At 39.6% G+C, this 72,089-nt stretch overlaps 1 protein-coding gene across 1 annotated transcript; it reads right to left on the reverse strand.

Moving 5' to 3' along the window:
- Positions 1–17,144: 17,144 nt before the first annotated feature.
- ITGB8 (integrin subunit beta 8) lies at positions 17,145–60,382 on the reverse strand (the record flags this gene model as incomplete). The annotated part of the gene is made up of 14 exons (XM_082014710.1): positions 17,145–17,922; positions 18,015–18,178; positions 19,310–19,413; positions 21,026–21,251; positions 23,500–23,905; positions 26,884–27,018; positions 29,644–29,733; positions 29,828–29,923; positions 34,908–35,066; positions 37,757–37,922; positions 39,742–39,988; positions 42,929–43,103; positions 45,782–45,867; positions 60,253–60,382. The coding sequence occupies 14 exons, from the start codon at positions 60,380–60,382 to the stop codon at positions 17,800–17,802; spliced, it is 2,307 nt and encodes a 768-aa protein (XP_081870836.1). The 3' UTR covers positions 17,145–17,799.
- Between the last annotated feature and the right edge of the window lie 11,707 nt (positions 60,383–72,089).

Here is a 72,089-nt window from a genome sequence, read left to right on the forward strand (position 1 = left end):
CTTGCAGCAGCTCAGCCAGGCCAGACTTCCCGCGTAGCCCCCTCCTCAGGCGCAGCGGGGTGTTCGGCGGCTGCGGCGTTTCACGGCGAGCGTGGCTGAGCTCCGCCCACGGAGGCAGTCACGTCTCAGGATAAGCCTGGCGCAAGCTTTACTGTTGTTATACCACTGAAGACGCACTACAGCTTAACAGCGAGTTGCTGAGAGTAAATTTTAACTTGGAGTTTGTAAATACACTTCAGGATTTTCTGGGCTGAAAATGCTGCGGTTGTAAGCGAGCTGCCGCCGTAGCGTAAAAGCAGTCCGTGCCGCGTTCCCTGTTGGGCACGAGGGAAGCAGTGAGATGCAAAAGATGGCACACAGCATCCTTCCCCACTCCCCAGCACTTCCCAGTGCACCTCGTGGGAGGCCACCCGAGTAAAGCGTGGGCATGTGCACGTGCGATCTCATCCCCTCCTCTCCCCGCCTGCCGCCCCTGCCTCCAAAGGCAAATCAGACCTGATTTCACACCCGTCACAAACATCGTGACAGACGAACAAGGCCAGGAGTATTTCAGTATGGCTGTAAGGTTTGATTTAGTGTGGCCAGCAGGAGTAGGGAAGTGATCGTGCCCCTGTACTCGGCACTGGTGAGGCCGCAGCTTGAATACTGTGTTCAGTTTTGGGCCCCTCACTACAAGAAGGATGCTGAGGTGCTGGAGCGTGTCCAGAGAAGGGCAATGAAGCTGGTGAGGGGTCTGGAGCACAAGTCTTATGAGGAGCGGCTGAGGGAACTGGGGTTGTTTAGTCTGGAGAAGAGGAGGCTGACGGGAGACCTTATCGCTCTCTACAACTACCTGAAAGGGGGTTGTGGCGACGAGGGTGTTGGTCTCTTCTCCCAAGTAACTAGTGATAGGACAAGAGGAAATGGCCTCAAGTTGCGCCAGGGGAGGTTTAGATTGGGTATTAGGAAAAATTTCTTCACTGAGAGGGTGGTCAGGCATTGGAACAGGCTGCCCAGGGAGGTGGTGGAGTCGCCATCTCTGGAAGTGTTCAAAAAACGTGTGGATGTGGCGCTTCAGGACATGGTTTAGGGGACATGGTGGCGCTGGATTAATGGTTGGACTTGATGATCTTGAAGGTCCTTTCCAACCTAGTGATTCTGTGATTCTGTGATTTTCAAGTTTTTATAGTGGTATGTGAATAATTCTGCATAAGCATTTATTCATGTCTAGGAAAAGGGCATAGATACCAGCTGCATTTATTTTATAAAATTTTATCTTGCTAGGTCTATGGATGCAGCCCGTACCTGGCCTTGGACGCTGGAGTAGGAACAGATCCCAGATACATGAGGCTTTCCTTGGGGAAGATACAGGTGCTGTTCCTGCCCATGGAGCCAGCCCTGGCTCGATAAGGTCTAAGTTCATTTTGTCATGTGTCGTTATTTGCTTATGCCTTGTGGAAGTCATCACTTCTAGCCAGTATTGACACTGCACAGAAAATTTTCCACTCTGGTACTCTATGCTTTGCTGACATATGGGGCACGTCATTCTGTTGTGAAGTTTCCCATACACGTGCAATAAATCCCCTTTAAATTCCCTAGAAGTTAACAATAACCTTCACAGTATTTCTAAATTACAAATGCATCGAGTTATGCTTTGCAACTTTGTGGACATGCGTATGTTACCCTGGTGTAATGGGCAAACTTCAGCCTAATGTGAGAAGGGGAAGCTTGTGAGAAGGGACGTTTTCCATAGGAAATGTGAGAATGGACTATATGAGGAACATTTGGCACTTCTCTGATACGTGATATATATTCCACAAGCTTTTCAAACCCAACTCATGAGTGGGAAGAGAGGATGAATTACAGAACAACTGCGTAATATTTGGTCTAATATTGCTGTGTGACACTTTTGGCCTGAAGTGATCTTACGAATTTGTATCTTTCTCAAGAAATCTAATTAGACTTCAAAGATGTTCCCACTAAATTAAGTTCTATAACTGCAGCAACAGGAATGACATCAGAACCTTTGGAAAGGAAAAAGATGAAAGAAAAAAAAACTGCAAGAAAAAAAATGTAGGAAAAAAGCTTTTGGGAGGCTATTGATCATGGGCCAAACCATGCCCTCAGCTATGTATATGCTATTCCCATTGAAGCGAAGGGGATTTGTATATGCTGCAGAGCAGAATATGGTCCCTTGCTTTAGATGGCAAAACTCTTCCATGGCCAGATGAGAAATACACATTCAAAAATCAACATATGCTATAAATTTCATTGTATTGAATTTCCTTATATAGCTGTTTCTTCAGTGAAGATCTGTCTGCTTTGTAAAGGAGTTTGAAAATTGCAGCTTTTCCTTCCCAGCAGATTCTTAGTAAATTGTTGCTAGCAGTACCATTTACCACTTGCATACAGCAAGCCTCTTGAAGTAAATGCAGGTAATATGGAAAGGAGCAACAACGTCTTCTTGGGGGTTAATCAGGCTCTATATCTATCACAGACTCACAGACCTATTCAGGTTGGAAGGGACCTTGCGAGGTCTCTAGTTCAACCTCCTGCTTAAAGGAGAGTCAACACTGCATCAGACTGGGTTGATCAGGACTTTGTCCAGCTGGGTTTTGAAAACACTAAAGAACAGAGACCCCACAGCCTTCCTGACCAACTTCTTCCAATGCTTAATTACACTCAGAATGAACATTTTTCCTCATATTCAGTCTCAACCTCCTGTTTCGACTTATGCCCATTATCTCACCATGGACCTCAGTGAACAGGCTGGCTCCATCCTCTTGAAAACCTCCCCATAGGCCCTGGCAGGCTGCTCTTTGGTCCCCTGAAGCTGCCTATTCTCTGAGCTGAACAAGCCCTGCTCCGTCGGCCTCTCTCCACCTGGCAAGTTCTCCAGCCCCAACCACCTCGGTGGCCCTCCGCTGAACTTGCTTCACGTTCTCAATGTCTTTCTTGTACTGAAGGCTTGAAAGTGGATGCAATATCTAGATGTGGTCTAATGTAAAGGGTGACAATTGCTGCCATCATTTTACTCGCTATGCTCCTGTTAATACAGCCCAGGATGCTGTGGCTTGCTTCGGTGCCAGGTCTCCCTGCTGGCTCACATTCAGCTTGTGTCCATCAGGACTCCCAGATCCTGTCCAGCAGAGCTGCTCCTCCTGAACCAGGCAGACCTGGTTTGGATCAATGCAAGGGGTTAGTCTGCCCCAGGTGCAGGACTTGGCATTTGCGCTTGCTGAATTTCATGCGGTTCCTGTCGGCCCGTTCATTCCTCCAGCCTGTCAAGATGTCTACTTTAATCCAAATACTCACTCCATGTGGAAAAGCCTTAGAGATTCATGTTGTGGAAAGTATCTTAATAGATTTTTGCCATGCTGACTCTTACTTTCAGAGCTATCCCAGTGATCTTTTATTGTTTTTTAATTTCGCACTTCTTGGGATTCAACAAATGTAGGAGTGCATTTGGGCCTATGCTGTGCCAAAATTTGGACCAATCTTTGCCAAAATTTTTAAGGATTTCAGAACTTTAGCCTTTGAATGAACCCTAGGAGTGAAATCATGATTTCCCATCCCTAAAAGCCATTTTTAAAGTGATAGTCACTATAGTAGAGGACATCGTAATTCTTGTTTTAACTGTTTTCAGATGCACTCTTGTTTCTGTCTCATTTTCATTTTTTGTCTTAGAAACAATCCTTCCTATTGCCATAACTGTGTCTAATTAAAAATTCAGTTTGTAATTCAAGGATCCTCACTTACCAAATGACCTGGTTATCAGATGATATCATTTAGAGCAGCACAGTTTAGGGCCCATACATAAAAACCTCATCTTTTATGTGACTCAGGCATAATCTGGCCCCCAAACGCTGAAACCTCCTCAGATTTCAAGTCCCTTTCTGTAAGATCTACTGAGTTTGAATCTAAGTCACCCAACCAGAGATTAAGGTTGGTTTTTTTGTGACACCCCCCTCCTCCCCCCGAATGCTTTTACAAAAGTTCTGAAGATAGGAAGGGAAAAGTTCTGAAGATAGGAAGGGTTAGGTCCCAAAGGACACAGAATGAATGCACAGAAAACCAGGCTTAGACACTGAAGGAACTGTGATATGAAGCATGGGGAATAGACAGAGAAATTTAGCCAGGAGATTTGCTGAGAAATTGTTGTGATGGTATAGGTAGCTTCCCCATTGTGGGAAGTTGTGGACTGGCTAGTAAGTAGAAAAGCTAAAAAGAAGTAATAGGTTGAGCTAAGGACTAAAGAACTTAGTTCTGTGACAGGAAAATTAAAAGTATTGCAAACCTTTCAGTTGTAAATCTTACCATCTCCTTAAATAAAATTTGGTTCCTCATCCCTCTTAAAAATCTGCAGGTTGTAGGACTAATTCAATATCACATTTAAGAAATTTTTGCTTTTCAAGAACCTTCTATATAGAGCCAAGGTGTTAATTAGCCAATCAAGTAGGCAGCCAAGGGCATTCAAGGCAAACATTCAAGGCAAGCAACCCAGTCTGGGAAGAGTTTGGAGGGGGGTGAGTGGGAGGAGGCCAGCTAGCCACAGGTATAAAGCCAGAGGCAAGGCAAGGATGCCTACCTCTGTTAAGGTCAGCTCTAGCATGGAGTGGGTAGGAGTCCAGAAGTAAGTGTCTGGACAAGATTTTTTGCTCTTGAAGAGGGCCTGTTGTGATAGGAAAAAGGGTAATGGTTCTAAAGCAGATTTAGACGAGATAGAAGAAAGAAATTTTTTACGATGAGGGTGGTGAAACACTGGCACAAGTTGCCCAGAGAGGTGGTAGATACCCCATCCCTGGCAACATTCAAGGTCAGGCTGGATGAGGCTCTGAGCAACCTGGTCTAGTGAAGATGTCCCTGCTCACTTGCAGGGGGGGTGGACTAGATGACCTCAAAGGTCCCTTCCAATCCAAACTATTCTGTGATTCTATGATTCTATGAATAGGAGTGAAAGAGGTTGGTGGCTCTCTCGTTTTTATGCTGTGTGAGGTTAACAGAAAAAGGAAGAGCTGGCAAAAGAGACTGCTTTAAGAATTGCTCTTACACCTATTCAGAAAGGTGACAGAAATAAAGAACGCTAGCTGCACTGTTCCTGCTGGGAGAGAGGGAGACTTATATGAGTGCTTCCCCTGTGGGAAAGCCAGCATATGTGTATATGGATATCAGGGTAGGATAGCTGACCCAGAGGAAAGTGGGCTAATGGAGGTGTTCACTGAAGACACGCAGAGGTTGCTGAACAGTTTAGTCTTCAAAAAAAGCAATTTACTTCTCCTGAGAACCAGGCTGACAGAGGAGTTACCCAGGAATGTCATACTGGCAAGTGAAACACGACTAGAGTAACAGGTTTCTTTTAGCTGGATTATATGTATGTGCCCTCTCTTACTGAGGGTGCCCTTCTGGAATTAGGGTGTCCAGCAAGAAGGGAAGAGGGGGAAGATGGTCTCATCCAGCAAATAGATATTCAAGGGTTCAGACACAGAGAGAAACATACAATTTGCCTACTTGGTGCAGAGCTGGCAAACCTCAGAGGCAGTAGGTTGCAGCCTGTAGTATTCAGGTAAGCATCAACCACATAAAGCAGAGGAAAGGTAGAAAATTCTGGAGGCAAAAACTATTTTGTTCTGAAAAAAAGCTGAAGACCAGGTAGGAACTTTCTTGGAAACATTCCCTGTATCCTGTGCAGGACTGGAGAGAGAAGTAGAAAGGCAGAGCTGTAATGCTAGGACAGTTGTATCTGGAGGAGATTTCTGTTTCACTAGCAATGGGGCTACTTGCAGACTAAGCAGAAGCTCTGAAGAAGAGAGAGAGATTCTGCTTGAACCAAAGGGGAACCAAACTGCTAGCATTTGTATTCAAGATTGCTGTGAGTGAGCAGCTTTCCTTCATTCAGTGGTTTCAGAGCTAAACATGGTAGGATGATAATTCAGTGTAAGACCTCTGTCAAGGAGAAAGACATGAAAATTCTGTATCAAATGAAGTCATACAAATGTTAGGAAGTATAAAAGGAACAGGAAAAGACTCACATTAGTATGTCCCTATGTAAACAGGTGGTTCATCTACATTTTGAATCTTGAAAATAGCTCTAGTCCCTCATCCTTAAGGAAGGAAAGAAGGATCATAGAATCACAGAATAGTTTGGGTTGAAAGAGACCTTTTAAGGTCATTTACTCCATCCCCCCTGCAAGTGAGCAGAGACATCTTCAACTAGACCAGGTTGCTCAGAGCCTCATCCAACCTGACCATGAATGTTTGCAGGGATATGGGATCTATCACCTCTCTGGGCAACCTGTTCTTTTTTCTTTTTTTTTTCTTGTTTTTTTTAGGGGCAGGGGAGGTCATGGGATGTGTGGGGGCTGTGATAGGAGTGATAGGATGACAGTAATATGAGAGGATCAGAAAAGGGCAGCAAAGATGATCAAAGATAAGCACAGTCTTCTGTATAAAGAATGACCAAATATGCTTGGACTCTGCAATCTGGGAAAGGTGACCTGGGGAGGTGTGACAAGTTCTACAGAAGACAGTGGCTGGGGCTCAACGTCCACTCTGTTTGAATGCAGGAGCTATGGGCCACCATGCAAAGTGCTGGGTTCAAAACAAAAGGAATCGGTTCTTCATGCAACAGTTCCAACTTCAGTGGATTTTTTTTTAAATAAGTTCAATGGCACATACCTGAAAGCGAAGATTACTGATTAAACAGACTAATCAGATGTAGGAAATTCCCTAAGCTGAAAAATGATTGGAGGCTGGGGGAAACTCACAGAAGTGATATACACTTGGAGGGTGCTTATGCTTCCCATGGCAGCTCATCTCCACTGTTGGAGACAGCTACATTGGGCTAGATGGACTTTAGGTTGCAAATAATATGGCTATTCTCATGGGGGCTGGTATAAAAAGCAAATACTCTTGTCAGAACATGGTTCTGGTGCTGTAAGAGCACTCATCACTTCTGTACCTCTAAGGTAAGGAACAGGTAACTACGGTAACTCACTTGTGAATACTGTAAATGAAATCTTATTTTAACATCTTATAGGAAGGCACCCTGGGGAAGTGAAGTAGCTGAAGTGAAGTACCTGAAAATATATCATTCCAAGGGACATCTTAAAAAGATTCTAATAAAAAAAAAAAGATTCTTCAAGCAAGTCCCTCATACAAGCATGATTAGAATTAGCAAGATTTCAGGTATGCTATACTGGTGACTTCAGGAGTAGGACTATAAATTTTATATCCAATAAAACTGCAATAACCCAGGTGTTGTCATCATAGAAAAATTACAATACCGTCTTCTTTGCCAAAGCTTGTTCAAGAATAACAATTCCCTTATCGCGCTGGTTCAAAGGACATTGCAAACTTCACTTTGTTGGCAAGCACCTGCATTAGCCTAGAGAAGCAGTAGTAACTGGGCACTGACCAAGTAGGGAGTAAAATTTGGCAAGGTAAAAGCACTTGAATTCCACATGAACTAGGTCACCAAATGTATCAAACAGCTTAAATGATAGCAATTAAATGCAGTAACGCACTCTTCAAGACATTTCAAATGTTGTTGACAACCAGTTGTTATTTTTCATTTTTTTTTCCCCACAAAAGAACTGAGGACATTTTTCATTAACACACTTGACAAAAAAACAGCTAACTAGACAAGCAAAATTCCTGGATAATTTACAGTGAATTATACATTGCATTATTTTCAGGTAGTTTAAGTCCAAACTGTTTTTTTAGTGAGTGAAAAGTGGATAAATATAAAATGTAAGAATATTCTGCAATAGTTGCTTCCATAAATTCTTTGTGATCCAAGAGGGAGCATCCGCTAAGACAATAAATAAAGCTTCTAATGTTTTGGCTTGCCAAACAGGTCCTGTAAGATATTTGGTTTTCTGAAAAAGGAATATAACACATGTTACACTGACATTCCTAATCTGCTATATGTCTGATCTCAAAGGAGAGTTTATGGACTTGATATTCAAAGATGCTCAGCATGTTCAGTCCTAACATGGTCTTCAGCTGAACTGCAAGACCTCAGCAATTTCACAGAATTGAAACTTGGACAAAATTGTTGAAATCAAATGTTTCTTTGTTGGGTTTTGTGTATGTGTGTCTGGAAATTAATCTACTTGGTTTTCATTGTAGGAAGCATGAAACACTCTCAGTCTGTCGTATGACAATAAATAGTCTGAGAATACCACTTTTTTTTGTGTGATTGCAAAATGATCTGAAACATTATTTTTTATTTCTTTTGACCTAATGAGTCTTTCATTTTTTAAAAAACAAGACCTCTCTTTCAAAGGCATGAGGAATAATTTGGGTAAAGAAATGTTCATTTATTATTTTTAACATCATGATTAGAACCTATTCATGAACCAAGAACCCCTGTGTAAGGTGCTGTGTCTGTCTTCCATGACTTAGGTTTAACATGCAGGGATGCAGGCAGAAAAGATAAACAGGAAAGCACAAGGGCTCGAGGAGATGAACACTGGGGAAACACTTCAAGTCGCAGTTTCAACATAACAGCCTAGCCCGTAACAGAGACTGGGAAATGTATAGGAATTGTTACAGAAGATCCTGCTGTGCCTGAGAAATTAGGGGAGGGATCCCATTTTAAGTATACATAAAAAAGATATGTGAGACTATATCTGTATATGTAGTACATGTATTTATACAGTACATGTATTTATATAATTTGGTCTCACAGGCTATTTAGCAATCAGAGATGGACTTCTTGATGCTGAGGAAAAGTTAATTTGGATGGAATATGCAGACACACACATATAAAGGTATACATGAAGAAATATTTTCAAATGATAAAAATTGCCATCAGAATGGTGGTAATGGAAGGGAAATGTGTCTCTGGGTTTTGTATGTTGCATACACCTTGCAGAAGCTGTGAGGGTATCAGATTTAAAGGTTCCAAGCAGGAGAATCCTTGTGGGTGTCAGAGGACCAGCTAGTTCACTGAGTAATAGCCCTGACTTCTTAACGTTGGAAGGGAGCAGAGGAATGTGACTGCATCTGACCAGGTTCAGGGATGCTCTGTTTAGCTTTGCACAACAGACTTTAACTTGTTTTTTTCTGCACCCCCCCCTCAAAAGCTCTCCTCATCAGTTGTTTGCTGATGAAGCCCTCTGGTTCAATGTCTGCAATTTTCAAAGAAGGTACAGTGAGGAAAATTTTTCTATGGAGAGATACACAAGAATTTGAGGACAGGAAGTATTTATTTTAGCTGGCCTTTTTTTTTTTTTTTTTTTTTAGAGGAGCCTGGGCACAGCTGCAGAATTATTCAAGGACAGAAGACAAACCAAGCTGTACACCCTAAACACTGCTGAAGTCAAGGATAACCTAGGTAGAGAGCACCACATCTAAGCTGTAGAAGTCTTTGAAATTCCTACATTGTCTAAAGCAGAGTAAAGTGAACGAGTGTCTAAAAACTCTGCGGAAAACCCATCCGCTGACATGTCACCTGTCTCCTAAGAAATTCAACCATGTATCTTGCACCCTCGGTGATGCTTTCAGAATGGATGTATTAAGGGTATGGTCAAAGGCTAAAGAGCCAGAGGGAGGTTTATGGGAAGGGCTCCTCCTGTAAGCAGTTTTGGGAGCAGAGGAACCCCACTCAGGAACAGGTCCTGGGCTCTCTGGATTGCCGAGGCATAAACAAGAGGCTTAGGATGAGGCTTAGGGCCCCCAGAAGGGGGACTTGGCAAGCTGCAAAGCTGAAAGAAATACATCACCTGTACTGATTTCAATAAGCATATGTGACATAACTTGGCAATATTATGCTTTTGTGGTTAATCATTTAGTTTTATCAGCTTGCATCACATCATCTTTATTAAAACAGTAACTCCTTCATGAATCATGCAGTTCAAGGCCAAGAAAGCAATCAGAGGCCATATTATGCTCGAGGCTGAGTAGATGATAGAATGGTTTGCAAAATGGAAGACACTGCATTCTGCCACCCACCACAATTTCCCTGGGATAAGGAGCCGGGAGATGATAATGTTGGGGCCTCTTTAGTGCAAATAAATCAGACTGTCTGCCTGTGTCTAGGTAACATGAATTCTGTACAGGCCAACCTGACTTGGACCACCCCAAGTCTCCCAAACAGAAGATGAGCAGCCAGAAGCCCCCCCACCACACTGACAGGACCTGTGCTCTAAACACAGCTTCAGAACATTTGGGTTTCTGTAAAACTAGACTTTATTTAATTCATACAATACATTTAAACTGGTTGGTTTTAAACCCAGGGTAGAAAGAATGTATTTCCAAGGTTCTTGCCTCTGTTGTAGACCTGAAAGCAGAAGAAACCACCTACTTTTCAGATTAACTGCTTACTAGTTAAAATAAGTCTGTTAACAAAGTTTTTATTCTGAATTCTCATCACTGCCTTTTGGTTGTCGTCATGCCTATTCAGATCTTCACTCAAACTGACTATCCCTAGTGCCACCCTCCCTGTATATAGGATCAAATTCTGCATTTACCACAGAGCGAATCACGCAGGGAGAGGAACTCTAACACTGTGCACCTACATGACTGGTGTCAAAAAAGTGGCTGAAATCAGGACCCCTTTCCTCCTCCATCTTTAGAGGCTTTAACTTAGGTTTCTTTCCTCTTTGGAGAGATTGAGCAGCAAGTCTTTTTCTTGTCAATGGTATCTGCAAGAAAATAGTAGCTGCGTTACATTAGAGCCAAATTAGGGCACTGTTGTGCCCTTACTGACAGCTTCGTGGATGTGAATAAAAATTATCTAAATACAATGCTGTTAATGTCAAAAACCCTGTCATTATCTAGACATTTTAGGCAATAAGGTTTTAATTTCTGGATTTCAGGACATAGGAAGAAAAAAAGACTTCATACAGGTCACTTACCATCATTCCATAACATATAGGGTATGCAACACATCTTGGCGCCAGGATCGCTGTCTATACAAGATTGAAGTGTTAACACTAACCTTAGTTTCAAGATTATTATCAAATGGCAAAACGAAGCCTTATGTCTGTAGCTCAAGTTATATGCTTAAACTATATGTCCAAAATTCAGATCTAGGTTTATCTTTACTCTGAGTTGGTGACAACATTCATGTTCCCTCTATAAAGAGCTTTCAAGGAAAATGTGTATTTCTAGGTTTGTGGGACTGGTTGCATATGGTTGCCCTGTATGTCAGTGAATGCTGATGAATCTCTTACCTCTGTGACAGGAAATTTCTCAGTCTCAATCTCATCAGACATATATTGGGATTATGTTCCTTGCTTTGACAGAAAAAGTAACAAAGATGAACAGACCATCCTTGTGATACTTATTTTTCTTTCTAGTTTTGCTGTACACCTTTTCCCATTTTTTTCTACTGTATTGTTAAGTCCTGGACACTAAGTGACTTGATGACTGGACATGTATCGGCTGGCACTTGATTCTCAGACCCAGAGCAAACCGGATCACGTTAGGAGCATGAACAGCTAGTTTTACCAGCGATGTCTGTCAGGTATCCTAGTGCCACAGCTGTCTCTTACTAAGGCATCGTGGTCTTACAGCACGCGCTTTGAACGTCCTTACTCATGGCATGTCTGAAGTCCTTTTAATGAGAAGTTTTGTAGCATTGTGCAAAGTAAATGCTATTACTGATTCTGTATGAGAACAGAATGCGTGTCACCTTCCCAATCTACGGATGAATTTTGACCAGTACTCATAAAGCAACCCAAGCCTCCAGCGAGTGGCATAGATGAGGCATCTGCAGAGAAATTCACCCATTCCCAGAGCACCAGCTCCTCTACCACCCACCAGAGCAAAGCGGAAGAAAGGATACCATAACGACCTATTAATACATAGATCATATTTCTACAAGAAGTTTCTTGTAGCATTTCTACAAAGTGCTAACAACTTCTGGTGCATTCATGTTTCAGTTGGGTTGAGAAAGGTAAACCAGCTCCAAACTGCTAACTGCTATCGCGTTCCTTCCCACCTTCTCAAAGTTCATCCTGAGCATGCATTCATCTGTTTGCCTGTATCTGAGAAACACAGTATTCTTTGTATTTTCTCTCTCCTGACGCAGTATTATTCCATTTAGAAACCACTGTAATCATAAACTTCTTGCAGACGTATTTGTACACCTTTGAAAGGGCTTTGTACGTTCAAAAAGAGGTGAGGATCTCTTCCTTAACTTCTCACAGATAGACTAAACATTAAAAATATGAAAATTCCATATGGATTAAATATTGATTTTATTTTTTAGAGAGCAAGTACAATGATGTTGCATTAAAATAATGCTATGTCATAGTTGTTACAGCTCTGATAGAAAAATAAACATCTCAATATACTACAGTGTCAACTCATTAATAAATATCAAAATAGAAGTTAGTAGTCACTGAAATTAATAAACAGCTATAAAAGTATACTATTTTAAATAATAAAATATTCAGGATATTTCCAGACAAACAAAAGTAGTGATTTAAAAGTATCATTTAAAATGTAAAATGAACAGTAAGAAGTTATAAATTCATTTAAAACCTCTTCCTTTACTAACACTCTCTATGCATAAAATCTAGAGAAACATTATTTATCTGTATATACTTTTTTTTACAAAAGGTAGTATATGTTAAATAGAAAGTTAAAAACTGTAGTATTATTAATAGCTGTCACACCATTGCTAAATAAGACACTTTAAAGTAGCTTTATTTTTTGAAGCAGTAGTAGGTAAAAGTGAAGATGTTAGCACAGTGAATTCATCCAACACTAACACCTTCCCAAAAGAATCTTTCATCCTCAACATCTCCCACCAATATGAAACTGAAACAGCCCAAACACAACATAGGTATCAGGATGAAATGTTAGGGTTTGGGTAGAAGCCATTGTTTTAACAAATGCCAGATATTTTAATATTCTTTTTTAATAAGTAGGTACCTTTTTTTAAGAGTGTGTGCAGGAAAGGAAACAAAGAAAACATGCAATCCAGAGCAGTATTTCTAAAGCTTAAGAATCTACTTTTTTTTTTTTTTTTTCTTTTCTTTTTTTCCCCCCCCTCAGAAAGGCCAACCATTCTGAGCTGGCTTGCACTCAGGGAAACCCCACAGATTTGGCTCACTATAGAAATGCATTCACGCTGGCTAATTTTAACGTCTTTTTCCCTCTCCATGATTTTCAATTCTCTGTAATATCCATGAGATGCCTATGTATTGAGCAGTGTCAAGATCATCATTAAAAAGTAGTGTTCTTCTCAACTACTGCCCCGTTTCTGCTTAGCAAATCAATCTTTCCCTGCTCTTGCAGGACAGCCAGAACGCTGGCACTGCGCTTCGCTCGTCACAGCCGGGTAAGTGTCACCCAGCACTGACTCAGCGCGAAGGCGTCGCTGAGAAGTGCCCTTTCCCAGCTACAGCTTACATTCCTTAAGGCTGGCTGGCGGAGATCCTGGGGCTGGTGGGAAGTCCACGGGCAGATGCCCAAAGACTTTCCAGAAGCTTTAGTGGAGGTCTGCAGCAGCCGGGTTTGCAGTACGTGCTGGCACAGGCGGTTCCTTGCTGGGCCACAGAAGAGCATTTTTTGATGCGTAAGGGTGTGAAAAGCCTGCAGTGCTGAGGACAGCGTGTGGCTAAGCGCCTAGGACAGAAACGATCCCACCTGTGCCAAGCCAACCTACTTTAAAGAGGCTTCCTGCCCTGACAAATGGAGAAGTGTGGTCTCAGAGCACCACCTCTGCAGGGATGCTGTAGGATCGTTCCCAATTCTGGGAACTGTAGGATGCATTGTGCCTGTTGAGGATGCCATCCGTCTACAAGTCCCTGCACAGGCAGCAGTACCCTTGCGTCTCTCTGCCTTGGGCATGACTAGGCCTTATGGCTACTTTGGGACTAAGGGTTGCCTGAAGCTGCTTCACACGTTCACTCCCACAGTTTGCCACACCTGTACGTTTAAGTATGCACACTAAGCAGAAGACAAGTAATTATATATGATCAGACCGCAAAAATAATTTTTTCCACTGCAGTCTGAAGAATACTTTACATAGCAGGTTTTCATGACACCGTAGAGAGGAAAAAATAAATCCAGTTGAAAATAATGGATAAAATGTAAACTATGCCTATACAAACGTCCTTCCTTTTTAAGGTTCACTTTCAACATTCCTTGTGAACGTAAGGGAATTTCAGCTGGGCACAATGAAAATTCCTCACATACCATGTGCACGTTTTCTGGATGAAACAGCTAGTTTCCCACACGCTTCTGTAGCAATGTTATAAACGTACTCATGATGCTTGGAAATCATCAACTCATAGTATTTCTTCATTTTAGAGACTTTAAAAAAAATCTGAAGTAAAACGCATGCTTTTTAATTGCACAAACTTCTCATTTCTGAAATGTTACACAAATGAACAGTTAAAGACAAAAAAAGTGGGATTAGAATTTGAAAATTATACATATGGATTTTAACATTAACAAATCTGCTGTGAAAAAGACGTGCACATGCTCTCTGTTTGTGGAAGCAAATCTGAAAACAACTCCCCAAACCAATGATGAGATGCAGCAGTATCTGCTAGTATATTTTTGGGTATAGACATGCAGTCAAATTATTTGACTTTTTGTTCATTTTTTGAAGAAGCCCAGTATAAGAAGTTTTGTTTAAGAAATTTGGAACATTCTATTATGAGGCTAGATATATTTTCCCCTATTTTTATGAGCATCTTTGACACACAATACATTGAAAACTAATATGAACTAATTCGTCTTTAATATCTCCCACATTAAGCACTATAGGAAGCAGAGTCCTTCTGCAATCGCTGAGGAAATTCCTTGTGAATTACAGGCTGCTTTCTCATTTAAGGTCATGTGCTGAGGGAACACAGCTCCCTAAATAGTGAGGCTTTTGTTGGGCTATTCATCTCCTGCAGCAGCTCTTCTGAAAAACATGGTCAAAGGCAGAGGGAAACAAGTACCAAGCAAAGCCAGAGTTTCTCATGGATAGATTCCATCCCTAGAAACAAAGCCTCCTCCCAAGGATCCTGCTCTGTATAAGCTCCCCATGGGCCTTCTAAAAGCCTTGACCTGTCACATTAGCAGCAGCTTATTCTTTTTCACTAGCCTCCTCCACAATACAGCAAAGCCATGAGGGAGAAGCAAGAAAAGCTTTTTTTTTCTGAAGGTTTTTTTTTTTCTTAAAAAACTTTTTTTTTTTTAATATACTTTTTTTTAACCTCAGGACAGCAAGCAGCTTACAGTGCAATTTGTCCTGTGAGTCTGCTCCATTTGACCAGAGCATTTTAAACATTCAGGCAGGTGTCTGATAAGGAAATACTGGCCGTGCCCCTCCACAGGCAGCACTGCAATGCCAGCTGAGTGCTACAGAAGAAAAGTAGTAGCAGTGTGATGTGCCTGGAAGATGGGTGTTACAGCTCACATCTTTCTTCCACAAAGAACTCAGCTCTATTGTCCCCTACCCACATCATTTAACTCCCTCTGAGAGTGAGAAGCAATTTCTAAAGAAAAAACATTAGCTATCACTTCGCTGATAGCTTTAAAGACCATTATGAGAAATACATTCCAAGGAATCTTTTTTGTTAAAAAAATTATCACACTGTTTAAAGAACATAAGAACATCTTTTGTTGTATATTCAGATATTCTCTGCTGAGCTTTTAATTTTTTTTGTTTTGTTTTGTTTTGTTAAGTGAAAGAGATAAGCAGAGACTTTGTTTCCTACTCAAAAATACTAATGAATTGTGACGAGGACAATAGCAGGTAAACCTTTATCAATCTTTTATCTTTATCCTACTGAAACCAACTGTTTGCAATCTGTTAATTAACACAGGAGGAAAATGGTTCTATGTGTTTCAAAAGAAAATTAAAGTTTAAGGTATACTTGATAGATTACAGAATTAATCTGTAATTAAGATATTACAATTAAGCTATCATTAAAATCAGGGTCAGTGTGAGGAAACCCCCTTTTCTTTAAATGAGACACTTTTACTTGTATGGTAGAAAGCTCAGGGACTACTTTGAAGACTGCTTTAGAAACATTTAAGAGTCTTGTTTACATTAAAAAAAAAAAAAATCCCTAAAATCTAAAGCTTTTATGACAACTTAATGGAAGGCCCATTCTCTCTATACTATTTTTCTCAATCTCACGTGATCCATGACCCCAGAAACTGTGAACACTCACATAACACTTATTTGTTCTGCATCCTGCCTGCCTTTCACATGTATACTCCTCAGATTTCAGTGGGAATTTACAGAAGAAATACAGAATAGGAAATACAAATATATACTAATTTCTAAAAACTGCATATAAAGAGGTCCTGCTTTGTTTCTGTAACCCTTATCTATGACAAATACAGACCAATATTTAGTATCAGTAAATAATGTTGCTACAATGATACACTGCGTACTGTCTTCTGAGATGATTTTTCTTTTTGCCAGCAAGATTTTGGTGCATTAGAGGTCGATCAGACTTTCGTAGGTTTTCGGCAGCATAAAGTTAGTAAATCAGACTGTTGGCTGACTCTTCCAACTAGCATATAACAATAACAAGTCTTCTACCACTATAGTTGGTTTCAGGGGTAGGAACATGCTTCTGCTTGACCTTGTAGCTCAAATTCTGCTTTCAGATAAGCTTATGTTGGTCCCACTATGTTTAGAAGAATTTAGAAGGCAGAATTTGATCTCACATTTATGAAGTCAATTGATGTATTCTCTTGAGAAAAAGACTCCTATTTTCCTCACCTTCTTCCAAACTCCAGGTTCTTTTTCATATCACACTGGACGTATTTCTCAGTGCACAGTCAAAAAAATTGAAGTGGTTATGTAAGGATTCACAAAAACTAATCCCATTGACTAATTTACATAGAAAAAAGAGCATGTGTGTAAAATCAGACTTATGTCTGACATAATACAAAAAGAACAAAGCCCTTATTTGGCAAAACACTGACATGTAGCTAGCAAACCAAACACAGCTCTGGTGTAATTTATCTGCTTGCAATGGAGCTGATGCTTCTGACTCCAAAGGTGAAGTCATCCGGCAGTGAACATCATGTGGACTATGCTATTGGACAGAGGAACCCATTTTGTGGAGCCACTCAGTTTCCAAATACCTTTAAATTCATATATAATTTTTTATGTTGAAACAAGTGAAAAGCTAAAAATTACTCTTTATCAGATATAAATTATCTTTAAGTGACATCATAACATATAAAAAACTATATATAATTTAACTGTGCATGTGTGCACGCATGTGTGTGCATATACACACACAACTGTACACCCACACCAGTAACTAAGCACTCATTTAATCCAGTCATTGTTATTAAGTAATGAGGAGAAGCTAAAAGGTTAAAGCAGACAAATCAGTGGAATTTAGTCAACTTGAGAGAACTATAAATGTACCGTTTACTCTATTTAAGAGCATCTGAATAATTTTATCTGTTGCTATAATATACAGCAATGTTAATATTTCAGTCACAGTTTTTGTCCATTCCCACAGAGCATGTCAGTACTAGCTACATGTAGAGTGAGATCAGTGCTTTGTCAGACCGGTTCATATCTACATTCTAGGCCATAACTAAATAAATTAGAATATGCTAAAGTGCTACATCAACACTAATGTTCCTGAACAGTAGTCACGCACATTTCTCTTTCAAAAAAAAAAAAAAAAAATTAAAAAATACAGCAGCTATAGTTTCAAACATAGTCACATTATGTGAATATGCTTACATGTCACTTTGTTACAGTATTCAACAAATTGCATGACACAAAACCATATGGCAACAGTCAAGACTTCGACAGAGTACAAAAGGTAACTTTTTAAAAGTTGAGCATGATGGAAATAGACATTTGCAGAAAACACACAGTCTTCAGAATTCACACTTGAAAGTTTCGTTTAATCGTAACTTGCTGATGTTGATATCTATTTCTTCTGGTTTGTCACGTCTGTATGTTACTGTTCTTGTACAAACAGTAGGCAAAAACATCTTATCCTTGAAGGAGAAGATACAATTTTTATCAACAATTAGCTAATTTTATGTGCAAGAAAAAGATTACTGAGTATGATGGCTCTGAAATCAATTACCTTCTTTGTTGCAGACACTCTGTAATCAGCTGAAGATTTAACTTTATTGCTACTCCCCTGCAGAATTATCTGCCTGATGATAAGGACAACAAGCAACCCGATCAGAAAGGTAACTATAAAGATTATGGAAAAGACTCTAAAGTAGCTTCGTCCAGAGAAACATTCTGCAATGAAAAGAAAACACAAGTGTAAAGCCTAACATATGGAATAGGCACATCCCTCACACACAGTTATATCTACCACTGCATAGTAATGTTGCATAAATGTAACAGGATCCTGATAAAAGTTAAGGGAAAATAATTTAAGGGAAGTTAAGGGGAAAAGTTGCCATATGCAAGCTTTTAAAGCAGGGCATATCATGAAAGGCAATTTTGATTAAGATCCACTGTAGCAAAATGGTCGAACTATTATTCCTTTAATCTACAGAGCTAAGACTGAGGCATCACTGTTTTGACCACCGTAAATTCCCCGTAAGCTGGTGAGTTTATAGCTGAAACAGAGAGGATGAATTGTTAGAAATGTATGGGGCCAAGGCAGTTTAATCTTCACAAGATTACAGTGCAGATCATTGGCAAAATATGAAAGAAAATGTGGTTTCTTGATTCTTTGTCCAGTGTTCTCCTCACTGGTAAACCTCTCTCACACAGCAAGCTTTCCTTTAATTAATCCTGAAGTTATGAGAAAAGTATTCACAGTTAGTTTTCTCACTTACGAACAACTGCAAGATAAAACGATGTACAAAAATGCGAAGTGACAGAAGGTAACCATTTACCTGCATTTTTGTTGCAGCATGGACAGATTAAGCTTTACGAGATTTTATTTAAAAAAATTTTTTTCTTCCACAGCCCTCATAACTGTACAGTTTTTTATACTTGAAAGGAATATTTAAACATTACTGAACGTGAGGTAAGCATTCTACTCCATTCTTCCTCATTTCTGTCAATGTCAATGTCAAACAATGTAAGCATATGCAAAGTAATAAAACATAGAGATGCCATAACAGATTTTTATAAATATTTCTTTAAGTATTGCCGAGGCAGAATTCATTATTATTAGATGTGACTTCTGAAGGAGCTGGGAAATCTGATTTAGCAATGCTTGCCAATCACATTTCCTGTTATTATTTATCTTTTACTTTCCCTAAAGCTATGAGTGATTTTTCTCTTTTTCCTGCTTTATTTCTTATTGTAATAATATGACACACTTTTGAAAGGCATTGTAACAGTGGTGAATTCAATTATTTATCCCAACAGATTTTCATCTCTTATTAAAATGACCTAGAAAATGTCACGTACCTGAAGTTTGGTCAATATAATGCAGCAGGTAAGCGCATGAGGCTGTGCACTGGTCAAGTTTTGCTTGAGATGCATTGTTAGAATGATGGCACTGAACACAATTCCTGTAAAATATAAATGTAATTATAAACCCATGTATTTCTCTGTACTCCCCTTAAAGAGATTGTATCAACAGGCTGACGTATCGCTTGCACATAATGCTTTCCTGTTAGTAAAAACATTGCGACATTTATTTAGTTTTTTCTGAAATGTGATGCCTCTCTCAGCATTTTGTCCTTGTGATGCTTCTCAGAACCAACTAGTCAGAAGTCATAAAGCAAAACATGTCTTTGGCTTTCAGCCACATTCATCCAGCCCCTGCTCTGCCTTTTGTGATCTGAGTTTTTTGGGGGGTGTAGCTAAGGGTCCAGCACCTCTTCTTCAGCTGTCAGCCTCCAGTTCAGTCCTAGTCTTTCCTTATCAATCAGTCTCATTGGGATACATGCTGGGACTGACGGGAAGAGATGGGTGTAGGAAACACAGCTTTGTTAATAATTTTTTGGATCCTATGTTAAGACAAAGCCACGAAAGTTCCCTCTACTGGGCATTTCAGAGGGTCAGAAGCACAGAGGGAGGCAGCACTGTCAGTCTTACCATCTTCACTGTATAGCCTTGCAGAAGATGGACATCACAAGTGATCCTGAAAAAGCCTTGACTGAATTTTTAATGAAGTTATGCCATCTTCTGAATTTATTAAAGGCACACATTTCACAGCGACTTTGAAAAAGTGTTAGCCAGCAAGGCAGACTGCATTTTATCTAGTGAAGTCTTATGAGTCACCTTTTCAGACATGGCCCAGCTTGGCTCTCCAGCATACTCACCAGATGAGCTATAATTCAAGTGAATACAGCCAAACAACAATTCTGTTTTGATCATAATTCCCTTTCCAATGAAAGGCTGATCTCACCCTCTCGGCCACAGTGGGATGCAGAAGATTACATGTGCTGACGGGACGGCATAGAAGAGCTGTGCCCAAGGACAGGGCTTCATTGACTCTTTAATCCAGCACCACTCAATGTGCCACTCAAAGCTTGATCTAGCTTCTCTCCTCTTTGGGCTGCTCATTTTGACTTCCATGCTGTCCCTTCCTTTACATGGGTAAGGAATGCTTTAAAACTAGCACAGCAAAGACTAAGTGGTTTAAAACTGAGTAATGGAGAATGTTGTTCTCTGGGTAAGACCAGCTCTGCTCTGCTGACCAATGGCAGTAATAATGCACAGGTACCACTACTGTTCTACACCTCCTTCTTTCAGCTGAGAAACACAAGGAGTGTGCAAAAAAAAATTTGGAGACTTGGTGGTATTCAAGAGTAGGATCTATTGATAATTTTTAAAGCTCCAAATTTATGGTCTTTATTACCTACCCATAAGATTTCATATGAAGAACCACCCTTTAATAAATATATGAAAAACCTATACTCATAGGACACACCAACTTTGACTTCAGAAAAATGAAAGTTGGACACAGATTGGTGAACATAGATACGGACATGCAATTCTCTTAAATGCCAGTGTGAACCCCTCAACTACATAGAGAAAAGACTCAGGTGTGACTTGTTTCAATTTGCCAAAGTCTAAATATCTAAGAAATATAGCAGACATCTAGCCAAGCAGAAATATTTCTCCTTGTTTCAACACTACAGAGTTAAGAAGTCAAGTCTAGCACAAGAAACATACCAGTTTTCTTCACAGGCTTTGTTACAAGTAGGACAATATTCACACAAACGGCCAAAGCTTCTTGGATCTGTGCACTCACACTTTCCACATACACATTTTCCTCTTCCACTGCAAATCTGGCCCTTTGAATTCAGGCAGCGCTTTGCTGATTGTAACGAGCACTGGCAACGGTCACCTTCCCAGCCAGCAAAGCATTTGCATTTACCAGCTTCACATTCACCATTACCTACAACATCAGATAGCCTTGAGTCATATGCTTTCATGAAAACAGAGTCAATTTTTATATGCATACATTTGTATTGCTGGTGCTTTATGTTAAACAGAGCTAATTTAGACCTGGGCTTGCTAATTAGTTTTTAAGTTAACAATTTGGGCTGAAATTACCAGCATGATACATATTTATGGCTGCTGTTTGTTGAGCAAAAGTTGCTACCTTGATGTCATCCTAAGATGTTTTACGAGAATTTTCTGTGTTGCCTTGGATCAAAGCAGCGGGGATTAAAAATTACACAACAACCCGGAAAACAGTCTTCAGGCAAACTAAGGAAACGACTCTTTAGCAAGAAAGCATTCAGTTCAAATAAACAGCTAGATGTGGTGGAGGAAGGAATATCAAGTTCACATGCACATGCCAGATTGTTTTTTTTCTTTTCTTTTCAGACACACATGTGACAGCACTGCTTTTCTGCCTTTCTCAAGGTCCGATGGCTGAGCTGGACAGGTGGGTGTACTGTGCTTATGAACTGTAGGTTGTTTAGTAAGAACTTAAAACGCACAGCCTCAAGGATCCAAAGGCTATGAAGAACCTTTGGTGACCTTCACAATTTTCCAGGCAAAGCAGTGGGAGCTTTAGGGCAAAATCCAGATGTTTTCTATGTTGTAGCACATTTAGGCAGGTATACAACTGACATGCTGATAATGTTTAACCACACTTTTACAGTATGTGAGAGCACCTTTAGGAAATATAGACAGCACATAAAGCACAGGCAAGTCTAGCAAATCTCATGAGGTCTCCTCAACTATGCCTCGGCAGTACCTAAGTTTCACACACACTGCAATGGCCCTTCTTGTGCTCCAGGGATCCACAGAGCAGCTGCAGGGAGACAGTCCCATCAAACAACAGGATCCTCTAAATGGGAGTGGGGTCAAAGTACAGGCTACCTCTTCTTTTTGCCTGGCCTGGGTAAAATGGAGTCAGGAAGGGGATTATAGGACATCTCAGAGCAAGGCTCTGCACTGGAAAATATCCCATGAAGAGGGACACTGCTCAGCCACGGCCCAGGGTGGCAGGTTTCCCTTGTGGTACCCTAGGGCATGACTCCATCGCAGGTGAGAGTCTCCAACACCTCTTAGACAAAGATCTCCCTGTCTCCTCTGCAGACCGGGGCACCACATCTCAGGCTTTAGGAGCTTACAGTTTTGAAAGGTCTGCTTATGGTTAAGAAACAGTAAATATGCAAAGTTGGTTGGTGGGAGGGAAAGAGAATGAGTAGATGAACTGTAATTCTTTGTGTCGGAATGAAATATCTAAAGGATTAGGTAATATTATTTCTCTTTGTTTTATGTAAAGTTCACAGTCACCAGCAGAGCACAACCAAAATAACTCTACTAAAGACCATAGTATTACTCTAAATTTATCCAGCTGTGGTGGAAAACATTGGTCCCCCAGTTCACTCATTGGTGAGTATAGAGTGAAATGAAAGGATGCAGGGCAGCAGTACAGATTTTAAAATATTTAATTACTTCTGAGGAGAAAAAAATATATTCTGGTAGAGACACAGTAATGATACTGATTCAATCCCATTTTTCCTTAATAACTCTAACTTAAAAGTACATGTTTTGTATTTTGTTCATATGGAGTTTCCATTTGCATGCTTTCTTTAAAAAACATAAAGTAGGCCACAAAAAAAAAAAATTTCTAACAACTCGCCCTGTTTATATTTCACTTCCACTCTCCTTTCTGGGGCAGGTGTTCTGAACAGTGCTAGCATATATATCAGTATTTGAAATCAAGTGTCAGTGTATCTCTCACAAGACTGATTTAGGGTGTTAGAAAATCAGAACCTCATCTGAAAGTTATGATTCCTCCTAATCTCTTAGTATCTCATATTCCCATTAGATTGAAATGTATCAACTTACTTCCTGGAATAATTTTACTGTTTTATCCAAGATATCAGTATCATTATTTCTGAAGAAGTTTCATATTTAAATCTTAAAATAGCTAAACTTAGGAAAAACTCAATAAATCCCCTAAAAAGCAGTGCTGAAGTTTAGAAGACAGTGCATAGCTCTGTGGTAAAGAAAGCTCAGGCACATGAATTCCTACCAGGCTGTTCAGGACATTTCACACACTAATTCTTCACACACAGTTCTTGTACTTGGCAGCCTTGTATCATTGTTTTCAGCTGCATCATGTGTATAAGCTTCAGAAAACAAACCAGAACCAAAACACAGACATAAACTTTGCGGCTTACCGGAACATAAGTTTCCCTGGTGATACGGGCAGGAAAAATCATCCATTTCACAGTACTTGCCATACACCTTGCCTAACTTGTTTTTGTAGCAGAAACATTTTCCATCTATGCAGTTTCCTTGACCACTGCAGATGGGCTGGTCCTGGTGTCGTCTGCACCTCTCAAAAGGAAGCGTATCTCTATTAGAGCTACAATTATTGTCATTGCAATGTGACTGTTTGCCATCAGAAAAAGTTTCATCGGCCCATACTCTTTTGTGCCTTGCACTGTCTCCATACTGACAGGCACAGCTTTTCTGCACATTAACGATGGCGGTTTCATTGAAACCAATAGGCTTAAGTATTGCGTATTTTCTTCCTCCAGTTGTGTCACATCCTTCCATTGTAACTGATACATTGAAAAGTACCTAGGAAGAAATAAAGACAGATTTTACATCATTATTATTTCCTATTAGTTGCTTAAAATTTTTACACATAAATAAAGCAGAATCTTACATTATGTATGAATGTGCTAATAATAACAAAATACACAGTGGCCATTTGTCAAATATGATATATTAGTAATGATAGGCATCACAAATACTGTTAAAACCCTAACATTAGAAGATTGATAGCAGTCTACTTCTCATGTGAAGAAAGCATAGTTCCAGAAGACAAGTTTAATACAAGTTAAACAGTCATAGAATTACCATCATCATCTGATCTTATTTAATATGTACATTCTGTGTCTATTATAGAAATACTCAGATGAGAGTTAGGACTGGACTGAGCAATACAATACACAAACAGAAAGAGATACTCTTCACAAAAAGAACCTATAGTAAATGTTCTTGCTGCAGAAATGGTCTGTGCAAACAGAAATCACAGCTTTTTTGGATGGCCCTGTCTACTCCTTCTAAAACACAGAAATGGCTCACACCTTAGCAGCAGCTTGTTTTTGCTATTCCTACAACGGGGATGGAGCAAGAGATTCTTGCTGCTCTTGCTGTGCCCCTGGGAAGACCAAGTGCTGCTTTGGGGTGGACCCAGTGCCTATCTCTTGGCCACACCATGGCCATCACCACCATGCCCCAGGACCTCCCCCTGGTAGCACCTGCTGCAGCAGCAGCCCCTGTGGCTTTCCAGAGTCCTGGCACATTTTGCTGGTTAGGTGACTGCCACAGAGTTTGCATCAATCACTACCAAAACTCTTTGACAGCTCTGACATCTGTGATACTTTCACTGGATAGCAGTCTTGTATTTCACAATTGGTTTTGGGTTGGGTTTTTTTTGACTGGTAGGCTTCCGACAGGGTATTCTCACTAAGGCTATTTAGCCTGCTGACAGAAAACACCTCTTCCATGCCTCCTCACAGAGAAAATCTAATCAAGAGGAAAAGGTGAGAAAAGAGCCCAAGAGAAGCAAATACCTTTACTATTTACCACCAAAGAACAAAGATTTCCAAATAAAAAAAAAAAAGAGAGAAAACCTAAGAAACTGATTACATATGACATTGAAACTACTCACAAAGACTAAAACCATTCATTTCTCATCACTGTCTCCCCCTCCCACTGCACCCCCACACGAGAAGAGCCAAGCCCTTGGGAACAATGGTGGCTTTGTGGCGAGCAGGGCTGCGGCTGCCTGCACAGACAACAGGAGAAGAGTGCTGTGCAGAAGCATGCGCTTCTTAATGTCGTACTGAGAGGGCACACAGGCTTTGTCTCACCCTTTGCTTTTCTTCTTCTTGTTCCATAAATGCGCCACTACACACATAACCCCTCAGTTGCCTGCACTCTCTGTGCATAAGACTTCTTCCCTTCTATTACGGGGCAAAATTGTGTCTATGCAGTAATTAATTCATATGGCAGGTGTGTATCACGTGGGAAGGAAGGCTGCAGCTACAGAATGTGCTTTTTATTCAACACAGAGCCCTGCTAGAAAACATCATCATGTACAACACACTACTGGAGGAATGGCGGGGATACGGGTGGGAAGGGCAATTCATGTCTTCCATACGAGTTGTGAAATTTGACGGGTCTGAACACAGCAGCAGAAAGTTTAAACGTATTGCAACTAAATAATTATAACACTGTGAACACTGACACTTGCTAATAGCCAAAGTTAGTTTTGCACATTAAAGAGGCTGTAGGATTCTTCTAGAATATAATACACTTTGTGTTTTGGTAAGAAAAGGAAGGAAGAAGGATTAGACAATGAAAGGAATGTGAGAATTAAGGAAAAGCATTTTGCCTATAAACAAATACTGAAAGGAGGATTTACGGTTAAAATAAATTAATCGCTTGAGGATGGTTCATTTTCAACAGCAGTAGAGGTTTGGGACCACATGCAATCTTTTACAATCAACTGGCTTGGCTTTTTATTAAAAAGAAACAGATATAAATATTTTTCTTTTCATTAAACAGAACAAATTCCAGCCCTATTTCTTATGACATGCACAGGGAACAACACTGGAGAAGAGATGAGTTAAGAACAAAACCACAGCAAATCTCCCTTAAACTGTAGAAGCTAATCAGTAGCAAGTCATGCAGACAAAATTCAGAAGACCATAAAATACATCTAAATGAAAGTATTTAAAATTTGCACATTTAATCTACTGATTTGTTTTGCTATTTCTACACACAGACACAAGTAAAATCACATCAGCTGAGACATACATACAAGTCAAGAAGGAAAGAGCTCCTTGACCCTGCTCTCCAGAAACACAGACCTCTTCCTGGAAAGCTAAATTAATTACTCTACTGGTCCAAGCAATTAAAATAAATATACCAAGGCGCAGAGAAGTTGTTCTGGGAAGAAAACTGTGTTCTTTATATTATCCATACATCTTTCCCCATATTTTTCAACAGTGCATGATGCTCCAGTTTTACAATCTGTTTCATTCAGTAGGTGGCACCAATCCAAATGGGGATAAATCATTTTATTAAATTGATTTATAAAATACACTAATTATCCACAACCCTGAGTGTGCATGAAGACTACTAGAACAAGGAGAGGAAAAAGTGGCTGCTCGTACAGACCCAAGGAACACAAATTCCAGTGATTCTTTTCCACTGGGTGATTATCTTTCAACCTCTTTACTACAGATTTGCAGATTTCATCACAATGAACATGTCCATTGTGCCCAGTGGAGGACAAAGGAGGAGAGTTTTAATGGATGTTAGCTTTCAGAAAAGCTTTGAGCCTGAGTTCCATGAGATTAGTGAGAATTAAAATAAGGTTCAGGAAAAATAAAACCAGAGAATAATAGAGAGTCTGTGATCATTAATTACATAAATCAATTTGCAGTTTAAGCAAATCCCTAGAAGATTTCACACCATTGTAACTCAACCAAACAGGAAAACAAATATTCCAATTCCTTGAAGAATGAGAACTATCAACATACTTCTTCATTATATCCCACATTTTTACATCCTTCCATGCCAGTTTTTTTACTTCCATCAGGACAAATTGCAGTGATATTGAAGTGAAGACCTTGGATCTGGTTATCCACTTGAATTTTCACTTCAGAGATTAATTTCTGTAACCAGAAAACAAGTTTTAGTTGCATTCAATTGTAACACGTAATGTGCATTAGTGACTAACACCAAGTATGGCTACTATGTCTGACTAAAAATGAAGAAAGCTTGTCTGTGTGAATAAAGGAATGAATTAAAGCATTGTTTCCCATATAAAGACCTGATTACATTCCAAATATACACAACCAGTGAACTGGTAATTCTGATAAAGAGGATTACGTTTTCCAGAGAAAAATGTTTTCAGCTTTTCTGAAATGGTTTTGAGACTGTATTTTTGGCAATTTGAAAATCTATTCTAACAATCATGTGCAACAAAAACTTCTTATTGTTTGAGAGACTACACTGCCTTTCAGCCACACATTTAAAATAAAACAGTAAACATACATAGAACTATTGGTATATAGCAGAAAAAGTTCCTAATTGACTTGACACTTTATAAACTTCTGTTATTTTGCATCTCTTTTGGAAAAATTTCCTCTGAACAATCCTTAGGGTGATCTAAAGGCTATTGGGATTATTCTTACTGATTTATTTGGGTCAGCTAGGACTATATAAGTCAGCAACTGGTTGATTCCCATTAGGGCTTTTTGCAACATAAAATCATGAAAAAGCCAGATACTTTGTAATTTGTATTTACTGCATGTTCTAAAATCCTACATCCTTCCAAGAAGGAATATTGCTTCTTGACCCTTTAAAAATGTATTAAAGCTCTGTACAAACCTATGAGTTGAAAATTGCACAGAGATTATTAAAATTCCTGGCATATTACTATTAAAAAAATTAGTTTAGTGGGATATTTTTGCTGCTACAAATGGAAATTTAATTACATGAATCTGAACACATGTTTATCTTAGTAACTTTTTGAAAATTAGTGACTCATCTTTGGCTATTTAGCCAGGGATTTTCAGCCAGGGTTTTCCACAACTAAGCCTAGGGTTTCCTTGCCTAGAACAAGAGTGCAAGAGGCCCACTGTCATCAAACATCAACACTAAATTAATTTTCTTATCTAAGTACTTTTGCTTTCAAGAAAGCAAAACATACAAGCCCTGTTAACTGTGTGTTTGTATATTACAAGCCCCTTAAAATATGATAAAACTCTCAAAGTATCAAATCCAATGAAGTTTAGGTTAGGAAGGTACTGTCTAAAAAATGAAAATAAGGCAAAAGCAAACTGGGGGTGGCTAGAGCAGGAAAGTCCCACAGAGTCTTCCATTGAACTAAATCATTATTTTGTAAATTTTCATTTCCTCTCCTTGAATGTTTGCACTGCACTGTGCTCTATAAACAGGGATACAGTTTAGGATGGACAGCGTAAAAGTGGCATACAAAAGGACTATGATCTTCAAATTTTTTTGCTAGCAATTTCCTGCAAACCTCCATATTCAAAATTAGATTTCTAGATTTTATAAGAGAAAGTACAATATCAGTGAGAACTTCTCTGCAATTTGATTACACCTAACTTCCTCTGCTTTTGAATGTCTGCCTTCTGCACAATGTTCCCAACACAACGGTGAGAAAAATGTGCACAAACCCACTCTATTGACTAGGAACAGACATGGGACTTGGCTCTTCATTATAGCAAATTTACTGAAAGAAAATAGCCTGATTTAGATACGTACTATCCATAGTACAATGGATAATTTCAGCCTCCCATATCCAAATAATCAAAAATAATGTGATACGTGTTGATACCTTGCATATAGTTTTGTCACTGATTTTCCAACTTTTGGAACTTGCGTGTTTGTGTAACTTGCATACCCTGTCAGCATTCAACCATCTAACAGATTGTGTTCATTTTGATGCTGCTCTGTGGGCTCCCTGAGCTCTAGAACATCAAACGTATACTACCTGCCTTCATTTTCAAAGCTGTTTATGCCCCCGCTTACCAGGCTCTTTCATTCACTATCAAGATGCCAATTTCCACTTTCAAGTTGCCATTCCCTGTCAATCATTTGTGAAAAATGACTTTATGCTCTTTCCCAAACTATTACTTTCTCACAGTATTACTTTCAGTTGAGAAGTCCAGGCAAGGGTTCACAAAGCTATTTCCATCGTTCTCTCCCAAATCCCTATCAAAACTCTTCTTCACTGCTATGACTCAAAACTCTGAGTCATTATACTGCTTTGTGCAGTGTAAATCCTGCTTTCCATAATATCCACTGTTGTCAAACTACCTCCTTGTAAATTCCCACCTGCTGTCCATTTTCTAAGAATTATGCTGTAAAAACCTCTAGATACTGCACTATCTTTTTGCTCTGAATTTATGTGGTGCCTAGACAGTGGTGTCTAGTCTGTAACTAGAGATCTGAGATGCCAAAATTCAAATAAGCCAGACATTTCTTTTGAAGTTACCTGGCAACAGGTGCAGAGAATCAAACAGCATATTTAGAAGCACCCTTAGAAAGAAAAAAGTGCTATCTCTCAGCTTTTAGAACCTGTCAGTCTGGGAATTTGAGAGCTATCGTGGGATGGGGTCACCCACCAACCTGGACATTCAGAACAGTAGGGAACTTATTCTTGTGGACTTCAGATAGAAGCCAAGATCCTGGAAATTCCAACTTTAGGCTATGAAAGGTGAAAAATCCCTGTACAAATACAGCATACAATATTGTCACTCTCATCATACCTGATAGGCTTCTACCACCAAATCATTCAGATTTGCTGCTTGTGATTCTATCTGTCTTGCAACAGTACCAGGCAACAGAGGTAACAGATCCTATGAAAAATACAATCATTTATGCACAGTTTTAATTATTAATATAAATTTTGTCCTTTCAAAATTGGAAAAAGAAATCAGGTTTCTAACCTACTTTATACCAATGGAACTGGCTTCCTTGAACTGCAAAAATAACATTGATGTTATTGTCAATCAATTTTTCAGAGAGCTGCCCAAGAGATGGATGCTCCTGCAAAATACAACAGAAAAGAGAAGACTGCAGATTGGTAGGGAAAAACCTTATATTTCACATATGACACACTATAGGATTCCAAAACAATCCCAATCCTTATTTCTAAATGTACAGAGAAATTCTAGGCCTACATCCAAAAGAAGATGGGACCAACCAAATAAACAGATCATGACAAAAAAAATCATCAGGGCATCAGCCAGACTCTGACAGACTTATCTGTTGCCAATTATGCAGGGGTGCTGCACAGTGGGAGGACTAAGTCATACAGTACTATTTTGTCAGTTTGAGTCAGATGCTTAAGAAATATGGATATGATATTGTCCATGGGCCATCTCCATGGTCCATCTTGAGAAATAATGAGATTGCTGAGAATGATAAGTGGGTTCTTGTGCAAAAATCAGGGAGAAAGTTCAACACGAGGGCACTGAGATGAGGTGGGCTCTTGGGAACAGCAAGGTGAGTAGTGAGAAGTTTGTTTCTCAGAAATGTATTTTGTCACCAGGGATCAGACACATCAGCTAAATGCAGACACTGGGTCATGTTCTACCAATGTCAGTATTCTGTATATATCTTTCTTGCAGCTGACAGCTTTCTCCTTCTCTGTATGTCCAAGACCTGCCTTAGGAGTGATGCCTCCAGTCCTCACCATGACGACCTGCTACATTTTCTTGACCACACTTGTGCTTGAAGAAGGTAGCATGAGTTTCACTCATGAGTATCTCCCCTATTTGGTGAAGTACCTATGATGGTATGTCCTGTGCCAGTGACCTGCCCTTCTACACTTCTCATTGAGAGATCTGACATGGATTTGAGAACAAGAGGTGGGTTGCTATCCCTTCATCCAAGATCTGGGGGAGCACAAGGGTATCTGTGTGGCCCCGGTGTGCTTTGTACACCTGGGCTATGTGAGAACCCTCCAGCTCCAGTACTCTAAACCAAACTGTATCTAAACGTTACTGCTTATTTACCATACATCTGTGAATACTTCTCAGGAAGTAAATTCCATATTTAAAATTCATGACTATACATAGAGAAGTGACTGGGACCTTGGCCTGTTTTTCCCCTTACAGATATTTCATCAGGACACCGCCACCTTCAACCTCTTTCCTCCATATACTTCTGCTGTCTTTTTCTTCCTGATATTTTTTACCATTTGCCCCATATCGTCCCTCTGTTGCACAAACACACTCTGTTTCCCTGCATAATCCATTTCTCCTCCGAGTGCCACTTGTTACTCAAGGCACCCTGCAAGTCAACTGGTCTCCTAACAGCAATCTGAATGCCAAGACAGCTGAGACAGTTATGCAAGGGGGCAAAATCCGGGTTCCATCATATTGCACCTTTATAAAGAGCCTTGTATAGAAAGAACAAAGGAGTTTCTTGCTGCAGTTTGATCTTAGCTAGGGTCCATGCTGCTCTCAACTTAGAGAAGTTGAGATCCTTACCTTACCCTTACCCTTTGGTAAGAGATTAGATTCCTTAAGATAAGTGATGAAAGACAGGCAACACAGCAATAAACGGGCCTTCTTACAGCTGCCGCTGGAGGGTGTGCCATATGCAAGGGTGCAGTGAGCACATGTTCCTACCACACAGCACAGCTGTAGGTGAACTGCAGCAGCAGTGGCCTTGTTGCCATTCTCAATAGCCTGCAACACAGTACTACAGCCTCCTGCCTTCTCCTTGACCACAGACCACAGTGGTGGGGCTACCATTGTGCCACACAACCCTAGAGGTGACATGCAACTGTCTGGCAAGATCACAGACACACCAAGTGGTCCCAGGACAGAGACGAGTGAAGCCAGGTGTTCTGCAAACACCTCCGGCACTGTGTGAAAAGTGTGTGAAAGATGGCGGCAGTGTTGAGAGATCACAAGATGGTCAAATAAGTCAGTCTCCTGCTCAACATGTGACACTGGACATGTCTGAATTCCAGCAAAATGGCCCTTCAACATCTCTGCAACTAACGGCAAAACTCTGGGATCAGTGGTATCAGAAATGGGTTTCCAAGCCCTCATGAAACAAAAACTTATTCAGATGGAACTTACTGAAGTCAACAGACAACATGCATTGACATGCAAGTGTTGCAGGGGCTGGATCCCCAAAATACTTAGTCTGCTTACAAGTCAAGCTGAACTTTCATCTACTTGTCAGCTCTACCTCACTGGAGTGCCCAGCTTGGTCAGTAGTACATTACAGTCTCACTTCAGATTAGAAAGAAAAAAATTCGTTTTATTATAAGATACTTTAAAAAACCAAAAAAGCATCATCAGACCCACACTATCTTTTTTTACTTTAAGCATGTAAAGAGGTGACATAAGGAACTGTTGGTCACTCATGGGCTTCACTTTGCTCGCTGTAAGAATCTTGCCGTACTTCATGTACTTTTATCTTATCTCTCCCCACTACTGCTCAGGCGAATGTACTTTCGTTTTAGATCATCTTTCTTGTTCCAATTACATCATTCATTTTATTATTTTAACCTACTGTGTTAAGCTAAGATAACTAATACAGATGTTAAGTATTTCAAAAAGGGAGTTAACCAAGCACAGTTCTAAATAAAATGGACTAAATTTCTTTCCTGTCTTATGCTTTTTTGATGACCTTTGCTTAGCAAAACTTAGAAAGAAACAGGCAGAAAAGTGACTGACTGGAAACACTTCTGATGTAAAGGTTAAGCTTATGCAAATAAATAAAGCGAAGTTGTCTTAACTAGCACAAGGAGGAACTAAAAATATGCCACAATGCAAACTTCTCAAGACTACCAGAAGCTAAGAATTAAAGTAGGAAAATGATGTGATTACAGATGGCTCTTTAATTCAGCATAGCACAACAAAATTGCATTGATAAGGAAAAAAAAGGAAAAATATGTTTCATATGATGTATTTTTTAAAGAGCTGACAGCCTTTCATGACATTTCATTTAAATATCAAACAGTATTCCCCTCCCTGATTTTACTTGTTCATTTGAAGTTTCTTTATGGATCTCTATGACTAAAATAATCACAGGCTATTTACCATTGAGAAGAAAAAAAAGCAGGAAACCAGTACACCTACCCTTACAAACCCTATGGTGTTATCATGTCAAATCTACTCCAGAAAATACCTAATACTGAGAAAGATTTCCATTCTACCCCTTTTTTATTACCAAGCGCATGCCCACTTTTATATGTGGGCATGCTAGAATTAGCCCGTGGTTGAAAAGGATATGGGCTAGCAACCAGAAAACACATGGGCCAAAAATGTGCCACCACAGATCTAAGCATCTTTCAAGGTCATTTCATTTTGGTGGCTAAAAAGACTACCTCATTTCCCAAAAGGAATCAATAGCAATAATCATGGAGATTTCTTATTCTATATGGGATGGTAAAATCATGATCTTTCAGCCCAGAATCCAGAAAACACCTTCTTCAGTCAGCCATCAATCTGTCACAGTTCCTTAGAAAGAGATTAATTAATTTTTTCTGTATTTTATATTGGTGAGGTTTTCCAGCTGAAACAGAAATTTATTTCTCAAGTTGGACAGCAAATATAGTTGGTTTTTTTTCTGAAACAGACAGTATCTTTGTTACCAAAGGAATCCTGTACACCAGAATAAAATTTGTACCTTCAGCAATTATTAATAAGCAGCACAAAACTTGTCTCATTTATAGCACTGAAGTTAGGGGGAAAAAAACCCAGAAGCCAAAATAGAGATAGGGACACCATAGCCTGTAAGTATGCTCTGCTTTGGGAAAGTTTTGGCATTATTTGCTTTAAGTAGAATAAAGGAAGGGGTTGTTTTTTATCCCAGGGACACTGTAGAAATACTGAAACTGAACAGACTGGCTAGAGGGAAATAAATAATCCTGACATCTGTGAGGGAATATCCAAGAGGTGACAGAGAGTATATGAATGCAAGAACATCAGATAATCAGAAATCCAAACAACCCTCCTGTTAGCACTCGCTCAGCTCCCTCCTCCGCTCAGCAAGGCCCCGAACACCCACCGATTCCCAGAAAACTCCCGTATTTCATGATCACACACCATACGGCGGCTGCTTCCTGCTGCCCCACCATCCTTGTAAACACCAGTTCCCAGGACTAAAATCAGGTCTAGCCTATTTTACACATAGCCCTCACTGATTTCACTAGCACATCGCTGGCTTGGGCTGAACACAGGCTATGTATTTTAAGTGCAGCTACGACTGAGAATAAAACTGTAATGTGCTCTAATGATAACACAGCTTGTACTTCTGTTTTCTGGTGATTACATGGCAACTAAGTAATGATTCATGTTTCTTAAATGAATGATTCACATTTATTTAAGGAAATAGCCAAAGCAATTCAATACTACAAATCTTAGAAAAAAAATTCCTTTCTTCAATCACTCATGACTATTTTACATATTCTTGAAGAAATTATTCTGAAAGCTAAAAATATCTGCTGAAGGCTTATTATTTTGCTATAGGTGATTTGATGCAATTTTTTGCACATGTATGTATTACCACACATTGGCTTTATACTGTGAGGTTCAAATGCTACGTTACCATAGCAAAGCTTTGTGGCGCACAAATATTTTCTAGTCCATCAAGGTTGATTTAGCTCATTGATGTTGTATGTCTTCTGTTTTACTCTTACCAAGCCTTTTCAATCAATGCAGCTATGCATCTTCTGACCATAAACCATGACCACTACCTTTGTCTTATTAGCAGGATTGTGCAATTCTCACTTATTACCAGCTTCTTCTTGTGCAAAATATCACACCAGACACTTCTTTCTTATATTTTATACAAAATGTTGTCTCAGACTCCAAAATACTTTATCCCACACAAAAAGAATGTCAGTATTTCCAGGTGATGGATTCTTCATTTCACATCTTGCCTACCTGGAAAAATACTATTCTAATAACTGAAATAAAGCAATGCTTTGGCAGCAATCTTAAAACCTCCGTTAGGCAGCTTTATGCTGCTTCTCTGAAGGCAGAATGTATGACATATACCTTACCATACTCGTAGCTTTGATGTACACATTATCTTTCAAATGACAGTTTCCATCATGAGGAATTACGATCCCTGCTAATTTACTATCAAGGGCCAGATGGGAAGTTTGATCTGTCATCACAAGAAGCAGTCGCTTTGCTTCTTTACGCCATCCAATATGGCTCTAAAAAGAAAACAAAATTAAGCATAAGAAAGTAGTAACTACCTATTTTCTGAAATAATAAATAACAAAATGAAAAATGAATGTGAAAGTCTACTTTCAGATATTACACTGCTTAGCAGCACTGAGTTGAAACCAGGCTATTTAAAGCATTTTGTGTGAAAATATATATCATGTCCTACATCAGAAAACTAATACTGTGAGTCTGAGATCCACTTACCACTTATTTTGCTTTTTGAAGAAAGACCTTTCTAAAATATATACAAGTTACGCATTATATAGTGGGCTTGGGTAACAGCTGCCACATTGTGTGCGTCTATTACATACAAATACAAATGCACAGTATTTGCAAAATTCTCTGGGATACAAAAAGCATTACAACAAATAAATATGCATTCATTTGTATTGGTACTTGGTGTTCTCTTCTATTTTTACTTTATTTACTTTATATTCTCATCATTCTATAATTTCATTTTCCTACACAGCTTTCCAGAAAGGACATTGGCATATGATCAGCCAATCAATAAACTGAAGTTCGAATGTCTTCACGCACCTGCAAACTAAGAAATTTCTTATTATGCAGCAAAATAGTATATCTATCCATCATCTTAAGGGATTAATAGCAAAGTGGCATTTGCAAGGGTGAATTTAATGCATTTTAGGAATTCAGTGATGCGAAGGAGGTAGCAGGGCAAGCTTATATCTAAACTGTGTTAGGCGCCAATTTGTATTTCTGTAACATTTATTTCCCTGCAAGGAATAAACAGCTGTTTTGAATCAAACTTTAGAGGCACACATGAATCGCCTCTCATTCTTTGTCATTATCCCCCCTCCCAATTTTTCCATCATCTTCTTCACTAATTCAATTTTTCTTCCTTTTTCCTCCTTCCTTGCTCCTCCTCCTTACAACCCTGTCTCATCTCTACCATTTCCCTTATCACTGCCAGGTATTTTTCATCTCATGTGAAACCTGTATCTGAAATAACAGTCATTCATGTATTCAGCCAGGCTTCATGACTTATTCTCTACCTTTCCTTTCTTTGCTTTGCAAAGAGGGATTTAGCTCCCTTCTCAGGCTCATTCCCTGCTAGCTCTGCATGGGGATTAAATATCTCGTAACAGCAGGGATAAGCGCAGAGGGGTGTGGTGCCTTTTCCAGTTTACACGTTAGGTATCAGCCTCCCTCAGACTATCCTAGACAGCATTCCCCTAAAGAAGGGGTATTTTAAGCAGGTTATATCTTAATCTCAAACTCTCCTCCAGCACTGTAGAAACTTCTTGCTCCTAAAACTCCATCATTTCACTTTTGTCACCTCAAGACTCCTACCTACATACATCACAGCAACCAAAATTTTAAAGAAGCTTCATGTCCTAACCTGCTAGTGCTTGCAACAGGCATATATTGGTTAAAGCAAGATGAAGCAAGTTATAAAGTTCTATTGTAGGCAAAATGAGTGCACATTAATATAAATTATAGTTCATGATGGTAGTTATGAATTGCACATTGTTCTCATCCATTTTGGTTCACAATTCAGTTAGCAGGAAAGCCTCCTCATGCTCATGAATGTTTCCATTCTATTGTTTTTGGAACCATATATTATTCTAGAGCTCACATGTCATAAGTGTGGAATGTGTCCAATGAGAAACACTGATTTTAAGGAATTTTTCCAAAGCTTCAGGATAAGTTTTTATAACAGCTGTGATCAGAGTGTCTGTGAAGAGTGGCTTTTATTTACCTGTTTTACAGCTCATCAAAATGTGAAAATAAAATTGGGGCCAATGTATTAATTTTTAACACAGTTTGGGTTCCTTTTTGGCCCTGATTCATTCTAGTGTTCCAAAAGAGAATGTGAAGATGGACAAGATAAAAGAAACATCTTGACGTCATCCCAAGAGATGAGAAACAGATGAAGCCTGTGATTTGGACAGGAGTTGAATTACTTTCTTTAAGAGCACCAGAAAGACCATTTGATAGAGCATTAGCAAACCCATGAATCATCCAACTTTCAAAATCTCTATTGCAATACTATGCATAGGAGAAAAACAATACGCAAAAGAGCCCTTTAGAGCAAACAAATTCTTTTTATTTAATATGATTATAGCTTGGGAACTACTGATGCAGATCTTTTCCATCGTCTTCTGCATGGGAGAGAGGGTGATGAAATTTTATCAGTAGACAAAAGTTGATTTTTAGTTGATTTGTATTGTTTCTAAATTCTTTAAAAGATGCGATAACACTGAGGTGCATTTGTTTTCCTTATCTACATGAGCAGATATGTAACTGACCCTTTAGTTTTCAAATACATTCTTAAGTAGAAGAAATGTCAAATGGTACGTCTTCACTTAGGAACACAAGGAAGGCTTTAGTAATTTTTTAAATTAATTTTGTAGTTGGCTGAAATGAATACATGTACCTGTTAAGGCAAAAAGCAGTTGCTTTCATTGCCCATCCTATATTGGTTAGGCTGGTAAAGAATATCATTAACCAATACTGAAAAATATTTCCTTATGCTCTCCTTTATCAGGAAAGGAAATGTATACCTAAAGGAGAAGTAATGGAAAAGGAAGAAGGAATCTTGCTATTATCAGTCCTTGAACTGACATTTTGAATTCAGGAACACTGAGCACTGTTGTACTAATATATATATTGATGTCTGAACTACCATTTAGTCTTTTGTTAATAAATTCCTTACCTGGCACACAGCTGCTTGGAGCATCGCATCAAAACCCCCTTCAGGTGTATCAATATTCCCAGAAATCTTTTGTTTATTCACTGCATTTCTGAATTCTGCTATATCTTCAGTCAGGGATAGCACATGAATATAACCATGAGGAGGCATACAATCTAAATTATAATCACTGTACAAAAACAAAACAAAACAGAAGTCTAACACATGCCATATTTTTCATTCGAAGGAGATGTAAATACTGCCTATCAACCCATAAAATCCTGTTACTAATGAAGATGTATATATGCACAATAAAAGAAATACTTAAATAAAGAAAAATAACTTCAAATGAGATTAAGTTCAGTGGGGATTAGTTTGAATTTACTATGAACAACAGATTTTATTGGTATGTTATGGAAATGCATATAATATAATTTAGTTCATACAGTAACAGTACATAGGTAGTGTTTCTGTACAGAATGAGAAGAAACGTGATATTAGTGATGGTATGATCTCAGAGAGTGTATCACCCCTTTTGGAACATCTACAGAGTGGTACAGCTTTGCTTTTCATTATCCTGAGAAAGGGCTATTACACCACAGCATTAAGATCCTTTAATAGCTTAACAGACAGACTACTGGATCAAAACTAAAATAAAATTTAAGTTCCTATATTCACTACTAGGAAGTAAATGTACATAAAACTAATGTTGAGATTAATGACATTAAACGTCCTCATTAAATGGATAGGAAACTCCATTTACTGTATCATCTTAGTGATAAATGATACTTTTTGAAACAATATATAAGGGGAGAAAGGATGAAGTCTGACATAAGTAAGCTAATGCCATGGCACATGTATAAGTTGCTGCTCTGTGACCCATTTAGGGCAGTGGAATTCATAGCACAAACTGAGGTACTCATCTGATTCAGAGATGCTGAGCAGGATTCATCTCACCTTCCGTTGCATACAGTGTAGGCATCTGGACTGTAACCTGCCCACCCCTGACTCAATTTATAGTCAACGAAGAGAAACTACCACTGTAAGGATTAATACCTCTGCATATGTCTACTTTTAGACAAAATGAATCATGTCCTGGCAGTGCTAACTGATCTCCACTGACTATATAGACAGTCTAGAGGATTACTTCAAATATAGACATTTATATCTATCTAATGAATTCCACTACTAGTGCCCAATTCAAAAATCGCTGAAATAAAAAAAAAGATATTTATGGATTTCACAGAACTTTGGATTATTTCTTCCCAGGAAAGATAATAATGAGCAAGAAGGTGTGAATAGTTAATATTCACTTTTCCAAGTATTACAGTTTATACAGACTTGAATTGATTATGAATAATCTTGTTCTCCAGAAGGTTTTGTAAGTAATTCCTTGCTTTATGTAAGTGTTGAATGCAAGATATAAAAGGCATGGCATGAAAAAGAAATGCAAGCCAGAACACCTTTCTTATTTAAAATGGGAGCTCGTTCATATCAAAACTGTGGAATTAGATCAGAGGATCGCTTTTGTTCATTAAATGAGCGGAAGGAAACTGCATTGCATCAACAAAAGTAGAGTTTTATGAAAAGAGTTAATGAATACATGACCCTACCCCAGAAGAGAAGTCCTAAGTCAAAAAGTACAAAACTGTGATGAATCCAGGCAACATATATCCAAAATAACTACGAACATAACAGTTGACTATAAAATAAATGCAAAACATATTCAAATATACCAAAGCAGCAAGTTTTTTGGCTTGTTTTGCTAAAGAAAATACTGCATATTTTTTCTGATACAGAAATAGTTTTTCTGAAATCACTCACCAGATATTTCAGAAGTAAGCATTGTATAATAATTTCCAGCATTTTCTTAGGAACTTTGATGGAGAACCAAGGTATAATGAAACAAAGACAGATTCTGAAGAGCTTTAAAAATAAATATGCATAATACACATTTGTGTAATTAAGTAATTTCTCATTGTTACAGTAAATATACAAAGATTACATACCTGCATTGGTTATGGATTCTACCTGGATGAATGCTAATATAGGGTGACACAGTTTTATCCACATAGGATCCAAATCCAAGTCGAAAATCAAGAGAAATATTTGCCATCTTTTTAGATAAAGCAAATCCAACGGAATTTAGTTTTTCTATATTGTTGTGCATAGAGGCTGAGACATCAACTAAATAATAAAGATCCACAGGGTATTTCTCTAGAGGACGAACTTTTAACATAAAGTTTGCTTCACTTCCTGATTCAAAGGAAACAAATAAGTTTATTTACTTTTTTTGAATGGACACTCTTAAAAATACATTCATTTTCACAGCAACTGCAGCACAAAGTTGTTTGTGTCAGCAAATATATAAGAAAACAAAAAAATCTCCCAAGAGTAAATGAAAATTTGAAGCATTGTTCAAAAACAAGCCATAAAGGCGCTCTTCGTAAAACATCTTGCTTTTTCTTTCTCACAGGAGCACTGTGCAATTTATCGTAAAAGTCTGACTTCTCCCCATTCTCTTTTCAATTCCTCGTTATGCAATCCTTTTGGCATTATACCAAAAAGCAGTTATGACTCACAAAGGAGACAGATCTGCATACGAATTGTGGTCAGTCACTTCAAGGTTGACACTTCTAAGTATGTAAGTGTATCCTGCAAATATTTTGTCATGTGAGTCTAAAACTACATGTGTACCACAAAGGCAGCACAGCCTGAAAAATTCACGTAAATTGTGCCTCAAGTTTACACCAATCTAATTCCAAAGATTCAATGAGAAACTTGGTAGGATCAAAATATTAAAAAAAAAAAAAAAGAGGTTTTAACATTTTAAGAAATCCATCTTTTGCTGTATACAAAACAGAAGTCTTCTTTTATTTCAGGATGACAAATGTCTGTCTCTTCTGCAGAACCACATCGTGCTCTCATATGTAATAAAAACATTAATGCTTTGGAAGCCACTAAATAGTCCCCACATTTTTCCTTGCCTAATATTCTGTAATGCCAGCAAAAAAAGAGTGAAGTGACTGGAGTATGGGCTACGCAGGTACAGTAATGCATAACTTCAAATTATTCACCCAAAGTGTGAGCTCACAGAAGAAATGAGGGAGTAGGATGTTTGCATGATGAGTGCAGAATCTAATTCAGTATTATGCAATGAAGATACAGGAAAGGACAGGAGGAAGGGAGACATTATAGAAGAATTATTCAGCTTTTCAAGAAAAGCTGTCTAAACACATTCAGAAACAGATTCACTAAGAAAAGCACCTGAAAAGTGACTTCACTATTCATGACATTTACTAGTACATATGACATTGTTAGATAGCATACTTGAAGTACGTGTAATAAAGATCTGACACAGAGAGGTTAAATATACAAAATACTTTCTTCCAATGGTGTTTCAATATAATCCACCTGAAAATGTCAGGATTTGTCTGTATCTGGTCTTGCACGAAGAAAACAGAATTTCAGTGTGCTGTAACCTGTGTGTTTCCTCTTTGCCAATGTAAATCAAATTACTTTTTGTAAATGACCCTTGCAGGTCTCCAGTTTGCATATAGTGAGATGGTGAGTGAAGCTTTTATTTTTTCCCACACCAAGCCTGACAGTTGGGTATATGTAAAGAGTGACAAAATAAAAAATCTTTGTCTGCATAATTATACTGTATCAGATTTCTGTTTTGAGGCACAACTATAGCTGTATATCTGTGTATTTTCCAGGGGAATAAAATATGGGCAGGATGTCTATATATCAAAAGCTATTCTGGAGTCCTTGGAATTTCAGTCTTCTGCCTCCCTGATGCAAGAGGTTTAGCAACACATATGGAACCTCAAAGTTAGTTTCTCTGTTTACTGGCAAAATGGTTCATTAAACCAAATTTTATAAAGCTAAGTGTTTTATATAAATCCAGCATGCCTTTGGAAATAAATGTGATTACAAACACTTCTATAGCTAGCTCAGTTCCTGAGACCATTTATCAGTACAAGGCAGACTATCAGTAATTTCTCTGAAGGAGAGTGGGGAAAGGAGAGGAAGTGCTGATGTCACTTTCTTATTTTTATTATTGTAAAGATGGTAAACCAGAGTTTCTTTGTGCTTTACACTTGTGAAGATCCTTCCTTTTTCCCTGGTAATTGACAGAAAGTTACCTTTTATACAGTGAAGATGAGCAAGATACTACAGTAACTCCAATTTTTCCTATTAATTTAATGTATTTCTACCAAAGATTGATCCCTCTTAAATGACATATTTATTTCTCCAACTATCATTTGCAAAAGAAATAAATAAATGAAATTTTATTACATGAAACATACCCTGCATCCTTTATATCACCTTCCACTTCTGCTGTTGGCTACAGCTATTTTAGAGACAGAGAACATACACTGATTTAACTCGAGTTCAGCTGGGGGTAAATAGAGATATACTAGAAAATCTCAGATCCATAAAGGGATTTGTAGATTCTATTAGGATCATGTGTCACACATTTTACAAATGAAATGTTAGGCAGTCAATACCTAAGTCTCCTTTAGGAATCCAGTCCTTCCTTATATATTGGCCTTGGTGTCTTCACAGTTGTCTAGTCAACGCACTTAAAAGTAACCAGAAAATCAAGGAGCTTATCAAATTATGAATTTAGGGATTCTAACTCAATTTACTTTCATTAAGGAATAACAATTTATATGCATCTAAGGGAAAATCATTCAAGCATTGGAACAGGCTGCCCAGGGAAGTGGTTGAGTCACCATCCCCTGAGGTATTTAAAATAGACATGTAGATGTGGTAGGTGTAGGGGTATGGTTTAGTAGTGTACTTGGCAGTGCTAGGTGAACAGTTGGACTTGATCTTAAAGGCCTTTTCCAATCTAAATGATTCTATGATTATATGATTCTATTTGTGTAAGTGCTAAAGAAAAAGAATCAAGAAATCACAACAGAAAACAGAAAAGACTACCTAAAATTCCTTTTCCACTTATTGCTTGCATTATTCTGACCTTCAGCTGTGTTTGACAGAAACACTTCTTGCTGGAGACCGTACTTGAATATGGGAGCAACACCATCATAGTTGTACAATATAATGTTATAGCATCATTCTTCAAAATAATTCTTTCCAGCCACTTCTTCACAAAATATTTGTACTTAATATTATTGTATTTAGTTTAAATTGACTATAATATCAATGTGTTAGAGACAACCCAACCTGGACGCAGTTGGACTGAAACTTTTCCTGGTGTCACTTGTGTATTTGTTTCATGGTCACTGGGTATTGTGACATGAACTGTGGGATTTTCTACAAAATCTGATTGGCAGCCTCTTTTCATTAAGTTGAAAACAGTGTCACAGCGTCCCTTCTGTGTTGCATCGGCCATGAAATCCTGTTTTATAAGAGACAAAATGTACAAAACAATCTGAGCTGAAAAAAACCCCTGTAATATCTTCAAAGGAAAGAGAAAACCAAAATAATAGTCTTTGAAACAATAAGATATGCTATTATAATTGCATAAATTGTAGAACGAGTTCATGGAAGCCATATGTTTTTAATAAGGGCAATGACAAAATATTTAAATTAGAAGTTAAACCTAATTGCCACAATGACTTTTTTCTACAAAGGACAAAACTTTTGTATGAGAAAGAGGATCTTGCACAATCAGAACAAGCTGACTTTGGAGAAAAAGGAAACTACATACTGTCACTATGTCACTAAAAAAAGTTCTGTGCTATGCTATGAGTTAGTAATAGCAAGAAAATGTCATTCACACAACATCAAAACAGGTTAGTTTTCAAACGAATCCACTGGTAATGTTATTCGGGCTAATATTTAAAAGTAGCAGCAGAAGTCAGCTTTACACTTATCTAACCTGAATTTGTTTATTACAGATGTTCAAGTTTTACCCCATACCCTACACCAAATCCAAAAATCAGCTGGACTATATCATTTCAATCCCCAGAAAGAGGAAGCTATGTACAACAGGACTGGACAGTTTAAGATGCCACCAACATAAAAAAGCCCCTGTAACAACAGAAAAGTGATTAGTAGTAGGATGATCTCAGAAGCAGCACATCCTTTGTTGCAGCGAAAGGGCAAAGTTGCCAAAATTGTGCCAACATGATCCAATGCAAAATTCCTTCCTGACCACAAATCTGATGATTAACATGATCGTGATCATGCAAAGAAAAAAAAAGACACGATCCTTTGTACTCTTTCAAAGCATTGGTCCATCTCAGCCGCTGCTGGTGACCAAACAATGGACAATCTCTGATATTTCAGAGGCAGACGGGGAAAATAAACAATCAAAAAGTGCACACAGCCAACTGTGTATTAGAGAATAAATAGTCATCCACACCCTGAAAAGACCAGAGAAAGCCCCTGAAGAATGAGACTCGACAGGCACGTATCTTGTTTTCCAAATTCCAACTCATTTTTTTGGTCTACTTCTGATATATTTTTTCCATAACCTTCTTTAACGTAGACAACAGAGATTACTTTTTTAGGTTACTGCTGTTTATATACCCTTTTTGATGTATATACATTTCAAAAAAGGTAGATTTTTAAATGTATAAAGAATTTACCTACTCTCATTGTTATCACTAATGACTGATAGATATGTAGCATTTTCTGAAGTTCACTGTGTGTGAGCATAAAGTCAAAGCATCTCAAGTGTTGCTCAGGGCTGATTTTCTCATTAAAAACATCATTTAGATGAAGCAGGCATGCTAAGGTGAAAGCTGCTCTGATAACTTTACTCTGGAAAATCTGTATCTGCATTAATATGGGTTTTGCCATTCCACAACCATGGACGGTGCATAGGTGAACCGGCTATCAAAGCATGGTCTAAGTGGGTTAGACAAACCCCTAGCTTCCATGAACAACTCTCAGGATTGACGTGAGGAGTGAAGCAAGAGAAGCAGAGCAGAAGTGAAACCTGGTCAAATCTGAGCGCCTAGTTAGAAGGAGACCTATTGCAGCTCTGTAGCACTGGAAAGCTAACAAGTGCTGTTCCATGATAAATACAGATGTAGCAGGATAAAACTGAGCCCTTTGTAACATCAGGCCACAATACTGGACCACTCCACATTGTAATCTATTATGCCATCTACATATGCCCTAAGGCATTGGAAAAAAATCCCCCTGTGCCTCTTGCCTTACTTTTCCTTATGCTTGTTTCAGACTAAGTTAATCATTCCAAGACACAGTACCTTGGATAAAGTTACACCAGTGCCTTACATTCCTTATCTCTTCCAGGCACACCCTAAGAATTTACCTACCTCCTCTGCTAACAAAAGCTACTACAGATAACTTGCATGTGACCTTCAAGAGCATGAGAGTTTGTAATTTCCATTGATATTCTTAAAAACCTTTCTCCTCTGAAGTGCTTAAAATGGTACAGCCTTACTTGAAATCATGTAACCAACTGTTTTTTTCTGTCAGACAAAACCAGAAATTCCCATATTCTTGCAGTATGCAAAGCAATAACAGTTTCAGAATAATTCTTGCTACCTGAGATTTATCTTCTGTGATAAGTCTCAGAACTGATAGTTTCAAGTGTCAAAATAAGAAAAGAATAATTTTTTCCATTTGTGGCAGGGTCATAAGATGTGGCAGGGTCATAAGATGTGGCAAAGTCAAAGTTAACTCCACTGTTAGTAAAAACTTTTGCTAAATGCAATAGGCATATGTGTATAGACTTGCTCTGATATATAATGAGGACTTAATATAAATTACTGATAAGTAATTTTGCTTTTGAAGCCAAAAACTGTTGAACTCTCAAAGCTACTACAAGTCTGCCAAAGCTGTCTACAAAGCAGATGGAATGCATTAAAAAGTTCTCACTTTATTTAAAATTACTCTAATTTTCCAAATAAAAGATTGTATTTTCTCCTTTGGAAACAAAAAATATTTCACATGATTTCTCAGGTTCTGTCTCCAGGGGTCATTTAAAAATTTTATTGCTATTTCTCACTATAATTTTCACAGTTTAAAAGTCTTCTATCTTTATAAAGATCACAAACAGCTAAAATATAAAGTCAAACATAAATAAGCAAAATGCCATACCTCTTGAGCACACCATCCACATTCTGGACCCAAAGCAAGACACTTTGTGCATGTTGCTGCATTTGAAGTGGCACATCTGTTTTCCTCTGCAATGAAATATGAAACCAAACATTCATGATTTATGATGATACATGGGAATTGTAAAATACCTAATTTTAAACCAAGATTTCAAAAATTACTTCACCAGATTAAGAGTGATGACAACGTATCCAAACAGAACTAAAACAGAACAAAGGCAGCCGGGTGAAGGAATACTTGCAGCATTTTTTTTTGTATCTACAGTCTAGAACTACACGTAAGATTGAAAAAACTCCATTCTCAAGGTCAAATTTTTAAGATCCTGATTTAGAATAATTTTGAAGTGAAAGTTTATCTTTGGCATGTGCCTTGCTGATTTACTGCCTAACAGAAAAAATTTACCAGGTAGCTTATCTCTTCATAGACATTTTCCTTTTAAGTCATTTACACTTGACTGAGTTACTCATTATTCACTATGCATAGAACCCAAAATATTTTCTCACCTTCTATAAATATTCCCCCTCTGCATTTTTTGGAATGAGTAGTTTCCCAGAAGAGGCTTTTTTTTTTTTTTTCAGAAGCAAATTCAAATTTATCCAGCATTATGTGTGTCACCAACTGAAGACACATCACTCTATACTAACAACTGCAAAAATTGTGCCTACTAACAGGTCTATCAGCAAAGTCCTTTATCCTCTTATCTCATTTTTGTTTTATAGGTCATTGATTAAGTTTGCTTCTTTGCTATGAAACGTTGGCAGTTGGAATTGAGAAGAAGAGAGAGCCTTTTCAAGGGACTTGGTCAGCTCAACTTGAATGTCAGTGTTAGTGTATCCTTTCAGTATGTTCAGCACAAGGCTCTTGCAGGCCAGTGTGACTCTACACAAGACAGAATTCACCTGCCAAGAGCTATGAGGAAGGCACATGGTATGACTCTTCAGTGCATAGCACAGTCGTAGTGCTGTTTAACAACACTGCTTAGTGGCATATTCAGCATGGCATATTATGTGATTACAAAACATACTAGAAACAAAATAAAATTAATTACTGCATACTGGAAAGGCTATATCTCTTAACTGGTCCATCATGATAATGTGCATATCATTATAGCAAAGCAGTTTGAAGAAAGGTTTGTTTTTCATCCGAAGTTTTGGCTACATGTACTGTCTCAGATTATTTTTTCCAACCTGCAATAATGCAAACCATATATCTTTTTAGAGTAATGAAAGCAACTTCTCATAGTAAAAAGCTGTATTAGGAAAACATGTACTAAAATATCTTTTTTTATCTTTATTTAACTGATTTCAGCTATGCATTCAAAGATGAGATGCTGTATCACATGAACAGCTAGTCCTCAATAAGTCACTCTAGTAACTGATGATCCAAGGAACTAACCACAACTTCCTTAGTTATTAGTGTTAACAACATATATACCATTATCAGTATTAACATGATAGAAAAGCCTAGTACAGCACAATTGCAGCATTATACTGATAACATCTAGGTTAGTGGCAATTTTATTAATTTCAAAGGGCAGACCTATATTTCTATTTCATATAAACTGCTGTTGACCATTTTTGCCATGCAGGCAATGTGAGAAAAGAATGTATATGAAAGGGAGAGAAACTCTCATAGATATGATAGAAACAATAAGCTGAAAAGCAGCCCAGGAAGGTGCTGGAACAGAGGGAAAACAGATTAAAGAGTGGGAGAGGTGGGAAGGGATAAGTAAAGGCGGAGTTGCTAAGGAGAGAGAAAAGAACAAGAGAAAATCAAAAAGGTGTTTGCTTGCTTGTTTGTTATAAAAACAAACACAGCAAGTTTGACTTGGATGTGAAATGAGAGCAAACTCATTTGGCACTGACACAATAAAACTCTGCATTTATAAGAAGATGGCAACAGCACTTTATGTTCTGGAGTCTGAAAGAGGAGACTTGGAGGCCATAGAAAAAGTTACCACAAACCGCAGGAGAGGAGGACGAGAGTGGGGATTCCGGGTACTACCAACATGCACAGGGTTGTAGAGCTTGCCACAGACCCCTTTGTAGGACAGTATTGGTAAAGCACAAAGACATAGGATGAAAAGTTGTTGAAGGAGTAAAAATAAAAGGAATGTAATTATTCTTGGCACAGAAACATCACTCCCATCTTCAACTGGATACCAAAGGTGTCAGAGATGAAAGACATTACAAGAAAAAGAGAATAAAGTGATGGATTCAGTAAAAATGTCAAAGGACAAGGAAAGATAAGAATTGCTGATGTGCAGCATAACAGTGGTTAAAGACCACCATGGGGCAAATCAGGGAGGAGATGACATGAACTTTAAAGTTACCAATCAAGTTAACATCCACCATCAGAGGCAGAGCTGTTCTGGTAAGAACAAATAGTTGACAGGAAGAAATGAGAGACCTCTGTATCTAGCTATACAGATAAGGAATAAGTCAAATTAATTCCCGGTCATGGTAATCAATAAACCAAAGTATAAACCAAATAATGAGTATGTCCTAATTAATTTCCTGCAGTAATTTCTGAGACTCCTTTCTTAAAATCTATAACCCTATCTGCATAGCACAGGCAATGTACTCTCCCAAATTCTCACATTTCCCCAAATTAAATGCCATTGAACATGTACCAAAACATCCATCTTACTGTAACGTGCATGTGCTAAAAAAAAAAAAGCATGTGTCTATCACTGGAACAACTGTGCCATATTTCCAGATGCATCAAAAAACTAATGAAAAAATAACTGCCTCAATTTTTTTTTTTCTGTATGGTTAGTTTATTGAATCTATTGAAACTTGATTTAGTTTATTAACACACTCTACCTGGTAAAATACAGGGGAGGGCATCTTTCTAAACTGCTAAAGCAGAAGAAAAGATCTTAAAATCCAGTTAGGGTTTTCAATGTGATCACAGCAGATGAAATGCTTTTAAAAAATGAGATATACAGTATTGCTGGATGCAAAACTTTTTGTTGATAACTCTGAAGTCTCAAGAGCTCCATTTTCGCAACATGAAGTCACAGATTGGCAATTGACAAGATTGGTACCATTGGCTCAAAAAGTTGATTTTTTTGGAATAAAGAGAAACTTGAAAAAGGTTTATTAGTGCCCAAGACACATTCTGGCTACATCACTACTGTAGTTCCCAAGTACATAGTCCCTTATAGCAGTAACATTTATGGACACGCTTTCATTCACCAATTATTTATTATTTAGCTATAAGCCTACTCTAAAATCGTAACTGATTTAGTATAAATTTCTCGGTTTCTTTTAAAAATCATATGCTAAAGCAAGAAACATTTTTTTATGAGTTGGCTCAAAAAGTACTGAGATTTTTCCTGCCACTTCACCAAAAACAGAGTCCAGACAAGACTGAGTTACTGTTCAGCCAAAGCTAAGGGCAAGTTTCTACTGGCTTAGTTATAACTGATGTATGCCAAAAGGTATTTTCAACAAGGGCCAAATTTTGTGCTGGGAACTACACAGGCATATGCATATAATAAAAAGTGAGTGCAGCAGGTTAAACTGCACTTTTTCAGCCTCCTCCACAAAATACAACCATGCTCCAACCACTGCAGCTGTTTACAGCGATCGCATGTGTGGCAAGCCTTAACTCAGCAACAAGAGAGATGGATCAAGGCAAGACAAAAATCATATATGTTATAATCATATCCTGCCTCCCTGTTATGAAAATAACTTTATCATGATCAGAGATGGAATAACAATAATAAACACTGGGGTTTGAGAGAGGATGTTAAATGGGTTTTCAAACAGACAGCATTTGTTCAAGTACAGCCAAGAATTCGGATTTATATCAACTTCACTGTTGGTACATGTTTGTGCTGTTTTTGGAGGGTATACCATTCGCTTTCTTAAAAAGAGAAAGACAAAATATAACTAGCAGCTTATACTCCCTGATCATGGTCCTCAGACTGTTGAACACTAGTTAAGGCAAGAAGATCCAAAACTATCTAGCTTCTACAGAGTTTTTCCCCTTAAATTCTGCATCCACTCTTGTCCAAGGACAGCAATCAGCCAGGCTATCCCTTTCCACATATAATGTGGCCTTCAGTAACTTGCGTGTAGCATCACTTCTGAGGACAGTTGCAGCTTTTATGCAGTATACTGCAGTTACATTCACCTTTCAGTCTTCAGCAGCTAAGTAATGTGACTCCTGCAGAGGGGACAGCCAGTAACTGTCCCAGCTAACACACCTTCTCAATTCACTCTGGCTGAATGTGCACATACAAGGGAAAATATTGTAAAAATGTTACAGAGAGGAAATTTTTTCCGTGATTATTGTGTCTGACACTTACTTGCTCAGATTACAAGGAAAAAATGAGTGCCTATGCTTTAACTGCCAATCCTAAAACCTAATCCTGGAATTAGGGTTTCCCCCCCTCCCCTTTTTCCAAACAAGCACTAATTCTCTCTACCCTTTGTGCACAATGCAGTGCTTTAGAAACATGCTTTGACACCATCACTTTTTCCAAGAGAGCTACAAGGTATGCCTCAAAATCAGCTTTAAGAGGTACTCACCCTTGCACAGAAAAGGAGATTTCAACTTGAATATTGTACATCTATGATGCTTTCTAATAAATTCCTAAGATTACTTGAGCAAAAAATACCAGACAACTTTTCTTCCCTCTCCCTTTTTTCTATTACATACTGGATTTGTTAATTGGTTTCACTTCTCCATCAATGGTTGTCCACTTCAATTTCACTATTCAGACAGGAGCTAAGCTGTACAGTGATTTGAAAATATCATTTATCAGCAAGAGAAGCAGCAGTAAACTAAAACTCAGCATGCAAGAGAAACATGTGTTTGCTAAGAAAAAGAAGATGTGTAAAAGAAAGGTGCAAAACATGACTGGCACCGTTAAATCCTGAGCCCTGGAAAAATACTTCTGTAAACCTGGCAAGTAAGTAAAAACAACTTTCCATTAAAACAAACAAGAAAAAAACCCAACCAAACCCAAACCAAAAAACACCCTGGACCTTCTTTTTCTACTAGTCATTCAAAAGAAAATATTAATAAAGTGTTACAGTGTTCCTAAAAAGAAAAATGGAGTATCCTGGAAGAGATAAACCATAATGTGGTTACAGAGAAGATAAGAGAGATAAATAAGACATAAATAAGAAGTATATGTGCACATCTGGATAAATGTAGTGGAAAACATCACTAGTGAACAAGTCCTGATGACTGATATGGGCTCCCATTCCTAACTCTGCCAACACCCTCCTGATAGTTTTGGGGTTCCCAATTAATCTGCATTACCATATGATCACAGTACCTTATGGACACGAGGGGCATAACTAAGAGCTACAGAAATGATTTAAAAAGTCATCAAAATGCAAAGTAATGCATCAGGCTGCCTCATGGTGTGAGAGTTTGTGCCTTTGCAAACTGCAGCAAGATAACCAAGATCTTCCTTTTTTGCACATTGTGCAAGCTGTGAGTGACGACACTGGAGAGAACTGATGCTGGATATCAGCTGAACAAGGCAAAGGGGGAGGAGGAAAAGGGGGAGACCTCTGTCAACACAGCATTAGGAAAGGCCTGGCAGAAAAGGACAGTCATAGCTGATACTGAAGGACAGCAAATGTACCAAAAGCCTGCCGTGTAATGGCACATGGAGATGCGAGTTCCCAAGCAGTGTATGGAGATTTCCATAATTAGAGAACGATACAGATCCTGGGCTTCAAGGAGGTGCTCCTGACACCTCTCTGAGCCTACATGTGTCTGTGATAGCCTCATCTCTCAGAAAAGTTCCATCACTTATATGAATATTGCACATCATTCAAGAGGAAAACTTGGGAGAACAGAAGCCTCATACAGATACATACAAACTCAAGATTTTCATATATATATATCTCTCTATCTCTCAACAGAGAGGATTTTGTTGCTTTGTCTGAAAGATGCATATAGCAGCATTTTGTAAAAGGTACTACCCAAAATAGCTACTGGTACAGCAGTTAGTACTCACAAACACAGCATTCAAACCACAGCCTCAAACATGACCTTGACTGTGGGAGACAAAGCTATTGACTACTGCAGACTGATTTTTTTCCCAAGCCGCAATACAGAATGAAAACAAGCAGTGTAACCTTGAAATTTTTCACAACACACAATTTTTGTTTCTCAGCCAACTTTACTTGTAGCCTCTCCTTTCTATGAAACTTCCTGCTTTTACGGGAGATGGTTAAATTTTGTTGATGCAATCCATGCCTGCAAACAATGAGTCAAAGACTATTTGGTTTCTGAAACCAACCTATTCTGTCTCTTGCAAATAAAAACATACAGGACAATTTACTCTGATTATATCCTTAGAAGAGAGTAATTTCCCACAGCCATTAGCTTTTATGGCACAGGTTTGATGGTCCTGTTTGCACAGCTTTGCACCAATAAAAATGCAAAGCACATGGATCCAGAGTGCTTAAATCTTTTTTTATTAAATCCCTTGATTTAAAGGGAACTTCAGGATGCACAGAGCTGTGTTAATTCCCTTGTTTCCTAGGAGGGAACATGGGCATGGGAATCATTATATGCTAGTCATTTCCAGCTGCTAGAATCTCCCTTGGAGTTGGCCAGCTTGGATACAGTCATGCTACTTGAGCAAAGCCTGGAATGGCTACTGCCGTATTTCATTGCTAATTTAATTTCTTGTGTATTAGTAAGCACTGCTAGCAAGTCATCAACAACTTAGAATGGTCAGTATATTCCTGTGTATACTATAAAGTCTTTACCTAGATATGAGGTCATGATGAATATAAAGGTAGACATAAATGACTATTTTTTGCCTGTTTAAGAAGTTCAACCTTGAATAAAAGACAAGCCCAAGCTCTATCTCCCACCATCTTCTATAGCTCCACCTCCTCAAACCAGGCTCTCAACCCTGCATTGCCTCGCTAATCTACCCTTCTGTTGCATATCTAGTCTTCACCAAACTGTTGCTTTCTGCCCCGGAGGAGCACTACCTCTTCCTGGCACTGTGCCTTCATTCGCAAACCCAGAAGTTGTGCAGATAATGGGCAACAGCTCAGAGCTATTTCTTCCCAAGGAGTGTCACCACAGACCACCCGATCCACCAGCTCTTAATCCATAGCAATGCAAACAGCTCACTTCACTTATTTTTATCTGCATACATTGTGAGTTGGAACAAACTGACTCTGCATTTCAGACCATAATTCTCAAAGATGAAAACCTAATGGAAACAGTCCCTCAATTCTGAAACACAAAATGATAATCAAATTGTGCTTCTACAGAAGTTTTTATTTGAAACAAACCAAAAGCCCCAAACTAAAACCTGTGCGTGTGTGTATATTAGGAAGACATGCCAGAGTTAAAACAAAACATGGAGCACATAATACATAGTTTACACTCACAATGGTAAAACCTTAAGAACATTAAATAAAAGCTAAGACTAGTATCAGAGAGGATACCACCAGTCCTTAAGGACTTGTGGTATGTAGTGCACAAGTTTGGGAAGAGCATTTATTCAGCAGGGCTATTTTAAAAATGTTACTGCTTTCTGGAATACAAAGTGTTTGGTATTTGTTATTTCAGTAATTAGCTTTTCAATCTTCAAACATGGTTATAGGCCCTGAGACAAATGGAACGTGGTAAAAACTTTCTGAGATTTTCTTCTAAATTATTTTTGTTACTTTTATGGTCTTTGAATGCAGAAACAGTAAGATGTCATATTTTAATTAACAGTGTGATAACACAGCACAAAAGACTTAAGATCCTATTTGATCATTAACAGCTGAATTAAAAGTCCTTCAAAGTCAAGTTAAACTACAGTGCTTTTCTGAATATATAGATCAAAAATGGATGAACACAAAGATCTTCTAAGAGAATACTGAGAAATTAGTTTCTCAAATAGGAGATACATGCATTGTTCACAAACAAAAAAAAAAAGAAGAAACACAACCATACCTGCCTAGGAACAGACACTGGCCAACCTCTATTTCAGGTTTATATAAGCCTGTTAGGTTTTTATAATTTGGGGGCAAAGATTACACAAAACGTAGCCGCAGGCTATAAAATATGCAGACTGACAACCACTGGCGCACACATACTGTTTGAATGCAAGCTTCTGCTTGCGCTTCTGCAAGTAAGTATTCGCATATGTGTATGGTCTGCAGGTGCAGTTTAAATGCTCTGTAAGGGACAGCCTTCAAACATGCAAATTCAAGATTTTAAACAGGTAGTGGTTTATTTAGTGTTCTGAAGTAATGCCACATTTCTGACAGTGAAAGGTGATCCAACAGTTTTGCTTAGATTGGAAGCGCATGCTTGCTGATGTCATTAGTTTTATTTAGGTCATTTTGCATCATTTGTGCCAGAGTGTAAACTGTCTCAAGTTTTCTTATTTCCTGAGAGTCCTGTTTGTTCAAGAAGATGGGATCTTAGTTCAGCTTTCCAGCAAGAAGCTCACATCTGAAAGAAGCAAGTTGTCCTCAGCACAGTACTAACCCGTCACCCTACAGAGATGAAATGGAAATAAATTGTACAGTAGAACAACTGGAATTCACTTAGCCTAATTCACTTGAACACCATGAAGAGAAGAGAATTTATTTTGGAAAGGGCAGTTACTGGTTTAATCAGACTTGGACTACTTTTGTGATGCCACCATACCTCATGCAGCTGTATTCATAATACAGCTACAACAGCAGCAAAATACCAAAAATACTTAAGTTTTCAAGTTTTGAACCTAATGAAATACTGCTGCTAACAACTTAATTCCTAAGTGAGGGGGCAGAGAAGGGGCCTGAAGAAAAATAAAAATATCATTCCACCTACCTGAAACTACACAATTTCTCACCTCCAATAATTATAGTTAAAATCTCTGTCCTAATATCTTTTGATAATTATAAATATTTCAGACTCATCACTGTCACCATGGGTAATAGCAGGCATATGACAATGAAGTCATGGGAAGCATAGAAACATATGAAGAAAAAAGTCAATTATGAGCTTTGAAAACTTTTCAATTTAGGCAAATATAGCCTCAGCTAGAAGTTGCTTTTTTGGCAGCTTTCTAATGCTGTAAATTCCAATCATCCTGAAACACATTTTGCTCAAGGGGTTATTCTTGTTCTGCCACCAGAACAAGGGGGAATCCTGAATGGCTGGCAAGAAGCTTACTTTTCTTCTTGAAGAAAGGTTCCATTACAGTGGACAGTGAACTAATTCATTAGAGTCCTACTTCCTTCCCAAAAGCTAAACTAAATAGCCTAAGTCCATTTATGTAAACTGCCAAAAGAAAAAAAAAAAAAATCCCTTAATAAAGTTCAAGTGCTTAGAGAAGAACAACAGACCATATCCTATGTTGTGCATCATAAATTATGTCTATTTAAGCAGATCAGAAAGAAGTATTACATCTTTCCACTGGTTAGACAGAAGTCAGCAATTAGTAATGGATACATACAGGAGCTTTGAAGATAGATTTTGCTGGAAAGGAGGACATAAGTAAAAAGAGAAGCACCAAGGCCTTAAGAATTTGCTTAATAAACTTTTGTGGGTTTTCCTAACACAAAGGAATTTATATTCTTCTCCAGAATTTTGTTTTCAGTACATTCAACTGGATAAGCCAGTTTTCTACCAAAATGTCTGCACTACTAGTTACAGTAAAAGCACAGGATAGTTCACATATATGATTCCTGAAAATAGATGATTTTCATGTCATTAATGTATTTTAAGAACACTGAGCAAACTTTAAAGCTCAAGACACAAAGCCATTCCGCTTGTCCTTTTTACCCTGACAGACAGAACTCATTAAATCCCAATCACTAAGATACACCTATCCTGATACTAAAAAAGTATGAGTTTGCTGTATGTAGTTTTTAAAATATACATTGGTGATAAATAAAATAATTCACGTACATAGTGTAAATTTTATTTGTACAATATGACTAATGTTTACTATGTCAGGCCTATTCAAAGAAATGAGATTCCTAGCTTCTAAGGACTTACTCCCCAAAACAGTCATGATGAATCTGACTTTCTGAAAAAGTCTTGATAAATATCAATGTCAATTTACACAATTTGTAAATATAATACTTTATGTTTCTCTTCTCATACCTCCTACTGTAGATTAGTAAGTAATACAAATTATCCCAAATTCAAGACACAGTTAACATGGACATGTCATCATGAGTTCTTTCTAGGGACTTTAAAAATATTACCAGCATTTATGCACTTTGTGAAGTATAAGGCAGATATAATCTATGTTTTAATGTCCTCTTGTTGAACATAAAACCAGATGAAGACTTATTTGACGAAGATTTTCTTAAACTTCCATAAAGTTCAAATTCTGACACCTTTTTGATGCTCTGGGAGAGGTAAATTAAACTTAGGGTGTACTTTCATGGAAAATCAAATTTATTCATTCAGGCCTCTTGACTAACGGGGTATAATTCCCGCTTGCTCAGTTATTGCAGCTCCAGCCCTTGAAAGTTTAAGGACCAGAAAAGAAGCTACTGCGTCTTCAAACTGCTATACAAAATATTCCTGCTGCATGCAGTCTTCAGGCTGCCTTCACAACTTCCTTCAGCAACAGCATGTCCTAAATGACACAGATCCAACCTTCCAGGAGCACCAACAGCTATTGCTCCTCTAGTTGGTGAACTGCCCATCTCCTCTCTTTTCCCACTCTCATCCCATCTCAAACATCTGTTGCATGGAAACATTGTAAATACTATACACCCAATCACCAGTATCATTCAACTTGCAAAAACCATAAAATAAAAAACCCCTACCACATAAAACCCCTGAAGAGACATGAAATTGCAACAGATTACGAGAAGTGTACAATCTGCAAAGCAAATTTATGCATACTATTGGCATAATATGGTCCTTGGGCAATGTGCAGATAAACAAACCTCCCCCTCGCTGTTCCTCAGAACTGCAACCTACAGCCCTCTCAAACACCCAGGTTGGCTTTCCTGAAGATGGTCCAATACCCCTAGGGAGCAGATCACACACGCAGACTCAGGAAATTAAAAACGGATTTACTCTTCTCCTTGGATTGTTTTAAGCCCTAGCAAAAGCAGAACTGTCTGAGTGCTGAGTATCCCATACAACACAGCTTCTTCCACTGAGCCCCAAAAGGAAATAGGCCAGCACAGAAGACAAATCAACAGACAAACACCAGTGAAAGCTATCATAATGTATCATTTATTTGAGGCTTTTATTTTGTGTGTGTGTGCAGGGACATTTCCTGACCACCTCACTTCAAAATCAGCTCTTCCATGGGTGGTTTGAATGACTTTTCCTACTCCTTTGAGAAGTAACAGTAATGATTTATGAAACTTTCTAACTAGAGGGAACACACATAAGAATCTGACATGACAAGACTGGCAAAACACCAAAGACCCAGATGAGGGAACATTCATGAGTGTCTTTGGCATCAGAAGTCATGCTATTGGGATAAATCAGCTAACAGTTGTCCCTGCTGTGATCACAGATCATCTACTTTTCCAAAACCCCTAACTGGTCTTTCCAAATGACAATCTGAAGAAGACTGAAAATACCAACTTTTAGACGGTCAAGAGATCTGTCAACCATGACTATGTAAAACAGAATTGTTGGGTGACTGCTCTCCTATGCTTAAATTAGGGATAAAGATTTTCACTCCATCCCATCCTGGTGTGCACATCACAAGTAGACTCTTTACTTGAGCTTCATACAGGAATGACTACCTAGATACTTCTGAAAGCATCACATATCTTAGTTTACAAATTTTAATATATGTAGAAACTGTTTTTGAGGCACTGCTGAGATTTGAACCAATGTCCTCTGTTAACCTTGACCAATTAATCATTCCTTAGTATTTAAGCCCTACATATTCCATGTGCTTATACAGCAGATAAAAACTAGAGAGTTTCAACAGTTTAGTTTCTGAACAAGGCAAGGGAACTGACTGTCTCCACTGAGCATTTACACAACTTATTAACACAATGCATCCACAGCGCTCTGTGGAATCCAGCTTTTATTCAGTTCAGTGGTTTACATCTTTAGGAGTTTGTCAGGTTTTAGTGTTCAAATATAGATTTGGGATCTGTAGAAAACACTGTAGAACTAGCTCCATTCTTATGTCAGGTATTTGTTTTAGTTGGCTTAGTGAACTTCAAATTTCCTTTGCTGAGACTTACTGAACAGGGGACTCTTTGTAGAAGGAGGTAACACTAACCTTTTTATCTGAGCTTACAGAACCTTTAATTTGGGACCTGCAACTTTACAGCATTGTGAGATTTCCCTTTGCGCTCCTTGTAACTCCAAACCCAGGGCCAAATTCTACCTTTACTTACCCCCAAGCAGTAACTTGCATCTCAAACTGCAGTTTGCAGAACAAATACCTCAGGTAGCATCAAGCTGTCTATTTTTCAATTAGAAGAGCCACAAGTACTCCAACAAGAATGAATAAACTTGAGTTCCATGTGCATTTCATATTAATTCCAGTCTCTTTTAGAACTGGACATTCAATGCAACAGACATGCAGGTTCTGCCAACTCTGAACATAAATAGACTGAACTTGCTGATGGCACAGGAACAGCATGATGCTCTTCTCCATGCCCAGCACTGTCAATGCAGGAGCAAAGAGGAGTGGCTGCTTCAACAAAGCTGTGCTGCCAAATAGTTGCACGTGGAGCTGCTGCCCAGTCTTTCTCTCTTTGGAGCAGCCTGCAGAAGTTCAAAGAATCCAGGTGGTGCTGCTCTGGCTGATAGAGCTATCACAACCAAAAGTAAAAAGCACATAACAACAAAAGCAATAATAATAACAATAAAAAATTTCACGTGTTCATTGTCAGAAAAGGAAAACAAAACACTCTTCTTGCTTCAACTGTGTCTCTAGCCTGTCAAGTGATTATGTATGAAGGAAAGAATTCAGTGTGACTTACAGCTTTCATGAATTAGCAGAGCTTTCAGATGAAGAGGAAAAAACAAGGTCTATCAGAGTTACGGTCTGCCCAATCTGGGAGCTGTTGTCACAATAAACACGTAACCCATGACGTATCACACATGTATATTTTCACTATCAAGCACAACAAAGAGAGCAAGCATCCTTTGGTGCAAAAGCTTCATACACAATCTTCCCATATGGAATTCTGTTCTGATGCATTACTTGCACTAGTCTATACCCAGGAGCTACCCTCATGAGCAAGCACAACACTGCACTCAGGCACAGAACTATCCTCTCCATGAAGTTTCAATTAGCCTTTCAACTCAATTACACTGCATGAAAAAGAATCTGGGATACTAAATACAAGATGTCATGTTTCATAAGAAATTTAATAATATTATATTTCATTTTTCCTATTGACATTTAGTTTGGTTTTGAATTCAAAATATGAAGCCAAGAAAGCAAAATAAATTATCCTATGAAAGTTAACAAATTATTCCATTGTTTTTAATAGCACTGGGCAAATCCCACTGAATTAGGCATGAATTTGACACATATGCAATAAAGGACTTAAGACTAATACATTGTTCCCATTGTAAATCTTATTTTTAGAAGTTACATGTTAACATTCAAAATTAACTCCAGGCTTAAACTTGGAATATGCAATTATTCCACAAGGGGTAAAAATAAATAAGGTGACTGACAACTTGATCTGCTTTTCTGACCACTACTAGTTAAATAAGATCCTTTATGAAGTACTTGACTAACCTGATAGCTCTGTCTGATCAACAGCTGTACGATCTAAGGTACATTCGCACAAACTCCTCTCACCCTGCATGCATCAAAACTGATGTCCGGGGGTTTGGGAAGCCCTTCCACAATTTCAGGTGTTACCCACATTTTCCAGAGCCTTTCCCCTCCCCCCCAGTACCGCAGCTCCCGGGGAACTGTCAGCGTATACGTTACCCCACGTTAAAGAGAATCTTCCCGTACCTCTATCCATTTTAAACCGTGCCACTAAATGCCATAGAAACGATGCAAAAAAACAGTGTTTTCATTTCTAAGAACGGTCCGTCCGCAGTTCGTGACCCCCCGGGGGGTCTGTGTGCCGCTTCTCGGAGGCTTGCAGGAGGTGCGGGGGCAAAGCAAGACCCGCAGCACCCAGCTGTGCGACACTCCCGGCGGGCTCCCCACGCTCCCGGGGAGCTGCCACGGCTCCGAAAAGGCTGGCCGCCCCCGGGATGGACAATGAAATCACGGGCTCGCACTAGCGGTACTGAAGCAGTGTGAAGTTTGGGCAGGGGCCGCCCGCTCCAGCCCGGCTCTCCCCGCAGGTACTCTCCGCCTCCGCCTGACCCGGCCGGCGCGGTGCGTGCCCGCGGCGCCGGGCGGCCCCAGCTGCCGGGGCTGTGCCCCGGGGGCAGCCGCCCAGCCTGGGCATACCCTCCGCCCACGCACGGCCCCCACGCGCGGAAACCAAAGCCAACCACAAACCCGACCAGCCGAGGGCACGGCGAGCAGCCCGGGGAGCTCGGCAACTTACGGCGCTGGCAGAGTCCCGGCACGGTCGCCAGCAGCCGGGCCGCCCCCAGGAGGGGTCCGGGGCCGCGCTGGCACTTGGGCACGGAGACGATCCCCGCGGTGAGGCACGCCAGCAGCGGCACCCACATCATGCGCCGCGGCCGGCACCGCTCCCTCGCCCTCTCCTCGGGGCCGCGTCTCGGCGCCGCGGCGCGCTCAGTCCCGGCCCCCGCGGGGGCGGCGGCGGGGCCGGGGGAGGGGCGGCGGCGGGCCCGACACAGGTAGGGCGCGCGGCGGCGGCGGGGCGGGCGCGGGCCGCCGCATCTCAGGGGCAGCGCCCGCCGCGCCCCCGCACTCCGCGAGGGGCGGCCCCCCGGCGGCGGCGGGGCCTCGGCCCACCGCGGAGAGCGGCTCCCGCCATCCGCCTCCAGCCCGGCGCGCAAGCGGCGCCCCGCCGCCCGCCCTGCCCGGCCGCGGGGAGGCACTTGGCACCGCGCGGGGCGCGGCGGTGGGCCCGCACCTCCCTCAGGGAAACAACCGCCCGGCGGCTGTCCCCGCCCCCCACCCGGCTGCCGGCCCCCGCCCGCCCCCGCCGCGCACCCCCGCCGGGGCGCCGCGTCGCCAGGTGGGCGCTGCCCGCCGCCCTCCCGAGCCGCCGCCGGGGCCGCTTCTCCGCGCCGCGGGGCCGGGGTTAGAGCGGGGGGACGGGGAACGGGAGCGCGGCCGGGGGCGCTGCGCCGGCGCTGTCGCCCAGGCCGCCCGCAGAGCCGTCGGGCCCCGCCGCGGTGGGTGCGCGCCGGGCCCGCGGGTCCCCAGGTTGCTAGGAGACGGCAGCGGGGCAGGTTCCGTGGGCGAGGGCGGGCGGGGGCGGGGCCGGGCCCGGCGGTGAAGTCACTGCGCCCGCCCGCCCCTCTTTGTTCAGCGGCGGCTCGCGGCGCCCATTGTTCGCACCGCTGCTGCCCCCCGGCCGCGCCAACGGCCGCCGCGGGGAGGCGGGCACAGGCCGCGGGCACGGCGCTGCGCTTCGCCGCCCGCCGCCCCGGCCCTGTCAACAGCCCTCTGCCCTGCCGGCGGTTGTGGCCCTGTCTCCGTGTGAAGCCGGCCTCCGTAACCGGGCGCTGGTGCGACCCTCACCCCCGCCTCCTCACCCTCACTCGCCCCGCCGCTGCCGTCGACCTCAAACGCCCCCGGCCATCCCTCCGCCCCGTTGCCGGCAGCGCGCCCGGCCCTCGGTGCGGGCCGGCAAACCACCCCCCCACAGCGCGCCGCCTCACTCCCTGCCGCAGTCGCCGATAATAATACCTAAAAATAGCCCCCCTCCGTTTATCGCTCCTACCGTCCTCCGAGTAATTTCTGCTCGGAGTTTCCACCCCTTCAGGCGAAGTGGGAGTAACACAAAGGTTAACCGTGCCCTGGGCCGGGCGGAAAGTACCTCGCAGTGCGGGCCAGGAAAGCCCCGCCGGGCCTAGGTGCGTTCTCCTGCCCGCCCGCAGCGCCCAGCCCGGCTCCGCTTCCCGGCTATCCTGTCGTTAATTTTATTGTTTACCCCTCGAGGGCTCCGCTCCCAGAGGGGGCGGTGGGGTGACGTTTTCCCGGCAGGCGAAACGCACCTGGGCACCTCGGCGTCTCACAGGGCGGTGGCCGGGCCTCCACCCGGCTGCATTAAGGGCCCTGCCGCGGGTTTAGCTGTGCCGGCCTCGGGGCCTCTGGGCCTAGCACAGACCCAGCGATAGCCATCACTGTGTCATCACTTCATTTCTGTTACTACCGAACAGATGTTAGTGCGTGCAGGATCCCAAAATAGTATTTCGACGCAGCGTCCAAGTCTGCCTGTGCAGGGTACAACGTTAATAAATCATGCAAATGCAACCAGTGTAAATACTGTGCCGTTTCACAGTCTTTACGAATGAAAGGCTGCTGAAGCATTTTCAGACCCTGTGCTAAGCCTCGCAGGGCTGAGATAAGGATGGTTTATCATCTGCAAGGCAAAGGTCAGAGACTGAATGCACACTGGGTTTATTCAAGGTCACTGAGGAAGAGGCGGCAACGGAGCAGTCCTATACTCCCACACCTGAGAGTTTTCAAACGCTGTATCATCTTTCTGCTTCATCTTGGAAAAATCCCATTTCAGACATTTCAGTCATTCCTCAAGCAGCCACAACCCAAATGGGGATATGGGATGTGAGAAAGCCATATGCAGTGATGGTAACATGAAAGGGTAGCATCTATGTGACTTCAAATACTGTGGCATTCTTGACCTAAAAGCTCTATGGTTTCAGAGGTCACAATTTCAAACCATGTAAGTGGTGAGCTACATGTCCCATCAGAGCTCACCTGGGTGCTCTTCTTTGAAATGAGATGCACTTGTGACAGGTGAACTAAACTCAATTTACTTCTATGTGACACTGTAATGTCCAACTCCTGGGTCATGATGTTGCAAATTTATGGCGATTCAAATGTATCTGTATTTTTCAAATGAAAAAGGGGTCCAGCATGTGACATAAAGAAATTCAAGGAAATATCTTTAAACAAAATCCCAGCAGAAGCAAAAGATGCTGAAACTGAGATCTCTCTACTCTAGGATTTTCACCTGCATAGTCTAAGTAGTGCTGATGGGAGGAAGAATACAGCTAATACTCCATATGGATATATTCTGTATGAATCTCTTTATCAGATCACAACTTAAAATTATCATAAGCATCATAAAGAAAATGGCTCTTGTCTTTAACAGCATGAATTATATTGTGAATTTCTAAGCATAGGCTGTTCACCATACAAATAAGAAATGGAGTTCTTACATGCGCTACTCCTGATGAGAATGACATCCAAGGATTTGGCATTCTGGGCAGAAAGACAATACCTACAATCTAACGTGGAAGGAAAAAAATGAATAATTTTCATACAAAATCTGAGAATCACAGAATCACAGAATCACTAAGGTTGGAAAGGACCTTCAAGATCATCACGTCCAACTGTTAACCCAATACCACCATGCCCCCTAAACCGTGTCCCAAAGTGCCACATCCACATGTTTTTTGAATACTTCCAGAGATGGTGACTCCACCACCGCCCTGGGCAGCCTGTTCCAATGCTTGGCCACTCTCTCGGTGAAGAAATTTTTCCTAATATCCAATCTAAACCTCCCCTGGCGCAACTTGAGACCATTTCCTCTCGTCCTATCACTAGTTACTTGGGAGAAGAGACCAACACCCACATTGCCACAACCCCCTTTCAGGTAGTTGTAGAGAGCGGTAAGGTCTCCCCTCAGCCTCCTTTTCTCCAGACTGAACAACCCTGAATAAGGTACCTAAATAAGGTAACCAAAATGAACACACTCTAGCCATTAATTTAAACGCTGAGAACATAATGAAAAGGATGCCAGTATTGGGTGAGAACTATGCACCCTGAGTAAAACAAGTCGCCAATATCAGCAGTAACAAAGAAGCCAAGAGCTGAAGGTGCCAATAGTTGAGGCCTCTATGAGTTGAGGCAACTGTAACTGTTCAAAGTATTCTGCTGGTTTCTGTAAAATACAGCTTCTATTTCTTTAGTTTCATTCCTCTCATGGTGGAATCCAAAGACTTAAAAATATTTAATTCACAGCAATAGCAGCTTTGAATAGATTGTTGTTTAGACAGTGTTTATAATGCAATAATATAAGCTGCATCTCAAAGAACATTATGCAGGAGCTTTGAATAATAATTCTGGTTTTGCAAGTGGAGAAACTGAGGTCTAAGGTCTCATAGAAGGCTTGTGACAAAGCATTTAAGACCACTGGAACTGGATTTAAGTCTCAGTCCATTGTGCTATCCACAGGGCCATGAATGCTTGAAGTAATGTTGTGTATTCTCTGTCCTCGGAGATATTTCAAACTCAGCTGAACAGGTCCCCCAGCAGCCGGATCTAATGGACCTGTTTTGAGCAGAGGGCTGTTGGGCCTTGGGGGGCTTTTTCTAACCTAAGTTATTCGATGAATTTTTATGATGGAAAATGTGTAGTTCTCTGTTCTCATATTACATGTATACCAAATTTCTTGAAGTATTATACCTGTGGTATAATACTTTCTGGTATTTACCTTTGCTTTATTGAACATAAAATATAATTGTCTATCACAGTCTTGGTGAATAGCCTCCCATTTCAGGAAACAGTTTTGAAAATGTTGCATCTGCAATGAATGTTCACTAGAGCTGGTCAAAAAACCCAAAGCATTTCTTACAAAAACCATGTTCCTTTTTTGGTTGAATATTTCCAACCATCTTTGATTTGCCATTTCATGGGGGAGAGTCCAAACCGAGATTGCAAAGGGAAGAGCGATGGTGTTTTACAACTTCTAATATCAAAACTTTTTTAAAATGAAAAATGTTTTGTGTGTTCACTAGTCTGTCACGTGATTTCTTACATTATCATGGCATCTTAGACAGGATTAAAATCCCCATAGAAAGCATTTTGCTATATTTAAATTAATTGTACTTACCTCCAACTTCCCTATTTTAATAATTTAAAATTTTGCTGGAGTACAGTAATTGTTTTGGGTTTGGTGGCTTCACTTGATCCCATTGACATGCAAATTGTATCTCTTTGCTATATAACTAAATAAAAGGATCACATGCTTGTCTGTCAGATGCAATTGCATTTGCTATGGCTTGGGTTCTTTTTTTTACACAACATTTGAATCTAAACTGCATCTGTTTCATATGAAGAAGACAGTGTATTTTGAAAATCTTTCATAACCCATTAATTGAAAATGATGGAACAATTCAAATTCAATAGCTGATCCCAAGAAACAGATTGCCAAGGAGTCATAGGCCTCTTCCCCAGCAGTGCAGACTATGAACAATCCAGCTATGCTATTTTTTATATCCAGTAAAATTCTATATAAAATTCCAAATGCCCGATGCAAAAAAAATTTTAACAAAATGAAATTTTGTAATTTTGACAGAGTTGTGATGCATTTCCATATAAGATATGAAAACTATGCACATTGTTTCTCATTTCTAGGCTCAGTTCTCAGTGTGAAAACTGGTAATGTCAACTTTCAAAATAGAATATTGACTCCCCAAAATAGTATTTTTCATTATTTTTTTCATTAATACCTACCTTAGATACCACTCCATGCTACTGAGCTTCCCGATGCACATGGCACAAAGAGAAAATGGTGCATTTTAAGGAAAAACAAGAATCCAAAATGACCAATACTCTATCCAGAGTTTTTCATGAAGGCTTCCATTGATTTCAGATGGGCATTTCATAAGGACTTACAAATCTTACTTGGGTTTGCAACTTCAGTGGCTTCAGTAGGCCTGCATGAAACAATCTGGCAACATTTGAAGCATTATCTTTTTGCATTTACCTTCTTGACACTAACAATTTGGTCACTGTTATGCAGACACAGGCGGAGTAACATCTTTTGTTTTTCTAGTGACATTTGCGTGTATTATGTCTAACTGTTGTTCTTATTCACCATTTATTGGTACAGGTTTAAATACAAGATGAAGCTTTTTCTGGTCTAAGTGCCAGCAATATTCCCTCCCTTCTGCTTTTCTGTACAGAATTACTTGCAAAACCTCAATGGTGCACTTCCTTTCTTATATAACCGATCAAATTCTAAAATTTGTATATTATAAATTGAGTATGTAGTCCTCTAGAAATCCTAGATCTTGATCTTGTGTGCTTCAGTGCTTGCCAGAAGCCCACTGAAGGAAGAAGTGTGTGTTATAAGACAATAAACCTGAGGTATTTCGCACCATTGCAAGAAAAATCCTGTGATTCAGATGGATTCTCAACCGAAATGGTCAGCAGGTGGTTGTGATCTCATCTGACATTATCTGAGATGGAGACAGCAGTGGCTTCTCAGGTGAGAAGGTATCAGTCTGTTAGGATTTCCTAGGTCAAAACCAATGCTTTAAGCTCTATACAGACACTCATTTCCTAGGACAGCTATAGTACAGACAGCTGATCTGTAATTTAGCATTGAGGGGGGCTTCAGTGAAGGTGTCCTTGTGGTCTGTTGAAGAAAGAGTAGGGTGATTTTTCTAGAAATGAGCAAGCAGAAGAAATTATCAATATAGCCCAACTATGATGCTCAAAAGCATAAAAACATGTAACAAGTGGTCAAAGCTTAGGGTTGTTTATTGAAATGCTTTAATAGTCTCTTTCTGGAAGTATTTACTGAAAAAACCCCAGCAGTATATTCAGATGAACAGATGTATTCTGAAAGAAGAACATTTTAATTGTTGTCACATGCAGAGTTTTAAAGAACACTGTTACACTGAGATTTTTTCGGTACTTCCACTATGCTTTTTTATGTGACGGAACTGGTTTTTCAGATAGAAGTGTTTTCTTCCTTTTAACAAATAAACATGTGGTGTGCTTTGAAAGCCTTTCTGACTTCAGACAGCAGAGCTCCCCTGTGGCCTGTCTTTAAAGTATAAAATTTACCTGGGATTCTTCTAAATGCTGTCATTAATATTTTCCAGATATTACAGGCACTGCAGCTTGATTTCTGGATAGACGGGCAGTAAGACAGATGAGTTGTTGCATTAACCTTATTTCAGTGGGACTTTTGCCTGAAGACCAGACCCTGTGTTACTAAGCTTTGTGCCATTTTCCTGTTTTCCATCACTGACTAACAGCGAACTTGGCACATACCATTTTACTTAGTTTTTTATTCACAAAGGACTGCAGCCCACCCCGAAACAGTCATTACAGGTTTGGTGCTAACTCTATGGTTTTCCCACTCCACGGAGGATGGGTGAAGGCCAGGTTTCCTCTTCGTAGATGTAGGTGTGGATCCACAGTCACTAGGGCTGCTGAACTCCTCTGAAAATACACGTTTCAAAGGACAGTTTGTGACATAAACAAATAGCATTTTCATTTCTACAGAGAAGCAACAGCCACTGTGAAGCTCAGCAACAGTCATGCACTTTTATCAGTTCTTTTTGTGTTACTGCAAGCTGAAACTATCTGTATTACACTGGTACTCCATGTGTTTTTCTTTCTTTTACCTCCAGCCATTTCCTCTGTTCTTGTTGCCAGTCTCTTACCTTCCTCTCTGGTACTTGAGAAAGGTATGTAATCTCCACTTACTGCTGAGAGCCAGCTTAGGTGCCAGTCAAGTAACTGTGTTACACCTCATGTTTTTTTCATTTTCTTCTTGCTCAAAATTTAACTTTTCCTCTTTTTTTCATTGAAGGCTACTGCTCCCATTCTGCCTCCCTTCTCACCTGCATTAAAATTATTTCTTTACTCTTCTGACAGTTTTTATTTTTCTTTCTTCCAGTCACTTTGCATGGGTTCTCAGATACCTACAGGCCTCTTGCTCTCCCCATCTTCCCCCTCTCTGCTTCTCTCACTTCCCTAATGGAGTCCCAAGGTCACGATTGCTGCCACTGCAGCTGTCTCAAGCAGAGCTGCAATTTTTCCCTCATCCGCTTTCCATGATGATTTCACCTCTTCTCTGTCCCCAGGTTTTAAGGTATTGGGTTATCAAAGGAGGAGATTAAATGTTCCATAATAATACAGCAGGTCTGACAACATTTTGGAAAGTTTTCAGAGAAAATTCCCAGGTAAGCCCCTGTCACCATTAGCTCACTCGTATTTCCCAGGCGTTTCCTATGTAATGTTTTACAAGGAACTGGTAGAAAGAAAAAGGTAGAATATAGTGGAGAAATAGTAGGAAATATTTCTTGGGACTTCTGTAAGGTTAAAGTTCCTCCTGAGAAACTATTGAGGAAATTAAGCGTTAGAGGTTGAAAGGGAAAGTTAAGTTGTGGTTTAGAAACAGCACTAGTATTGTTTAACAGAAACTAAAGTTCAGTTTTAGAACAGTACAGCCTCTATAGATTGGACTCAAAAGTACCCTATGGTTACAACGCAGAAGTTTGTAACTTGGTGATCGATGACTACAGATCACTTCTCCTGTCCATAGCTAAGCTGCTGAACCTGGTGCACTGAGCAGTGGCTGACGAGTGGGAAAATCCCAAAGGTGAACTCTGTGTGTGCGTGGCAGAGGGGAGAAGTGGGAGAGGTGGAGAACAGGGGCAAGGAGGATGTGTTTTCCCAGAATTATCAAAGGTGTTGAGCTTCTCTGGTAGGATTTCATCTGTGCTTGTCCTCAGCCTTGAAACATGGTGTGTACGTTACAGACAGGATGCTCTCTGTGGGATATTTATCTGTGTATCCCCTCCCTTCTCTCACCAGATTGCTGCTCAAGGCTCACTCCTAACATGACAACTAAAACAAATCAAGAAGTGTTTAATGGTGAAATCGAGAAAGAATGGAGGCAGATAGGGACATTTAGAAATAATAATAAAGATCGTTGATTACTGATTTTTGTAATTGTTTCAAGTATGTGTCTGTATATATGTCTCCTCACCTCTCACATCCTGCTTATCCTTAGATTGTTATCATTTTGGCATAGGAGCATGTATGTTTGGGCAGCACCTCACACAAGTTCATTCTACTTCTGAAAGATATCCCTACTTCTAAAAATTTTTTATTCATATCAATAAATCTTCTCTTATCTAATTCCAGGATCCAGTAGAGCTGTAGTTATTGAGTTTACTGTTTTTCCTTCATGCTATAATAAAGCTAAGATTCTTTTTAAAATAATATATAATTAACTTCTGGAATTCATTGCCTCGAGATAAGAACTTGGGAGGATTTAAAAATAGTTGAGATGATAGTTATATGAATTTTATGTGCCTTTACACTAGCCAGGATAAAAGTTCATAGTGGAGGTAAGCTTTCATGCTTCAAAACAAGAACTAACCACTGTCTGGGGCTGCAGAGAAATTTCCCCTGTAGCCATGTAGTGATGCAGTCCTTTAAAGATGATATCTACCTTTGATGAAGTATCTGGTACTGACTGTTACTGAAGTCAGGATAAGGCGTGAGAGGGACTATGGGATTCATGTATTGCTAAGGGACAGACACCACTTTGGGACAGACACTTCTGGCCTGAGTTGAGGCAGTCTAGGAGTAATTGAATTGTTCAGCAATATTTAAAGAGTCAGTATAAACTGAGGACCATAATTAAGGTCACGCTGTCAGCATATACTTGATAAGAGTACACAGCTACCTTAGGATTTGCCAGACCTTAGCTTTTTATCTCAAATGGAAAATATTCTACATAATTAAGTTACAGCCAAACTAGTAATTTGTTCCTTTAGAATTTAGTTAATGTGATACTTTGCTGGCAAGTAATCCTCGTGTGCCATGACACACTAATGAACACTGGAAGGTGAGGAGAAATAGAGGTTGCAAAATAATCTAGCAAGCCTAATTCTGTTTTAGGAAAAATGTTTCTGATTAAACTTCTTCTTTGGCACAATTTTCCATCACGAGTGGTTTTTAATTCAAGACGCAATGGTTGTATGAGAGACGGACAATAGATCAAACAGAGGTTTTAAGGTTAATGGAGAAATTGCTAGGTGAAGTTGCATAGTTATATATATATATAACATGGGAGGTCAGAAAAGATGATCATCATAATTCTTGCATGATTTAAATTCAACCAATCTTCTAAGTGTCCACACTTCTACAGGTAATTACCAAAACTATATGATTTGGACTTGGAAGAAAATGGAACACAAAATATTAATTTGCAGGATATGTGTCCCAGCTGACTCTGAAACAAGTAAGGATTACATTACATCAAATTAAACTAAAATTTCACCATGCTCAACAGAAAACTACAGGTGCAAAACTGAATTAAAAGAGAGAACAGTCAGCACCATAGGCAGTACAAGTACCAGTGACATGCACCTTACCCATACACAAATCATCATAGTAATAAATGCCATGGAAGTTTATGATCTCAAGAGATGTGATAAAAGTAATAAACTCAAATATAACTGCATGTGCCACAGAAGACATAGGCACATGGATCACTCAAAGAGACAGAAGAGAATGACTAGATCTTTTGTTTGAGCCATTAACTGTCTCCCAGGGAACACTGCAAACACACTGTGATCACAGCTCAAAAATGCACAGTTATGAATTTACTGATTACTTGTGGGTTTTCATTTTTACAATGGGGGCCAAAACGATGCTGTCACTAAGCTTCTTCCCATGTGTGGGTGGAAACCACTAGTTCTCTGTAGACTCCTGGTTTATTTTTTAGTGCATCATTGTTAGTTGGTCTGTCCACTTCCCTATAAGAACATGAGAGGTGTCATTCCTGTAGGAGGAAAGGGTAAACCAAAAATAAAACAGATCAGGTTCTGTGGGGAGTCAAAATGGAGTCGGATGTGTAAATCAGGATTAAACTTCAAAACCAGAACAAGCAGAAAAACAGTTCTTTGTTTTCCATAAATTCTTTGAGCCTATGATAGTATAGGTTTTTTCTCTTGAAAGATAACCTACATAATTTGTTCTTTTGTTTGCTGTTTATGCTCTCGAATGCAAGACATATAGGATAAATGTATCACAGAAATTATAAAAAGAATGTGCATTAGTATTACTCTAACACTAAAAAGTTGAGTACAACTTTATTTCAAACTATAGGTTGATTTTCTGGTAGTTTTACATTTATACTCTGTGGCCACATCACCTCAGAGCCCTCTTTCTCCTTATTCAGATCCTCACTCTGTATTCTATGGCTACCAAAATGTTTTGATGAGAACCACTTACATAAGGAGCAGAACATAACATTCACTGTATAATGTTATGAATTCTAAATTCATAGATACATTAGAAAAAGGATAGAAAAGAAAAAGGGTGATTAGAAAAATCACCCAACATGTGATTTAATTATGTAAAATTGATAGTTAATTGAATTTTTAATTTTTATAATAGATTCAAAATATCTGTGCAAGAAGTCAGTATTGACCACCTAGTACAGACACTATGAGTAAGAAACAATGACTTTAAGTTAATTGTTGGAAATTATAAGTAGTTTTAGCTAAATAGAGAGTTGAGGCAGAATTCTGCCTGTTGGTACGAAAAGGAGTCAGTGACCAGGGTTTTCTTTTCCATCGGAGCTCCTGCTATTTTCAAGTACCTTGAATTTCTAAAAGGTGCCTAGAGAGAGCAATCTGTTCTCAGCAGAGAGCATAAGACCTGCACAACCTGTCAGCTGCCCCCACTGCGTTACCCAAATTGTGGCTGGGCACATCACCCCGTTTTGCTCGAGCCATCCATTGCTCAGTAGCTTATGCTTTCTTTTATATTGTTCTGGCTTTCTGCTTTTACCAAAAGCAAGTAATGTATACTATTTTTTTCCCCCTAATTTTTAGGCTGGCTTTCAAATCCGAAGTATATGCAGAGAGAAGAAATAATTATTTCTGGAGCACTGTTGGACTAATTTTTCTTTTTCTTGCTTTTTTTTGTGGGTTTTTTTTTTCTTCCAGGGCATATGTTTTTTCCCTCCTTTAATCTCTTTCAGCCATAGCGATTGTAGAGGCTTCCTGTAACAATGAGAGGCAAGCATTTTCTCCTTCCAAACACAGGAATGTAGTCTGATGGTATTCTTCTAAAGGAGTATATGAAACCTTTAGGTGGCAGCCAAGGGCTGCAGTTTAAATCCCTAGATTTATCAGTTGTGTGGTTTGTGGTCTCTGCTTCAGGTGGCAAAGAGGATATGATGAGGAATTAATTTCTAATCCATCCAAAAGTAAAGCAGAAGGCATTTAACACAGGTAAAACAATTCTTAAAAAGCTGGATGTATCTGGATATACAGGAATGCACCTGGGAGCCCTCTCTGTGGTCTGTTGCCTTTCTTCCACCCTCTGTCTCCTTCAAAGTGTGTCTGGACCTGGGAGGAGGTTGGAAACACTTGGCAGTCCCCTGGCATGCATCTCCTCTGCCCCATGGCCCATCACAGGAGTGTGGCAGGGGCTGCCAGTCCCCTTGCCTCC

Source organism: Phaethon aethereus, assembly GCF_964289735.1.
Source record: "Phaethon aethereus genome assembly, chromosome: 2".
NCBI lineage: Eukaryota > Metazoa > Chordata > Aves > Phaethontiformes > Phaethontidae > Phaethon > Phaethon aethereus.